This window comes from Arachis hypogaea, chromosome 18 (genome assembly GCF_003086295.3).
Source record: "Arachis hypogaea cultivar Tifrunner chromosome 18, arahy.Tifrunner.gnm2.J5K5, whole genome shotgun sequence".
In the NCBI taxonomy this organism is placed as follows: domain Eukaryota; kingdom Viridiplantae; phylum Streptophyta; class Magnoliopsida; order Fabales; family Fabaceae; genus Arachis; species Arachis hypogaea.
In genome coordinates this window covers 38,018,769-38,090,857 of record NC_092053.1, presented here as the reverse complement: position 1 = coordinate 38,090,857, position 72,089 = coordinate 38,018,769, and the positions used below count along the sequence as shown (strand labels likewise).

At 38.7% G+C, this 72,089-nt stretch overlaps 3 protein-coding genes and 1 non-coding gene across 39 annotated transcripts; 3 read left to right on the top strand and 1 right to left on the bottom strand.

The window, feature by feature from the left end:
• Window positions 1–9,215: 9,215 nt before the first annotated feature.
• On the bottom strand, window positions 9,216–13,828 carry LOC112771084 (uncharacterized). Of its 36 annotated transcripts, none has more exons than XM_072224485.1 (12): window positions 13,274–13,828; window positions 13,100–13,199; window positions 12,801–12,964; window positions 12,411–12,675; window positions 11,902–11,987; window positions 11,729–11,790; window positions 11,259–11,350; window positions 10,416–10,959; window positions 10,156–10,310; window positions 9,987–10,056; window positions 9,739–9,866; window positions 9,216–9,530 (listed from the first exon to the last, which is right to left on the bottom strand). In XM_072224485.1, exons 8-12 carry the CDS (start codon window positions 10,795–10,797, stop codon window positions 9,519–9,521), a joined length of 747 nt encoding a protein of 248 aa, XP_072080586.1. In that variant the 5' UTR covers window positions 10,798–10,959; window positions 11,259–11,350; window positions 11,729–11,790; window positions 11,902–11,987; window positions 12,411–12,675; window positions 12,801–12,964; window positions 13,100–13,199; window positions 13,274–13,828; the 3' UTR covers window positions 9,216–9,518. The 36 variants fall into 36 exon arrangements, with proteins under 36 accessions (XP_072080586.1, XP_072080593.1, XP_072080585.1 ...); XM_072224492.1 differs by having other exon boundaries at window positions 10,416–11,156; window positions 11,259–11,347; window positions 11,948–11,987; XM_072224484.1 differs by having other exon boundaries at window positions 10,416–11,156; window positions 11,948–11,987; window positions 13,422–13,667.
• A 10,774-nt stretch (window positions 13,829–24,602) lies between these two features.
• Window positions 24,603–25,187, top strand: LOC140181360 (uncharacterized). The gene has a single exon (XM_072224904.1). The coding sequence runs from the start codon at window positions 24,603–24,605 to the stop codon at window positions 25,185–25,187; it is 585 nt and encodes a 194-aa protein (XP_072081005.1).
• Window positions 25,188–30,719: 5,532 nt separating this feature from the next.
• On the top strand, window positions 30,720–31,376 carry LOC112769945 (uncharacterized). The gene has a single exon (XM_025814390.1). It carries the CDS (start codon window positions 30,720–30,722, stop codon window positions 31,374–31,376), a length of 657 nt encoding a protein of 218 aa, XP_025670175.1.
• Window positions 31,377–60,734: 29,358 nt separating this feature from the next.
• LOC112774174 (small nucleolar RNA R71) lies at window positions 60,735–60,842 on the top strand. The gene has a single exon (XR_003188674.1). It is a non-coding gene; the product is annotated as a small nucleolar RNA R71 (small nucleolar RNA).
• The last annotated feature ends 11,247 nt before the right edge of the window (window positions 60,843–72,089 follow it).

Here is a 72,089-nt window from a genome sequence, read left to right as displayed (position 1 = left end):
ATAGTTGTCCTGACACGAGGCAACGCGAACGCGTGCTCCACGCGGACACATCGCAGTGACGAAAATCAGAGTAGCAGATTTCTTCTCCAGCGATTTCTGGGCTGTTTTCGACCCAGTTTGTGGCCCAGAAAACACAGATTAGAGGCTATAAAGTGGGAGAATCCATTCATTCATAATCATAAGCTCATAATTCATAATTTTAGGATTAGATGTAGCTTTTAGAGAGAGAGGTTCTCTCCTCTCTCTTAGGATTTAGTTTTAGGATTTATGATTATTTCTTCTTCATCACAGGTTCAATGTTCTTTTTATTTAATTTTCCAATTTGGTTCATGAATTCTCATGTTTAACTTGATTTCTTTTATTTAATGCAATTTGAGGTATTTCAGATTTATCACTTCTTCTATTGTTTGTTATTAATTGATGTTCTAAGTTAGATCCTAACTTGATTTTGGAGTTGATTGATATTTGGAGACCCTTGAGTTGAATTACTCAAGAGTTAAATTGTAATTGGGTTTATTATTGGCTGGCTCTCTAGTCACTAACGCTAATCCTTCCCAAGGGAGAGGATTAGAACTTGTGAATAGAAGTAGACTTCCAACTTACTTGACTTTCTTTTACTTTACTTGGTAAAGGATAACTAAGTAGAAGCAACTTTCAATTATCAATTGATCTTGAAAAAAATCCAACAAGGATAGAACTTCCAATTAATCTTTTCCGGGTCAAGGCTTTTAATTTAATTACATAAAATTTCTTATTTATTTTTATTGCTTTAATTTATAATTATATCTGTGCCCATTGCCCAAACTCCAAATTCCCCAGAAAACCCATAACCAATAATAACACAGCTCCCTACAATTCCTTGAGAAGACGACCCGGGGTTTAAATACTCGGTTATCAATTTTATTGGGTTTGCTTAAGTGACAAACAAAACTTTTGTAAAAAAGGAATTCTTGTCGGTCTAGAAGCTATACTTACAACGCGAATTTATTGTGAAAATTCTAGATCGCGCGAGAGTTTTGTTCTTCAGCAGGTCACAGTGCTCGTGATTACTGGTATAGATATAATAATCAACATAGTAGTGGAAGTGGAAGCACTTAGTCAACTGGCAGAACTAGTGCCAGTATTGCTACGAGCAACATTCCTGCAGATCAAGCGACAATTTATGATCCAAATTGGTACCCAGATTCTGGTGCAACACACCACATGACCCTTGACAGAAGCAACTTCTCTGAATTTACAAGCTACAATAGTAATGAGCAAGTAAATGTGGGTGATGGTAATGCTTTACAAATATCTAATGTTGGAAGTTCCTTCTTAAAATCATTTTCTTCAAAGCACGTTTTTACACAAAACAAATTGCTACATGTTCCCAAACTCACAAAGAATCTTTGAAGTGTTCATCAATTTATTTGTGATAATGTATGGCTCGAATTTCATCCTGACAAGTGTTTGGTGAAATGTCAGGATTCTAAGGAGACGCTCCTCCAAGGAACTGTTAGGCAGGGTCTGTATAGTTTTGGCCAAGCTAAAGCACAAAGCCTAAGTCCAGCTGCACTTACTACCCATGTGCAGAAATTGTCCAACTTCAAGCTTTGGCACATGAGATTAGGTCACCCTTCTTCCTAAATTCTGTCAAAGATTTTTAATGATTGTAATATACCCTATCAAATTTCCTCATCTCATCTCTTTATAGTTCTTGCTGTATGGGAAAATTCCAACAGCTTCCTTTTCCCACTTCTTTCTCATTCTTTTCTGCACTTTTAGAGTTGTTGTACACAGACAGTTGGGGTCCCTCCCCTGTCCCTTCAATAAATGGCTCACGTTATTACATTCACTTTATTGATAACTTTTCCAAATTTACATGGATTTATATTCTTCACAATAGATCACAAATTTATTCTATCTTTCTTGCCTTTAAGAAAATGGTGGAACTCCAATTAGGTACTAAAATAAAGGCATTACAATCTAATAATGTAAAAAGAATTTTGTGCTTATCAAACTACTTGAGGTCTAAAGGCATTATGCATAGGTTCTCTTGTCCACATATTCACCAATAGAATGGTGTAACAAAAAGGAAGCACAAGTACATCAGAATCATGGGGCTCACATTGTTGGCAGAAGCAGCAGTGCTTGTTCAGTATTGGCCTAATGCCTTTATAACTGCTGCAACCTTAATAAACCTACTGCCTATACCAGTAGTCAATTTTCAATCCCCAAGCTTCAAACTCTTTGGTAAAGTTTCCTCTCTTCAAATGGTGAAGGTATTTGGCTGCTTATGCTTCCCTAACACTCGCCTTTACAATAAATACAAGCTGCAATTTAGGTCTAAGCCTTGTGTCTATCCTGGCCCAGCAATTCACCACAAGGGGTTCAAATACCTCAAAATAGATGGCTCGAAATGTTTCTGCCGTTGAACCCTAGAGCTCTGATACCATGTAAATGGTATCGGTAGCTTAGAGAGTTGTGTGTGTGTGTTTGTGTGTGTGTGTAAGAGAGAGAGAGAGAGAGAGAGAGAGAGAGAGAGAGTTGAAGCTTTGATGAATGAATGAGAGAATATGAATTATGATTATGGTCTGACATGATGCAGCTGATAGGAGTATATATACATGTGTTGAGACCAGTGACTTACTATACAGGTAACCGCTAACTAGTTACTAACTAACTTACAGCTGCTAAGTGACTCTAACAAACTTCTGTTATTCTGCTTGATTATCCTGTCAGTAATAAAGAAATAAAAATAAAAACTAAATGGCCTTGACAATTATCCTTAAAATACAATGAGACACCTAATAAAAAAGAAATTGTTAATCCTAGTTAGTTCTTAATGGATAAATTAACAATTTAATATGTCATGTAGCCTTATTCCGTTAATACAAATAGAAAATATTGACAAAGGAGCTAATAAGTCTCATAAAAATAAATATCAGGGCCAAAAAAGGATATTTTTTTTGTTATCCTCATTATCTTTCGAAGTAATTGTCAGGGGACGTCTAGGATTTTTTACAGGTATATAAAAGAAACATAATAATATCAATAGTACATTACCCCGAGAAATTAATGAATAATTAGCTAATAAATTAATTATTATTCAAAAAATTAGAAAATTAATTTTTTATAATCTAGCAGAATGGAAATATTTAAAATATGAATTTTGACACTAATTTTAAAGATTTTGGCCCAAAATCGGGCCAAGAGACTGAACCGGTTGAACTAGGCCCAAACCTAGCCCAAAGCCCAACATATAAAACATATAACTCAGCCTCCTCTTCCCCCAATATACATGAAACATACTGCAATTGAGGAAAGGGAGCTAAGGAACCCTAACCAAATCTTCTCCAATTTTAATTCTCCATATCTCTTAATTCGAAGCTCTGATCGCCACACTGTTTACAGCCACGCGATCACCGTATTGAGCTCTTCAAAAGAATCCAAACAACGTGGTAAGAAAGTTTTATTATCTCACCCGGCCTTCCTCCCTTTAAATTCAAAAATTTTAGGTTTATGGGTATAGAGATTTTATGTTTTGGTGATGTTAGGTATGCTCTAGTGGTGAGAAATTACTAGATTTCGCTTCGATCATCTGTGAGAATGGTAAGGAATCCTTGAACACTTGTGAATTATTGAAATTTGTAAATCCTATGTTGATTATAGTAAAATTGAATGGTATTAAATTGAATTGTATGATTTGGAATCAAATTGGTGGATGTTGGATGCTTGATTTGAGCCTTGGAAGCTGGAAATTCGTTTGGTGAGAAATTGGAGACTTGGAGCTTGTGGAAGAGAGGAGTTTGCGGTGTCTTGTAGCTTAGGAAGGAATCGACCAATGTATGATTTTAGTTTTTCGTAGTTAATGTATAACGTGGCGTAAAAACTTAGGCTAATTATCCATAGGATAAGTTGAGTTATGTGAATTATTGATGTATTATGATTAGTAATGATATATGTTGAGTTTGTTGAAAAATCATGTATGGAGTTGTTGATCGATTAAAAGGTTTGGATGTTGATATTGAATGGTTTAGTTAATGGAAGTGTGTGTAAAAATAAAATTATGTATATGCTTGTATGTAATGAGTACGTATGATGTTGAGTTTGATGGTGAAATGGTTGGAGTTAATGCAAGTATTGTATGTATGTATATATATGTGATGAATATGATGTTGAATTAATAAGAAGTGGTATTTTAGGTGACTAAATAGTTGATAAGTAATGGGTTAGTGTTTGGTGAGTCATGATAGTGCTTGAGATAGATTTGGTTAGGGTTTGATTGATTTTGGATTGGAAACTTTGGAAAAACTTCAGGTTTGTGTCTTTGGTAAAAAACACAATTTTAACCAATTTTGACGTGTTATAACTTGATTTTCGGAGCCCCAAACTTTGTGAAATTTATTTTGAAAGAAAATTGGGTCTGTGAAGTTTATGACATTAAAAGAATAGACGAAAAATGATTTTTAACAAAAAAGTTATGTACGTTTGAAGTTTGGATTTAAAAACACAATTTTGCAGAAAACTAAAATTTTTGGTATGCGTGCGTAGGCACACTATCGTGCGCATGCACAGACTGGAGCATTGGTGAGACTCGTGCGTACGCACGAGAGAGTGTGGGTGGAATTTTGCAAGTTGTGCGTATTCACACTATGATGCGTACGCACGCGAAGGAAAGTTCGTCTAGTGCGTGCGTACGCACGATGCCCTATTTTATACTAAAACTCTGCTTTAACTGTTAGACCTTTCTGGCAAGCTTGTAACCCTCCGAAATTACTGTTTTGTTGAAAATTCACAATTTTTGAACTATTGACCATTTCTCTAGTTTTCTAAACCTCTGAAAATTTTGTTAAGGTCTGATAGCTACGTTTTAGGCTACGGAATATGAGTAAGTGTGTTGATGGAGCTAGTTTTGGTATAAATGGAGATTTGAGAAGTGGATGATTGACTTGACGAGATATTAAAAGTGATGATTGAGACATGATTGAGAATGATGTTGACATTGATGAATTACGATTGAAATATTCACATGGCTTATGTATTTGAAATTATCTGAGACACGAGTTTCCCTGGGTAACAGTAGTGGCTTGTCACCACTTGCTCCAAGTTGAGATTCGATACTCTATTGACCCTCTGTCGTAAGATATGACTGGACACTTTAACTCCCTAGGTTCTCCCATGGGCATGCATATATATATATATATATAAGCTTGGGATTTCTCCCATGGATATTTTTTAGCTTGGGGATGCGCGCACAAAGGGACTGTCCAAGGTTAGCTATCGGACATGTCGGGTTTGGCTATATAACCGATAGATAAGACTCATCAGCCATAGGACAAGCATACATCATATGCATTTGTATGTTTTGCTTAAGTGTGCATTGTTTTGGTTTGCCTAACTGCTTAATTATGTTTACCTGCTACTTGCTTTACTTGTTGTACCTGTGCTCGACTTGTGTTTTTTTTGTTTGATTTGTATGTGTATACATCTGAGAGACCCTCTTTTGGTGGAGGTGTGATGCGGGTTGTTCCACCCAGTGACTAGGGAGATTGAGGGAAGCAGAAGGTACAGAGTTAGGTTAGAACTAGATTCTTATAGATAGAGTACCGAATTTCTGGTTTAGTATAATCTTGAAGTTAAAATCTGAGCATCGGAGTTCTAGGAATGCTTCTGGCTTTTCCAGAACCTTATATATTATTTACGCGGGCACCTTTACCATGTTGAGAACCACCGATTCTCATTCCATACATATATTATTGTTTTTCAGATACAGGTCGAGATGCACCTCGTTGAGTGTTTGAAGACCCTCCATGCAAGCAAAGAACTATCTTTGGGCCTTTACTTTTTGTGTTTATAATGTATATATGTAGTTTTGTTCTCCTCTATATATGTAACTTGTATTTTGTCCCTCATAGGGGTTAACTTGGAACAGGTGTATTTAGCTAGTCTTCTGGGATGCTTTTGGGTTGTATATATATGTATATGTATACTCTAGCCAGCCTTAGTTTTGTAGGTCAAGTCTAGAGCTTGATATCTGTATCTTTTAGAACTCTGATCTGTACATATATGTTTTAGCCTTCTTTTCGATCTTGTTTATCAATTTCACGTTATCTGAACGAGTGTGATACGATTTTCTATTTTTTTTTACTTTATGTAACTTTTTCTTCAAGGCTCCTAGTCATAATATTTTTCAACTATATTTATATACGTCTTTTCTTTTAGAGATCATAATACCTCGCTACCTCTAATTTATGACTTAAGCGTAAAGCTTTGTGTGGTAGGGTGTTACATATTATGAAATTATAAAATATCAATAATTTATAGTATATTTAGTTAAAAAATTATCATATATCTTATTAATTAAAATTAATTCTTTCAACAATTTTAAAAAAATTTAAAAGTAAATTATAAACTATTAATTATGTGAAAGATATAGTACCCTTATAGAATATCTTTATAAAATTTTTTTCTTTAACAATGTAAATTTAGAAGAAAAATGAGTATTTTTTATTAAAAAAAAAAGAACATCTAAAGTATACAATGTGATTACCAAAACATAACTACGTAAGTCATTATTAATATTTTATATAATAATATAAATATTAAATATGTTAATATTAAAAAACAAATAATTTTTTTTAAAAATAGATATAGAAATCATTATATAAAAACTAATTTAAAAAGTACAAAGACTTGAGAGTATGATATTAAATTGGTTAAATAAAAAATATTAATAAGCTAAATAATTGAGACAACAATTAATCACATAATGAAAATATATATATATATATAATTACTAAATTACACAATATTTTTTATTTCTTTAAACATATATCTCATATATAAGTATAGTTTTTTAAAATTTTGGGGAGTCGGCCACTACTCACTCCTCTCTAAATCCGTCCCTAGTGCCACATGTAAGCATGCGATTTACAATTACATCACAGCTGGTTAGTTCCAGTAGGTACTATAATAAAAGGTGAGGTTTTAAAAATTAAATTGGTCATCATTTTAATTATTAATTTATTAATTTAAATGTTTAATAGTTTAACTGTAGTTTAATTAAAAAATTTAATTATAATAAAAGAATATATAAAATTACAAATAAACATATAGAAATATAAATATTTTTTAATATAAATTTTAAAAAGATGCAAACTAAAAATAAAATATCAATAAAAGTCTCATAATTTTATATAAGTACAATGCAATAATAAAATCCTAAAAAATAGTCAAATATCAAAATTTATATGTATAAAATCTCTAATATTATATATTATATGTTATAGAATTATAAAGAATAAATATACAAAAATATTTCTCGCTTTAATTGTTTTGATTTTTATTCAAAAAAAGCATTTTATGTTTTTTAATTTTATATATATTTAATATAAATTAAATGTATTATATTAACATCTTAAAGATAGGCATAATTTAGGGTTAAAAATAAAATAAATATTAAAAAAATCAAATTTTATGATGTGAAAATAAAAAAAAGTTTATTTGTTAGACTTATACATAGCCCAAATATCCAAAACCCATTAATTAAACCTAACCCTAGATGAGAGAGGTTGAAATTGCCATTGGCATTGGAATCAATCCTACCTTGCACTACCAAGAGAAGCTGCAAGCATAGTGAATGAGGATGAAAAAGGTTTATATGATTAGGATGCAATTTTCTATTTGTTTTTTTATATATATTTGTTTTTTTTCTTCTGGGCCTTTGGCCTTCGTATTGTATTTAAAAAAAAAACCCTAGATATTTATTTAAATAATTAAATTAGTTCTCGAAAGATTTTTTTAATCAAATTCATTCTTCAAAAATATTAAATTAGTCATTTTAGTCATTTCATTACTTTCGTTACTAGCAATGTCAAAGTTTGTTGATTTTACAAGTTAAGTGACATCATAATATACACCTAGTAGTCCTAATTGACGGCTAACATGATAAGTTTATGAAATTAGATCAAATAAACTCCAAATTGAGGAATTCCAATGGCTTAAGTTCTTCCTTCAACTAAATTTTGATTTGATCTAATTTCATAAACTTATCATGTTAATAGTCAATTAAAATTCCTATGTGTGTGATGTAGTATTGTTTAACATGTCATATTAACAAATTTTGACTCCGTCAATAAAGAAAATGACAGAAAGACTAACATTATTAATTTAAAATCTTTGAAAGACGAATTTAATTAAAAAAATCTTTTGAGAATTAATTTAAAAAACGAGTAATCTTTTAGAGACGAATTTGACCATTTACCCATATTTATTATGTGGCAACAAGTAATAACAATATTAATAGTGTAGTCTCCATCAACAACTCATCTTCCTCTATCTCTTTCAAGTCTACTGATCCCATATAAAAAGTCCATCTCCCATCATAAGCTCTGTTACCTCTCTGCCATCCATGGCCTCATCTCTTAGGCCGCTTTTCACGCTGTCGAGATCATGTTTTTATCTGTCTTTCGTTGATTACCACGCTGCCGCACTATTCTTCTACAACGCCACTTCCACCCTCCTCTTTACCACCAACCAGTTTCGCAAGGACCTCTCTCTCCTAACCCCTTCGAGGCCTCTCTCGCCTTTTAAACCCTCTCTCGCATTGCCACCCACAACTAGAAAATGGATTAATACAAACAGATTTACAGACGGATTTAGTCTTTATTACAGACGGATTTTTGGTTACCGACGAAATTACCGACGGATTTTGTCCCTCTGTAAAAGCCCCGTCGGAAATTATTTACCGACGGATTTTTTTTCCGTCGGAAAATTACAGACGGATTTTTACCAGTTACCGACGGATTTTCCCTCTGTAAATCCTGCATCCATTTTTCGAAGGCGACGAACTTTCCGACGGATTTTCCGTCTGTAATTACAGACGGATTTTTCGACAGAATTTTCCGTCTGTAATTACAGATGAATTTTCCGACGAATTTTCCGTCTGTAATTACAGACGAATTTTTCGACGGATTTTTCGTCTGTAATTACAGACAGATTTTTCAAACTTTGAATACAGACAGAAAATCCGTCTGTAAATCCATCAGCAAGGTAATTTTTTTTTTAGATTTTTTCATTGCAAAATACACCTTTTTTCATACAAAATAAATATAAATTTAATAAATAAAATTTTTTTTATCTAATTTGTATTCGAATATTTATATTTCAAAAAATAAACAAATTTATTGTATTATTAAACTGAAAGAAAAAAGTAATTTACAAGAAAACCAATATAATTCAAAAAATAAACAAAGTGTATTGATATATCAACTATAATAATAAATAACAACTATACATCAGCAAAATGTGTTAATACATCAACTATAATTCAAAACATAAATTCATTGTATTGTTCTTATAGCATCATATAAATTTTGAATGCCAGGATCAGCTAAGAAGCCACCAAGGAGGCCAAGAAGGTTGAGAGTTCCCATTAAATTGGTTAATATTGTAGCAGATTTAGCTGATGGAAGATTCAAAATTCCAACCAAGAATGTGACCAAGTTCATAGATATTCCCATAACACATTCTTTCAGCTAGTTCAGTTCCTGCATAGTGAAAAAAAAGTATGCAAATTTAGAGAGTGTGTAAGAGAGAAGTGAATTTTTGAGAGCACCATACAAAAGTTCCATATTGCGAGACTGATCAACAACCCCATAAGGATTCAGATCATAATAAAAACTTACTCATGCTGTAAAAACCTAATGAATTCCATATAGATGCATCTAAGAACAGATAAACTTGTATACGGAATACCTTATGTAAAGCGTCCACCAAAACTGGGATGATACTGTCACTCAAAAACTTCAAATAGGATGCATCCCGACCTTGAGATTGCCCTTTCTCAATAGCCAACTTTGCAGAACGTAATAGCTCCGGCATTGCTAAAATGATATAGAAAATCATAACCATTAAAAACAGCTGGGATAATGGCATAAAGCAACTTAATGAGTAGAGGAAAATTGTTAACAAAAAAAGATGCAACGGAACAATCATTCTTATACCTGAAACGGCTGCTTTTCTAAGCTCCTCATGGAAGTAAAATTTAAGAAGTGGAACTAAAGTTCCTGCAACCTGTCCCACATGCAATTTAATACTCAGAAAAAGATGTTTCTATAAACAAAGTGCAATATGTAAAGGTGTTATTAAGTTTTATAGTGTTCCCAGTCTAACCTGATCAATCCATGGAAAGAATCCTTCCTTCAACTCATCAGCATAACAGCAAAGCATGTTACAGGCTGTGGCCTTTTCTTCCAGAACACTAGTTTTGATACCAATTCTTTTGTCCCCAAGAGTGATGTTTGTCCCCAAGACTGATGGTCTCCATACTATAATAGTATAATGAATAAACAAAACTTAGTTGGATTTATCTTGCCTAAGTAAAATTATCTATATAGAGGAAGGTCGGTTGGACAGTCCAACCTGAAGATTACCACTGTCAACATCACCCTTTGTACTAGAGGAATCTTGCTGCTGAAAAGAAGTAGTTGACGAAGCTTGTGCACCAGCTCTTTCTTGAATTTGCTTTTCAAGCTCTACTTTTTTGACAGCTAGGAGATGTTTCCTTTCTTCAGAAAGAATTCCTTTGTCCCCAGTCATTATTGCACTCTCAGTTCCCTTGGAGAATGACGTAGCTTCTAGAGATTTTCCAGCAGAAGGGGACCCTGAAGAGTTATTATTATCAGGTTGTCTCATATTGTTCAGACCTCCAAAAGGCATCATGGCCCCTGACGAGGTACCCAATTCAACAGAAGATTGTGACTTTCCATAGTGTATTCTATTAGATTCTTGGATTCCCATAGTATATATAGGCATACACTCGTTAATCTTTCTTCAATGTTTTCCACTAACTTCTGGAGTTGGCATTGCTATTTTATGCATAAATAATTCAAATTGTTTGCAGATCTCAAACCCAAAAACAGAGGTTCATAATATACACGATGAACCTAGCACAATTTACGAATCCATTACTTGAACCTGGGAAGAGGAGCATTTACAGATAAGTTGGAGTTTCATCCATCACGTCATTAGGAACAAGACAAATAAAACAAGGGAATCTGAGATGATAAAGGAACAAGACAAATAAGTTGGAGCACATAAACAGGCCCCGCCATGCTGCTCTGAGATGATAAAGGATCTATTGTGTTGTGCATGTCTCTAATATATATATAACGCTGCATAATGTAATCATGACGATGAGTTTTATTGATCTTAAATGAATTCTTGAATAGCAGGATTAACCATTGATCAGAATCAGACAGAGAGAAGATGAATACATTTTGTCAATTTGAAGACTTCAGTCGCAGAAAAACTCGCGCCAACTGCGCTCCCCTCTGAAACAATAGCAGAAACAGTCCCACTCCACCTGCTAAATAAACCAAATTCATAATTCCTAATCTGAACTAAACAGAAACATTGAAATCATGGAAAAATGCTATTTACAACTTTCTAATGCAAAACTATAATTAGAGAGACCCACAAAATTTAAATCACAATTTTCATGTACTTCCTTTATCTTTTACTTAGTGAATTAGTAATACAGTAAACAGAAACATAAAGACTGGAATTGCTGGCTGCGTGGCAGAAGCATATGTTGGATTAGTATAGCTTAAACCCATAAGAAACAAAAGCTGGTTGCCAAATATCCTGACCAAGATTCAAGAAGCAAACGTAGTATACGTGATAATAAGATTATTGTTCCTATATTGCCAAAACAGTAAACAAGTGACTACATCAAGAATCTTACCCAGTTAATCCAAGAAAGAAGAATGACAGCAATAGGCGCTTCGTGATTGGGGCTGTGTACGCCTACAGGCAACATGGTAGATTAGGAAATCACAAATAATAAATGAAATGAAGACTTGAGAATACCGTCAGTGGAAACAATAAAATTCAGAGCTAAAACTGTTTCTAAATTACTTCGAATCTGTAGAACTGTTAAATGTGCAAAGTAGGTATGTATAACCTATGCTGTTAGGTGCCAACAATCAAAATTAGCAGTCTTCCTGTATAAGATATAAACATGATTAGCAGCCTGGAACCAGTAGCAATAATCAAGCACAAACATAGTACATTTCTTGAACCAGGTTTTAGATTACTATTGTTCATTGCCTCAAATTAATGTCCAAAAGGAGTAAGCCATTCAATATCAGTGAAATACAGAGCATGCTCTAAATTTGCAGGAAGAAATTTCTAAATAATTAATATTTTCATACAAATAGAATGGCCCTAAACACAGACTCCACGGTGCCAGAATCACCCATCATATACAGTGGAAAGTGCATCAATAAGAAGAAAATGCAAAATAGTAATTATTCTAACAGGTTAAATTTTTCTACAACAAATTGGAAAGTAGTAATTATTTATGGCTAAAACAGAACACAATTAAAAATTTCTTAAAGGAGAAAAGGGAGATAAAAAGAGCATACTTTTCATGGAAATAAGCGACAGGAGCAAGGATAGAAAGGGCAACGAGATCCCTAAACACACAGAAGACTAATTCGTTGACACCAACATTGAGGGCCACTTTTGTGATGACATGGTATCCACCATATAAGAGCTGCACCATGGCCATGGCTAAATGAGCCTTCCATGTATCAGCACCCACTGATGCTGACCCTGAGTCCCTGACCCTGATCCTAAAGCTATCCAGCCATCACAAACCCACCTTTTCTTCTCGCTCTCTGTGGAATTCTGACAAACACCTCGCAGACAAAGAAATTTAATATTCTTGGTAGGAGTATTTGATTAGATAAATGGCCACGTGAAATCAAATATAGTATTGTATTGTATTAAAAAAGCTTACGCCAGGGACTCACAGTAGATCAACGCCCAACCTAATTCCGAGAAGTTGAAACAGCAAAGCAAAATGGACCATTAGTTTGAATAATAATGAATAATCAATCCAAGGGGAAGAGGAGCCATGTGTCATGAATGCACCAAATAACAAATCCTCACATGTTTCCCACAGCCACCTTTGTGACTGCAAGGAAAGTGGCAAACATAACAATAAGGAGACGTATGCATATGCCATGAATTAGGAGTTGTAGGTCACCTCTCTCATTGAGACACATAATGGCATTGAGACACATATAGAGTAGTAGTAAATAGCACTAACCTGTTGCCAAAAGAAGCATGCAACTTAGTGATGATGGCTTCCTCTTCATAGAGATATTTCCTCTTTTGAGATCTGCAACTCTTACCACATCTTAGTAACCCTTCATGAAGAAGAAGAAGAATAAGAGCCTGATGATGAAACTAGTTCAAGCATTGAATTAGAAGTTTTCCTTACATTTCTCTATATCTAAGTAGAAACTTCATATCCCTGTTAGTCTTAACATGAGATGATTTTTCATGCCGTCTAGAATCTTGATGCTTAATTGACAAAGGTGACAAGAAGCAGCAACATAGTCACAATCAATTTGAAGTCAAGGTATTACCTTCAATTTTCTTAATCAGCTCTTCTTCTGAGACGCGTGATTTCTCAAGCTTCTTCCCAATTTTAGTTTCCCCTTTCACACACATAAATCTATTCCTAATTTCTCCTGAAGAATGAGGCTAACCCCAAAGTCATTTTGGAAGTTTTCAAAAACCAGACGAATTCTGGTTCGATCTGATTGATTGGTTTCCGTTCGATTTAACTGTTTAAAGACAATTTTTAAATTGGCAGTTATATTGTATGAATCGAATCACATAGTTTGTCGATTTTTAATTTAACTGGTTTGATTGATTAATTCGATCCAATTTTTAGAATATTAATAAATAATGATCGCTTTAAAATATAATTTTTTTATTTTATTTTTGTGATGAGCTAATAAAGGTTATTTTTTAAGATATTCTTTAGTTCGATACTTTTTGTAGATTTAAATTCTATTTAAGATTTTTCACGGACAAGATGGCAATGAATTGCTAACGAAATTGATAAATAATGTATAAGATTATTACAAGTAAAATAAGGCTGAAAAGTCCTCATCCTTTATTTATTTATTTTTTTTTCACAAAAGGCATCATCCTTGTTAATATGTTATTTCTCTGAGAGTAAGCCCACCCAAAAAGAAGTTGACCACAGTTTTAAAACAAACCAATCCAAAAACGAAACGAAGAAAATTGGACAAACCAATTGCCACATTCTTACACAATGACGGTCCAAAAAGAAATAAAGAGGGTGTGTTTATCAAATCTTTAATACACCGACCAAACACAAAAGATCTTTAACCAATTTAAGTTAGTACAGTACTGAGTAGTCTATTTAACTAAGTACGTGAGTTCGAATTCTATTAAGTACATATATAGTAATTTACTAACCAACAAACAAACCCTTAAATAAAATTTTGATTAATTCTGATTCGCCACTGATTAGTTTTTTATGCAGAGTTCGGAAAAACTATGAAAAAAAAAAAAACAAAAAATCTTTTAATACCATTCATTACATTTAAAATTTAGTTGGGATGAAAGTAAAATATTAAAATCTATCTTCTAAATTATGATTAAACTTTTTGTTAGGCAAAAAATTATTATCACTTAGAAAAAAAATAATTTGTTTTAAGTAAATAAATATAAGATAATATTATTATTAACTTATGAAGCCAGATTCAATATATTAGGGGAAGTTTCTAATTCACTAGCAAAGAAGCAGTTTTTATTCAAAATTTGAATTAAGCCTGAATTATAAGACGTGCTATATGCAGGAGTAGTTATCAACATGGAGCGTAAAAATAGGGTACAGGACAGTCGTCAAGAAAACAAGTGTGAAAACAGTTACGAGTGCAATTCAAAATTTTCGCAAGTGGTGTACAAAGAGTAACTGTCCGCTGACATTAGGCTAGTCTATAAATAGAGCTTTAGGAAAACATTGTAATCAGTTCAGTTCTTCTTGGAAAACACTTGGAGACTCAAAAATGCTCTCAGCCTCCATGGCATCACAGAGTAAAACTGGGAATCTTAAGTAATTCCTTCTGAAGTCTGAACTCAAACTTGTACTTTATTTTCTATTTTTAATCAAAGTTCTTTACTTTTTATTTGTTCTTCTTCTTCTTCTTCTTCTTTCTTTCTCTTTTAATTTCTGCATTTTACTTTGCCTCCAGCACCTTGCATGTTTTCTTTTCATCTTTAATTTTACTTTCGAAACTACAATTGAGACCTTGAGACACCCACAAAAAGAGTCGTTTCCGCTCCTTAAATTAAGATTGTGAAACAAAACTCAAAAATTGTTGATTTATTTGTTGTTAACAATGGAACAAAAATTTGAGTAAAACAAATTGGCACGCCCGGTGGGACCTTGTCAATAGATTGTAGTTTGTCAAAAGAAAAAATCAAGAGTTTTGAATTTGCATGTGGTTACGTAGTGGGAAGATTGTGTTTCCAGAGACCAAGAAATCAACGTCAGTTGACATGTCAAATACATCTGCAATATCTTCTTCCACTTCCAGCGATGAGACTAGAGAAAATGAGTCCAGAAATTCTCCCGTGATTTCAAATGCAGAGCCTACCTTGCTGTCAGTGAGGCATGATTGCGTTGGCCATGTCCTTCCAGGATTAAATGCAACTCACATAAATACCGTGGGGTGGCCGCCATATGGCTTGCCACCGGGGTATGTCCCCTCCATGGTGACACAAGGATTGCCTGTGCCTCTCTACTCAACTTTTCAAAATCCTATTTATCAAAATTCATATGGCATGTCAAATGTACCCGTTTCTGGGGCGTCAGGTTCACACGTATCACAACAAAATTTTTCACATTCTATTAATACAGGAAATAACAGTGCATCTAATTCTATTACATTCACTGTCACTAGGGTAGAAAATTCCAGACCTGTATTTCCTGACATGTCAAGAGCAATGTCTGTTAATCAACCTAGTCAAACTGTGAGATCTTTAGCAAATATTAGGCAACAGATGGATGAAAGCCACCATGATCTAGTAAACATGTTAACTCATCAAATGGTGACAGTTTTAAATCCTCTTTTAGAAAATACAAACACTAGAATTGAACAATTAAATAGGCAAGTTAATAGGATTGCTACTGTGGTAAATTTAGAAGAAAATGATAACCAGGGTTTAAGATTTGATAATGTCAATCAAAACGGTGGAGCAATTCCTAATTATGATGTCTATATGCCTAGACATGGTCAAAATGCTGATGATATGTTAGAAAGACTTAGGAAAAACAACTTAGGGGGCATTATAATCTTGCAAGAAATGTTGAACAAGTTTTAAACCGTTTGGGATTTAATGTTGGTTGCTTAAATAGGCCATATTTTGTGTCTGCTTTTCCTGAATGTGTCCAACAAGCAGAGCTCCCAAGGGGTTGGAAAATTTCAAAATCCCTTACAAAATTTTCTGGAGAAGAAAATGAGTCTACAGTAGAGCATATTGCTCGATATACTGTTGAAATTGGGGAAGCAGCTTCTAGTGAATATCTCAAGATGAGATAATTTCCTTCTTCTTTAACAAAAAATACATTTACATGGTTCTCCAACTTGAGACCAAATTCTATTCATTCTTGGGCGCAGTTAGAAAGAAATTTTCATGATCAGTTTTTCCGAGGTGAATTGAAAGTTAGTCTTACGGATTTATTCCCTGACAAACGTGTAGAAGGAGAATCCATTGATACTTATTTGGCGCGATTTAGAAACATGAGAAATAAGTATTTTATTCCGATTCCAGAAATTGAAGTTGTAAAAATGGCTACTAATGGGTTAGAATTTGGAGTTAGAAAGAAACTTGTCAATCAACATACTTTAGATCTTTCCCAGTTAGCTAAAAGAGTAAGACAAATAAAACAAATTAAAAAATAAAAAGAAAATTTTAAAAAAGGTTCTAAAAAGGTTGCATATGTTGATTGTTTTTCCGATAGTAGTGATTCAGATGAGAAAGAGGTTTATATTGCTGAATTGCGTGGGGGTCCTCCTTATGTATGCAAATCTTTGAAGCCTATTAAAGGAAAAGAAAAAGTTTCTTCATATTCCAAAACTGAAAATAAGACTTATTCTTTTGATATTTCTAAGGCAGATCAAATATTTGAAGTTTTATTAAAAGATAAGCAGCTTATTTTACTAGAAGGAAAAAAGATGCCTTCAGCTGATGAAATAAAGAATAAAAAATTTTGTAAGTTTCATCAGGTGTTCTCACACACCACCAATAATTGCGTCCGTTTCAGGGATTTGATACAAAAAGAAATTGAGGAGGGAAGGTTGAAGTTTGAAGATAAAACTACTATGAAGGTGGACACTGAACCATTTGCTGCTGACTCAAGTTATGTTGAGCCATTCAACTTGTCAGTCAACATGGTAGAATTTGATGCCACAATGGTTAGTGCTAAAGATGAAAATAAAGACCTGAGGATCTTTGAGCAAGACAAGAAGCCAATTTATCCTCGTCCTGGTGAGGATTTGTTAGATTTTTTGTTGAGTATTAAAGAATCTGATAGCACCATCGCCATGTGCCCAAAGTGCAATGCTATTTTTGACAAGGAAGCTGCAAAAGAGTTTGAAAAGTACAAAGCTGAAGAGAAAGAAAAGGCTGAGTTGAGAAAGAAGATTGCTGAAAAAGAAAATGAAACTAACGAGCTAAAGCGGAAGATAGCCGAGGGAAAACAAAAGTTGGGCGGTCAAACTCCTTTGAACAAGTGTGTTAACAACACTGGGATACAACCCGTCAACCAGAAGATGAAGATTGTAGTCATGATTGATGAAAAACCTGATGGATTTTCTCAAAAGACAAGAGTTCCTCCCACCAAAATTTCAAACAATAAATGGGTCCAAAATGTGAGAAATGTGCAAAATCAACCTACTGCTTTTGCAAGAGGAAAAAACAAATGGGTGAAGCCTAGACCTTTTAAGCCCAGGTACTACGAGTCTCAGTTATGGAACATGAATCATGCACAAGAAGGAGGTGGTATATATATTCCAAAAAATGTGCCTATTCCCTCAAAGCCAATTTATTCTTGTTATAATCCTAACATGCAGTAGGTTCCTAATTATTCTCCTTGGCCCAATTGTCAAAATATTACAAAGTATTCTCCTTTTACAACTTTTGATCAAAAAGAGAATATACCTGAGTATGTTCCTTTAGAGCCATACAAGGGACACGGTGTAGATTTTCCTCCTTTGCCAACCATAGCTAAGTCTGCAGAAACAGGCAATTCTTCTAATCACCCTAAATGCAATAAAAATGTAAAGAAGAATCTTGCTGAAAAGAAGGTAATGGTTGAACACAAGGGAGAAAAGAATGAAGATTTAATTATTGATAATTTTGACACTGATTTTGATGACAGCTTAGAAGCAATATTTGGCGTTAATCAACCTATAACTGTGGTGTCAATACTGCCTGAGGAGTATAGTCAAGTCTGGGAAGTAGAGTCATTAGAAGAAGATTGTTATGATGTCTTTCCTGGAAGTGAATGCTTGTTACTAGATGACAATATGTGTGGTGGAAGATTGTTTGAGAAACCTACTGAAAATAACAAGGAGCATCTGCGTCCATTGCATATCAAGGCTCGTGTTGATAGAAGGATAGTTAACAAGATTTTAGTTGACGGGGGACCTGCTGTCAATCTCATGCCTGAAAGAATGATGGGAAGGTTTGGAAAGAATGAAAAAGATCTGATTAAAAGTAGCATTGGGGTAACAGATTTTAATGAAAGGACTTCTTCTGTTAGAGGTGTGGTTCTGCTGTCAATTGATGTTAGTTCTGTCAATAGGCCAACTCTATTTGTTGTTGTTCCTTCTAAGGCTGATTTTAACTTGCTTTTGGGACGTGATTAGATTCATAGAATGGGTGCTATTCCATCCACTCTACATCAAAAGTTGATTTTCTGGAACGAAGATGGAGGAGTGGAAGAAGTTCCTGCTGATAATAGTACATGTTACTATGATGAGATGCATGTAGAGTTCAGGATGTATAATCCTGGAGTCAAGCCACTGATAGTTGACACCAAGGCATTTAATCCTGAAACTATTGAGATGTGTAAAATAGATATGAATGGTTTTATTTAAAAAAAAAGATGCATCAAGTTTAAAATCTTGGACAAAAATAATCTCTCATTGACATTTGGGTATGTACTTCATAAATACAAAAGCCTAATTGACTTAGAAATTCTGTTGAGTCTATTAGCGCTTGGAGTCAAAACTATTAGAATGTTAGTGTGGAGATTTAATAGGATTAGAAATTTTTATCAAATTTAATTGACACCTAGAGTTTAACATATGAAAGAAACGACTTCATGAAGTTAAGATTTTGTTACTTCTAAAGTTAGAAAAATTGTGTCAATTAAAACAATGAAAGTGTGTGTCAAAAAACTCTTAATTGAAATATTAAAGGTCAAAACAAAGGTCAATTGATACACATTTAATGTGCCGAAATTAGAACATATATCATTTGACACACTTAAAAATTTCATACAAAAGAATAGACCCCATTGACAGTTCAACTATTAATGTAAAAATTTTATAGACTTAGAAATTCTGTTAAGTCTATTACTAGTAGGCATTTAATCTGTCAAGTGGATGTGTCTAAAATGTCAATTGACTATCAATATCAAAAATAAGAAAAATGTCAATAAACAACTAAGTTTTCTCACTTTCAATCATTGCATATCTTCAAGTGAGAAGGGCATCTTGTTAGGCAAAAAATTATTATCACTTAGGAAAAAATAATTTGTTTTAAGTAAATAAATATAAGATAATATTATTATTAACCTATGAAGCCAGATTCAGTATATTAGGGGAAGCTTCTAATTCACTAGCAAAGAAGCAGTTTTTATTCAAAATTTGAATTAAGCCTGAATTATAGGACGTGCTATATGCAGGAGCAGTTATCAACATGGAGCGTAAAAATAAGGTACAGGATAGTCGTCAAGGAAACAAGTGCTGGAACAGTTACGAGTGTAATTCAAAATTTTCGCAAGTGGTGTACAAAGAGTAACTGTCCGCTGACATTAGGCTAGTCTATAAATAGAGCTTTAGGAAAACATTGTAATCAGTTCAGTTCTTCTTGGAAAACACTTGGAGACTCAAAAACGCTCTCAGCCTCCCTGGCATCACAAAGTAAAACTGGGAATCTTAAGTAATTCCTCTGAAGTCTGAACTTAAACTTGTACTTTATTTTCTATTTTTAATCAAAGTTCTTTACTTTTTATTTGTTCTTCTTCATCTTCTTCTTTCTTTCTCTTTTAATTTCTGCATTTTACTTTGCCTCCGGCACTTTGCATGTTTTCTTTTCATCTTAAATTTTACTTTCGAAACTACAATTGAGACCTTGAGACACCCACAAAAGGAGTAGTTTCCGCTCCTTAAATTAAGATTGTGAAACAAAACTCAAAAATTGTTGATTTATTTGTTGTTAACAATGGAACAAAAATTTGAGTAAAACACTTTCAATATGAAACTTTTTAAAAGACTAAACTCTTAATCATTGGCAGTGAACTTGACAAAGTTAGGGAAGCTGTACCACAAACGTCATGCTTGGCTCTCACAGTCTCACAGACTAAGACAAGGTAACTGAAGTTAAAAGAATAAAAGATTTCGAATAACTAACAAAAGTATTATGTTATAACATGGGATTTGGAGCTTTCTTAGGTAAAAAAAAAGTATAATATGGACTTTGAAAGACCAGAAAATAAACGAAGATAACAAAAAATATAGGGACCGGTTTGCAAATAATGGAATTCAACAAATGGGACAAATTTTGATATATCCTTCTTACATCCTTAGATTTTATACTGTTCTTATTTTTTTTGTTCTATTATATCGTTTTTATTATTATTGCTCATACCCTGATCCATAACATAAGCCAGGCCCAATCAGACCAAGAGGCCCAATCCAAAAACATTGGCCTTCACCGACTATCCGATCTCCTCTAAGAAGTCGGAGTCAACACCAGCAAGCAGTCAGCACTTCTCTAAGTGACTAACTGCCTCCTTAAATCTCTCACCCACTTCTAGAAGAGAGATCCCAACAACCCTAAAATAAAGAGACGGTTATCCACCATCAGAAGTGGAACTACTTAAGCGGTGGTTATTGGTTCCTTTCCTATAAATACACTGAGGCACTCAGGTAAAATTGAGTTCCAATATTCTAACCTGCTTAACCCCTTGCTGACTTAAGCATCGGAGTGTCTTTGCAGGTACCACCCCCAATTCTTTAAAACAAACAACTCAGAAGGAGGCTTATGGACGCTAACCAGTCGACGACCCCTTCTTTCCAACATTTGGGTCACGCATTCAAACCCAATCAGTCCGGTTCTAGGTAAGCCCTAGAACATTGGAAGCCATTGCTGGGGACTTGGAAGATCAACGCATAATGACGGACGACCAGTATGGAGACGGACACACCGCATCGGAGTTTGAACAAGAGCACCAAGACGCGGTCATCAACGACAGAGCAATAATATCCCTACAAGGAATGGAAGGATAGCGTGGCGAAGGTCCCTCCAATACCCAGGGATAAAAAAGGATCTCCTCTGAAGTTCATCAGCCCAGAAAAGATGGACAACCTCACTCTGCTAACCTAATGGATTATTACATGGTAACCAAGGTCGTCTCGAGCAACTAGAATAGGAGTTGGAACGACAGCGTGAAGCGTAACAAAGCATAAGGAGAGAGATCGAGCAATGAAGAGAGCTTGAAGAAAATCTCTGAACGCTAGAATTCGATCTCCGAAATAAGGATCCCCGTAGAGATTGAGAAGACACCCCATTGGGATATGAAGATCCATTCATTGAGGATATCATGAGGGCTAAAGTTCTTAGAAACTTTAAAAGCCCCGACATGGATCTGTATGACGGGATGACTGACCCGAAGCATCACCTCAGTAACTTTAAAATTCGGATGTACTTAGCTGACATATCGGACGCTACTCGCTGCAAGGCCTTTCTGACGACCTTGACTAAGGCGGCCATGATGTGGTTCGCTAGCCTTCCCCCCAGGTCGGTCACCAGCTTTGACGACCTCTCGCGCAAGTTTCTCGCGCGCTTCTCAATCTAGAAGGACAAAGTCAAGCATGCACCTAGCCTCTACTAGGAGTAAAACAGGAGGTCGGAGAACTCCTGAGAGACTACATGGAAAGGTTGAACAAAGCGTGCTTGGAAATTCAGGACTTACCCACTAAAGCAGTGATAATGGGCCTAGTCAATGGACTCCAAAAAGGACCCTTTGCCCAGTCCATCTCAAAGAGACACCCGACTTCTTTAAGTGATGTACAAGAACGAGCTGAGAAGAACATCAACGTGGAGGAAAACGCCAAGTTACGAGAACCGAGTTGGAGGATAGGGCATCCCCACCAATCAAAAGAAAAAAAGAAGGAGCCGAAGAAAAAGGAAGAAGTCGGATCTGAAAGGCCTAGAAGAATCACTCTTACACTCCTCTACGAGTTTCCTTTGTAGACGTATACATGGAAATTTGTCACACTAAAAAACTCCCCCCTTGTGACCCATCAAGAACAAAAAGGGAAAAATTCGTAAGGAATACTGTGAGTATCACAAGTTATATGGGTATTCTACTAATCATTGTTAAGATCTAAAAAATATGATAGAAAAGCTGGCCAGGGAAGGTCGGCTAGATAGATATCTCATGGAAAAGTTGGACAATCATGGGAAAAGAAAAAGAGATGATGAAGGTCACGGACAAAGAAGTCCGCCCCCGCAGACCCCCAAGCGCCACATTCATATGATATCGGGAGGATTTGCTGGAGGAGGGTTGACCAAATCATCTCGAAAAAGGCATCTGAAGGAAGTCTACCAAGTCGGGAGTGAGGGGCCCGACCTCCTAACTATCTCATTCACCAAGGAGGATGGACAAGGCATTGTGCCTAGACATGACGATCCGGTAGTAATCACTATGATTCTCGCCAATGCTCATCTACATAGAACTCTGGTGGATCAAGGGAATTGGCTGACCTCCTGTTTTAACCAGCATTTGACAAGTTGGGATTGGACGAGAAAGAGCTAAGGGCCTACCCCGACACCCTCTTCGGATTAGAGGACACTCCCATTAAGCCACTGGGTTTCATTCCCCTACACACAACTTTTGAAAAGGGGATAAAATCCAAGACCTTAAGCATCGACTTTATTGTCGTCGATGTAGCTTCTACCTACAATGCCCTGATAGGCAGAACAACCCTAAATTGGCTTGGAGCAGTGGTTTCTACACTCCACCTCTGTATGAAGTTTCCAACACCGGAAGGAATTACTACCATCAGGGGAGACCAAAAGCTGGCGAGAAAGTGCTACAATGAAAACCTGAACCTGAGAGGTAAATGCAAAGAAGTCAATACCATTAAACTCGGGGGAGTCCGAGTTAAAGAAGAATTATGGCCACAACCAAGAGAAAAGGCAGAAGAGGTACAAATTGGGCAAGAGATTGGGAAGAACACCAACATAGGAGCCAACTTGGCAGAAGATCTGAAGCAGAAGCTGGTACAACTCCTACAAGAGAATTCCAATCTTTTCGCCTGGAAAGCTTCCGACTTGGCTGGAATAGACCCCGAACTCATGTCACACAAATTGGCTGTTCAGCCGGGGTCCCAACCTTTCCAGTAAAGAAGGAGGAAGCTAGGACCTAAACGGGCTCAAGTGGTCAAAGAGCAAGTGCAAGCGCTGCTAGAGGCAGGCTTTATTAAAGAAGTCAAGTATCCGGCCTGGCTAGCAAACGTGGTATTGGTAAAAAACAGAATGGAAAATGGAGGATGTGCGTTGACTATACCGATATCAACAAGACATGTCCAAAAGACTCATCCTCTACCCAATATTGATACCTTAGTAGACTCTAGCTCGGGATATCAATATTTGTCATTCATGGATGCCTACTCGAGATATAATCAAATCCTAATGTACAAGCCAGACCAAGAGAAGACATCGTTTATCACGCTCGGAGCGAACTACTGCTACGTGGTCATGCCATTTGGATTAAAAAATGCAGGGGCACATATCAAATACTGATGAATAGGGTATTTGCACCTCATATGGGAGAGTTAATGGAGGCATATATAGACAACATGCTGGTAAAGACCAAGGATGACGCCAGCCTCCTGAATGATCTCTCGCAAGTCTTCAAAAGCATAAGATTGCATGGGATGAGATTAAATCCCGATAAGTGCACCTTTGCAGTAGAGGCTGAAAAATTCCTAGGATTCATGCTAACACAAAGGATGATTGAAGCTAACCCTGATAAGTGTAGAGCGATCCTGAAAATGAAGAGCTTGACTTGTTTAAAGGAAGTCCAATAGCTGAACGGCCAACTTGCAGCTATATCCAGATTCTTGGCTAGATCAGCGCTAAGATCTCTACCTCTTTTTTCTCTCTTAAGAAAAGGATGCCAGTTTGAATGGACTCCTGAATGCGAAAAAACATTTCAAGAGTTCAAAAAGTACTTGAGCCGACCTTCCATTCTTACCCGACCAAAGGCAGGGGAAGAACTCGTATTATACTTAGCTGTCTCCGAAAGGGCCGTGGCATTAGCATTAATACGCGAAGATGAGGTTGGGTAGCATCCTATTTACTTTACAAGCAAGGTGTTACAAGGCATTGAACTAAAGTATCAAAAACTTGAAAAGTTCTTATATGCCTTGATAATAGCATCTAGAAGGCTACGGTCTTATTTTCAAACTCACACTATAAAAGTTCGAATGAACCAGCCCATGAAGCAAATCCTTCAGAAAACGGATGTTGCAGGTAGAATGGTTCAATGGGCTATAGAGCTATCCGAGTTCAATTTGAAATACGAAGCTCAGACAGCCATCAAAGCCAAATGCCTCACTGACTTCGTGGCCGAATACGCAGGAGATCAAAAGGGGACATCTACTATGTGGGAGTTGTATGTGGATGGCTCCTCCAACAAAGTCAGAAGCGGTGCAAGCATAATACTGGTTAGTCAAGAAGTAACTCAGATAGAGGTCTCCTTGAAATTTGAATTCCCGGCCTCCAATAATCAGGCAGAATATGAAGCCCTAATTACTGGGCTAAAGTTGGCCAAAGAAGTCGAAGCAACTAAAGTAGTAGTCTTCAGAGACTCTCAAGTTGTGACTTCTCAAATCAATGGAGAGTATCAGGCTAAAGACCCAAATATGAAAAGGTACTTGAAAAAAACCATGGAGCACCTCGGGCAATTCCCAGAAAGTGAGGTAAAGCATATAGCTCAGGAGCTGAACAACAGAGCTGATGCCCTCTCCAAGCTGGCAAGTACCAAACCAGGGAAAATAATAGAAGCCTGATACAGGAGACTCTCCAAGAGCCATCGGTCACAAAGACAAATAACAGGATAGATGTCTTCCCAGTCTCCGGCCTAGACCTCGGATGGATGAAACCACTAATCGAATACTTAAAATTCGACATCCTTCCCGAGGAACAAAAGGAGGCTCAAAGACTTAGAAGGGAAATACAGAACTATACCTTATGCGAAACGTCCTTTATCGAAGAGGGATATCTACACCACTCTTAAAATGTGTCCCGACCTCTAATACAGGAGAAGTATTAGATGAGGTCCATAACGGGATTTGTGGAAATCACCTCGGAGCAAGGTCTTTAGCCAGAAAGGTGATACGGGCAGGATTCTTTTGGTCGACCTTGCAAAAGGACGCTACCGACTTCATCAAGAAATGCCAACCATGTTAGATGCATGCAAATTTCCACATCGCTCCCCCCTAAAGAGCTCATTAGTATAACTTCTCCCTAGCCTTTTACAAAATGGGGATTGGACCTATTGGGACCTTTTCCTTAAGCGCCAGGACAAGTCAAGTTTCTCATTGTGGGAGTAGACTACTTCACTAAGTAGATAGAAGTAGAGCCATTAGCTACTATTACGGCGTAGAGAAGTTGGAAATTTCTGTACTGAAACATTATCACCCAATTTGGAGTTCCACACTCCATCACAATTGATAATGGTACATAGTTCACATATTCAACATTTAGAAGCTTGGTGGCGAGTATGAAGATCAAGCAGTAATTCACCTCAGTAGAACACCCACAAGCCAATGGCCAGGCCGAAGCAGCCAATAAGGTCATATTGGCAGGACTAAAGAAGAGGTTGCAAGATGCAAAGGGGGCTTGGGTTGAAGAGCTCCCTCAAGTATTGTGGACCTACAGAACTACAACCTATTCAACCACCGGAAAGACACCCTTCCGACTTGCCTATGACACAGAAGCCATGATTCCTATTGAAGTCAACAAGCAAAATCCAAGGGTGGGATTTTACGATGAGGTCAGTAATGTTCAAGCCCACAAAGAGGAACTCGAACTACTTCCAGAAGTCCGAGAACAGGCTCAGATAAGAGAAGCAGTCTTAAAGCAAAGGATAACAAGTAGATACAACAAGAAAGTAATTCGCAGAAGTTTCACCTCAGATGACTTGCTCCTAATCTGAAATGACATCGGTATAAACAAATCGGGCGAAGGGAAGCTCGCTGTAAACTGGAAGGGACCCTACAAGATAATTGAGGTCCTCGGAAAAGGATATTACAAAGTGTCTGACCTAAATGGGGCAGAGCTCCTAAGGTTGTGGCATGCTTGCAATATGCGAAAGTATTATAGCTAGAAGCGAACTTTTCTCCCTGATGTACTTTTTTTACTAACTTCATGATTTTGTCCCAAAAAAGATTTTTCTGAAGGGGGTTTTAACGAGGCATCAAAGCGAAGGTAAAGGGCAAGAGACTTTAAAAACCCTTAGTAACCGAAAGCACTGTTGTAAAGTTTCTTCCTTCATTAATGGCATCATTTATCTCTCTTTAAATTTCATTACCACTACGATATGCACCGACTTAAGCTAAAAAAAGCACGAGAATCTGCTGCCCAACCTAAGTGGTCGGCAGGATAAAGTGACGAGGTATAAGTCGGTGTAAAGAAGTTGTAAAAAGACGGTCATCTCAGTTCGGAATAAAGATAGCAGACGACTTACAAGTCAAAAAAGCCGAGCTAAGACTAAATGAAGCACAAAAATAACCTAAATGATTCAGTAAGCAAAGAAAAATTGAACGTAGGCAAACAAAGTAATGGAAAGCGAGAAGCATGAAAGTCCCTAAAAAAGTCGAAGGTAGAGGGGTTCTCACAAAACCCTCACCAAAGCTAATGTTACTTGGCAAAAAGTTTCCAGCCTTACTAGATCACAACGAATTTATCTAAGGAACACCCGGTAAAAGTTTTTCAAAAAAAAAAAAAAACTTCGCAAACCCAAAAAGATTTTATCAAAAATCCTTCAAGGAAAAGCAAACATCATCACAAGAATGATAAAATAACTACTTTGTTAAAGGTCCTATTCAAAAAGGACCAGAAACAAAAATTTTTGTTTAAAACCTATTAAGGGTTAAAAGTTGGCATTCATCCACAAAATATACGAAATGTAAAAATAAATTGTTCAAAAAAGGTCCCACAAACCAGGCTTTAAGAGCAAATTGAAATTGAACCAATAAGAGGATTGGAGTCACCATCAGGAGGAGAGATTGGGTCGGTCGCAGAGGTTGGAGGAACAGGAGGGATCTCTTCGACAGTATAAGTCAGAGCAGCCCCGGGTTGAGTGGACGAACTCGGTAGGAACCCCTCGGATACATCAGCCTCAAGAGGAAGTGCTGCCAAGCCGTTTTCAACTCAGAATCGGTAGGAGGATGAGGGGGAGACACAATTCTACCATCAACAACAACCTTATCAGGGTGAAGAAGCAACAGGTCTAAGTTGGGAGCCAAAACTCGAACCTGCTCTTTCAACACCTTAAACACCACCTCGGTGCCTTCAGCTACAGACTCTTCCAAGTCCTGGTACCCCTCCTTAAGCCGATCCAGCTGCTCCCTAAGCTCTATTTTTCAGTAAACAAGCGCACATAATTCTGCTCAGCCTTCTCCTTCAGACCCTCAACCACAGCCAAAGAGCCCATCAACTGCTTCTCCCTCTCGCAAAACTTAGAAAGCACCTCTTTCAGCTAATCCCTCTCCTCTGTCAACCTCTTCTCATCCTCATAGAACATGGTTAGTTGATCCTCAAGAGCCTCTAGAGAACACTGGGTAGCATTTAGAGGAGTCTTTTCCAGTTTCTTGAGTAGAGAAGTACACACCCCAACAGTACGAATCCCTCCCCGGATTAAAATTTGGAGATGATTTCTAATGGAGGCATCATCCATAGCAATAGTGCAATGCGGAAGGATATGTCTCTCATTGAACTTCACCCCGTTGAAAACAGAGTCACCAATGTTGGAGACACCAGACTCCGATGTTTTTCTCTTCTTTGAAATGGGTTACGAGGAGGGAAGAACTAGAGGGGTAGGTATAAAGGGAGGAGGAGGAGGAGGGATAGGAAGATCGGCCAACTTGGCCAAGACGGAGGAGGTCGCCCCCGAATTCGGCTTTAGAGGAGAAGAAGTAGTCGATGTTTCGCCTTCTTGCAATTGAGCAGCTTGGGCCCAGGCATTTCTCTTCACCTCCTGAACTTTTTGGTATGCTTTTGATCCGCTTTTCATTTTTTCTACAAAAGAAAATAGGGAATGTCAGTAAATAAGTTGGAAAGGACAAAGAGTCATCCACGAAACAAAAAAGTAAATAACTACCTAATTCCGTACAAACATAACTCGGAGTTTCGAGGAGGAACTTTTTTGTATCGAGATTTAGATTTGGAGCTCGCCCTCAAGCTTCTCAGAAGAACTCAACTACAGTCTCTTTGACCTCATCCAAATCTACCAGATCGTACTTTTTGACAGAGGCTACCTCTATCCAGTATAAGGGGAAATGAGGCTCATTGTTTTCGGTAAGAAAGAAAGGATGGTGACCCTCTACAACTCAGACTTTGAAAAAAAAATTTTTGAAATCATGGAATAATTCATCAAAAATGAAAAATACTTTCTGGCCCTGGATGGCACGGAAAGATACCTATTGTTGCTTGTTTCTAGACGAAGCACTAAAAGGCTTGGTAAGATGAAAAAGAAAGAAGAATATCTTCAGGGAAATCGGAAAATCAAGCTCACGACTGACAAGTTGATAGATCTTCATAAAACCCCAAGTGTTAGGGTGAAGTTGAGAAGGAGCAACTTGGCAGTAAAAAAGAAGCTCAGTTTCAAAATCAGAGAAAGGAAAAGTCACCCCCAGCCTAGTAAAAAGGCAGTCATACATAAAAATAAAGGGGGTTTGAATCCACCATTTTGCCAAAATAGACTCTGTCCTCTAAATCAGGGACAACTAATTCATATTTGATCTCATCATCCCCAGCATCACAGAGCCGGTGGTGTTTTCAAAATTCATCAACAAAAACACTATCTACCAAGGGAACCTCACAAAGGACAGAGGCATCTACCTGTCTTAACAGATCCTCGGGAACCCTCGAGGACATTTTTTGAACAGAAGGGCGAGACATAAGGGATGATATACCTACATTCCGCAAAGAAAAAGAAAAATCATCAAAAACAGAGCCGCATGGGAGAAATTTTCTTTAGCAAAACAGGAATCGTCAACAAAATCATAAAGGAAACATCCTTTCGGGAAAAATACGGAAAGTCTCTAAAGATTCCTAACTAGATCGGTGGCCGAAACTACAATAATGGCACAATAAAGCCTACCCAGAGTCTCCTTCCCAGTCACCCAGTTCACTTAAATAGAAATAAAGAAAGCGCTATAAAAACAAGAGGGAAAGTATTTATACAATCTTAGGGGCACAATCGTAAATTAGCCCACTCTTTAAAAAGGTGCGCCGTTACTGGTGCACGAAACTAGTTCCGCAGAATTTGTACAGATAGACCGGCAAATATACCTAGTCGTCCATGTAATACCTCAAGTGAGTGAGGGTCGATCCCACGGAGATTGTTAGTTTGAGCAAGCAGTGGACACCTTGCAGATCTTAGTTAGGCGGATAGAAAATATAGTTTGTCACAAAAAACATATAAATAGATAAATAGAACTGTTCATACCCTGGTCTGAGCTACAGGGTCGGATTGGCCGTAGACAAAAGGACCGATCTCATGAAAGGTTGGCCCACTACCGACCTCTTCGCAAAGACCTTGAAAGACCTTTAAAGAGGCCCAAAGAGGCTCTAATCGAAGAGCCACCGCCTACTGGAAAGCAGTTGTCAAAAGATATGATCTCACCCACAAAAGATAAGATAAGATAACAATCTTGTCTCAAAGAAGATCGTCAAAACACCATTATAAGTAGACTGGAGCACCCAGGTATAACTCATACTCCAATTCTACTAAAAATCTGCCTAAAGCCCGTACTGACTTAAGCATCAGAGTTTCTTGTAGGTACCACCACCCTCCGGTGACTGAGAACCGGTGGCACCTCAGCTCTAACAAGTCAGACACGGCAAACTCAACCAAACCAAGAGATCTCGTTCGACATCAACCTCAACGCTTCAGGTAACTCTCAGAATATTGGCACCGTTGCTGGGGACCTGGAAGTCATCCCACAAGCATGGCAAACAACCCACTTAATAACGACCATGCTTGAGAACTGGAAGAGAGTACACCGACAAAGAATGCAGACTTCGTACCTTTCCCACCATCACCAAAGGAGGCACACCACTCCAAGGGGGATAAACAACCTCAAAACAAGGAGATCCTAGACGCCATCCGCAAACAACAAGATTGTCTCAAGCAGCTTGAACGAGAAGCGGAACGACAGCGAAAGGCCGAATGAGACCTTCGAAGAGAAACAAGGTGGTGTAGAGAGCTAGAAGAAAAACTCCAGAAGCTGAAAGCCGACCTCAAGACCAGGATTGCTCGATCCAACCATGAGACTAGCCCTCACAGGGAGCAAGACCCATTCACGGAAGAAATCATGAAGGCAAAAGTCCTAAGGGACTTCAAAGCCCCTGACATGGTCCCATATGACGGAACGTCCGACCCAAGCCATCGCCTCAGCAACTTTAGAAGTCGGATGTACCTCACTGATGCCTCAGACGCAACTCGCTGCAAGGCCTTCCCAACCACCCTCACAAAAACAGCCGTCAAGTGGTTCGACAACTTACCCCCAATATCAATTACCAGCTTTTATGATCTCGCCAATAAGTTCCTAGCCAGGTTGTCAATTCAAAAAGACAAAGCCAGGCACGCTCCAAGCCTACTCGGAATCAAACAAGGAGACTGGGAGAGCCTCCAAAACTATATGGAAAGATTTAATAAAGCGTGCCTCGACATACAAAATCTTCCTACAGAAGCAGCAATCATGGGGCTTATCAACGGCCTGCGAGAAGGTCCCTCTAACCAATCCATATCCAAAAAACACCCTACATCCATAAACGAAGTACAAGAGCGGGCCGAAAAATATAATAACATGGAGGAAAACTCCCGAATAGGGAAAACCTCCAAAACCGGCTTCTCCTACCCCTCCCGGGACAGGGACAAAGAGCCAAGGAAAAAGGAGGATCAACCTACAGAGAAACCTAGAAAGTACCATAACTATACACCCCTTCGTGTATCCCTAGTAGACGTCTGATGCACCACTATTTCGTGGTAGATTTTATGCTTAATTTTAGTGGATTTCATCCATTATTCTCACATTTATTCAATGAAATAGCATGGTTCTATAAATTCTCCTTAATTTGTGCTTAAGTGTGAAAACATGCTTTTTAGGCCTTTATTTTGCTAATTTTAATTCACCTTTGATTCCACTAGATGCCTTGATGTGTTTGTTAGTGAATTCAGGTTGAAAAGGCTAGGAATGGATCAAAGGAGTGAAGAGAAAAGCATGCAAAGTAAAAAATTCATGGAAAATCAAGGATTGGGAGTGCATACACCGACGCCCATGCATGGAACGACGCGCACGCGTGGATATGAAGTCACATGGTGACGCGTACGCGTGACATGACGCGTACACGTAGGAAGTGAAAATGCCAATCGACGCGTACGCGTGACCCATGCGTACGCGTTGATGCTTGCACGTGATCTCATTAAAGTGAAAATGCTGGGGGGCAATTTCTGAGCTTTCCAGGCCCAGATCCAACTCATTTCAGAGCCTATTACATGCAGAATTCAAGAGGAGTCAAGGGGAAGCACATAGGGGAGTTTTCACCATGCTTTAGTTAGTTTCTGGAGAGAGAAGCTCTCTCTTCTCTCTAGAATTAGGTTAGATGTAGCTTAGGAATTCTTAGATTTAGGTTTAATTCATGCTTTGATTTACTTTTCTTTTTCAATTTCTTGTTCCTATACCTTTGCTTTCTTAGTCTAGTATTTTACTTCTTGTAATTGTTTACTTTGTTGTTGATGCACTCTTATTTCTTCTATTTTAATGCAATTTATGTTTGCTTTCCTTTATTGTTGATTTGAGTTGTTGTTATTAATTTCTTGCAATCTTATTTTGCTTTCCTTTTATGCCTTCTAAGTGTTCGATAAAATGCTTGGAGGGATGTTAAAGTAGATTTTCGTGTTCTTGGCTTGGGATGGTAACTTAGGAGAACTTGAGTTACTAATATCCAAGTGTTGATAATTGGTATCCATTGACTCTAGCTTTCACTAAGTTAATTATTGAGGTGGCTAGGACTTGTGGATTAGGATTGGTGTAGCTCTTTTGACTTTCCTTTACTCGTTAGAGGATGACTTAATGAGATTGATCCTTGCAATTATCAAGTTGTGGTTAGTAACAAGGATAAAGATCCTTGACCATCATTCCTTACCAAGACCTTTTTATCGTTTGAATTTCCATTTACTTTCTTGCCATTTACTCTTCATGTTTCTTATTCCAAAACTCCAAAAATACTTGTCCCATAACCAATAACAAGAACACTTTCCTGCAATTTCTTTGAGAGACGACCCGAGATTTGAATACTTCGGTTATTTTTATTGGGGTTTGTACTTGTGACAAACAAATTTTTGATTGAGCATTGTTTTTTGGTTTAGAAACTATACTTACAACGAGATTTCAATTGTGAAATTCTATACCATCAAAAAAATCCCTTCATCGAAATGGCACCATTGTTGGAAAATTGCAAATGTGTGCCTTGTTATTGGTTATTGTACGTATGTTTATATTGTGAATAGTTTGCTCTTTTGTTGGTTTGCTAGTTTTTGGTAGTTGTAGGAGTTTGTTCTCTTTATTTGTTACTAGTTTTTGTTTATACTTTCCCTTGCTACTATGAATTCTCACCCTTTTGGATATGAGTTTCGTTACAACTATATTGTAGGAAGTAGAGATTACAATGAAGATATGCATCAAGGATGGAACAATCAAAGGTGGGATGAGCCTCAAGCATATAGACAACCTTCTTGGCAACAACCTCCTCCGGTCTTATATAGGTATAATTCCAATCCTAATGCGTATCAATATAACGGATGTGGTACTCCTCGTTGTGCATGTCAACAACCACCACCACATGCTTATGAACCACCTCCTCAACATAGCCCTCAACCATACTCACAATTCCCTTTTTACCAAATTCCCTCCTATGACCCTCATCCATCATATCACCAATCACCTTTACCGCATCGTTGTGACCATTATGAGAGAAAACCCATAGAACCACCCACATTCCAATACAATTACTCCCAAGAACCACACATTCCATACACAACACCTCCATACCTTTACTAAGGAGAACCACATTCCTATTATGAACCCTTTCTCCAAAATAATGAACCCTCCTATTCACCCCAAGCCCCAATGGATGATTCTCTCACTTTATTCCTTCAAAGGCAAGAAGAAATGCAAAGGGAGGTGCTAGAATTCACGGCCGCCTTGGACAAGGTGGTAAACCGATTAGCCTCCCAATGCTTGAACACTCAAGGAACTCCCATGGCCACATGTGGAGAATCAATTGAAGAGCATAGCATGAAGGAGAGATTAGGAACTCCGGTGGAAAATGAGGAGTTAGATTTTATGTTGGAACAATTAGAGGAAGCTATGATTGTTGAAGAAGAGGAAGAAGTGGTTGAAGACTTAGGAGATGCAGAACCACCATGGGAATCTAGAGTCATAGAAAACCCCTCCAAGAAGATTGAATTTGATGTTGAGGAGGAGAGTGCACAACCTCCAAAACAATTGTTGAATGAAGACTTGGAAGGAATGAAGTAAGAATTGAGTTCCCTTGGTGATGAAGATCATGCATCAAACCTTCTTGGTGGTGAATCCTTTGAACTTGAAGAACCTTCTCCCAGTAAGATAGAAAGCAATGTGGAGGTAGATTTCTCTCATCCTCCCATTTATGATTTGAGTGATGGAGAAGAGTTAGATGAAATTGATGAACAAAGGATTGAATTCGAAGAAGTTTGTAAAGAGGTGGAGGTAATCAAGGAAGAACACAAGGGAGTGAAGCTTGCAAGGACATTGGAAACACCTCTCCCTAAGTCATCACCATCCATTCTTTCAATCAAGTGGGTAAATCTCTTGTCCTTAAGCTTTAAGATTCTACTTGAATATGGTTTACTTGAGACGGATGGGCAACTTAGAGCTCTTTGTGGCTTTAAGAGCAAAAGGGAGATGGTTAGTGGTTGGCATTATACATCAAAGTTCATGATGGTTGCATGTTCAAGGCTTAATAGCAAGGGTTGCTGTAGAATTAGATTGTCTGGGTCTAGGATGATGTTTGGTCGCTTGAGTGAGAATTCCAAGATTATGGCACCCAAATGGAATAATGATGATCAACTTGAAGATAGGTGTAGAAACAAGATTTGGGATCCGGGAATACATGAGGATCAATTTTGGGAGCCCTTAGCTTGTGAAGAACCCCATCAAAGCTTAGAGCGATTAATTTTGAAGAATGGAGCTTATTGGAAGTCCAAGCATTGGTGGATGTTCAAGGATGGATTCAAGCACAAGCCACCTTGATGAGGAGCTCCCTATAAGTCAAACTTAAGGACAATAAAGAAAAGTGCCAGGTGGGAGACACCCCACTATGGTAAAATTTTTTCATTTTTTCTTTTGTACATATTGGAAATTAGCTTAATTTCATGTTTTGTTTGGTTTGTTGAGTTTAATTGGTAGTATAATATGTTAGATAATGTTTTATGGTGTTTTGGTAGCTGTTTGGAGGTTTGGAATGCTTGGTTTGGTGTAAGAACTTGGAAAAATTTTGAAAAACAGAGCACCAACCTATGCGTACGCGTCACCCACGCATACGCGTGACCACAAGCTTTTCCACTATCCACGCGCACGTGTCACCCACGCGTACGCGTGGATTCAAAATTTCCACCTCCATACAAAATCCAGAGAGTTGTGCCTACTTCATGCCAACTTTGTGCGTGAGGCACAACTCTGTCCACGCATACGCGTGACCCACGTGTACGCGTCGCCTCTTTGAATAACCCATCACGCGTTTGCATGACCCACACGTACGCGTGACCCATGCGTACGCGTTGCACCCATTTCACCACCCCCACGCTTACGCGTCACTCCACGCGTACACGTGGATCGCCCTCTTTCATCATCTTCTTTTCTTCTCTTCTTTCCATTTCTTTCCTTCTTCTTTCTTCTCTTCTCTTCTTTCCTTCTCTCATCCATCATCCAACACTACCAAATACTATTTGTAACCATTCTTTTTAGTTAGTTAGTTGTTTAGCTAGTTTCATTTTTGTTTGAATTTCTATTTTTCATTATAGGTGTTGAATTATTAATTCTGTTTACTGTTTATTGCTGCTTATTATTAATTGAATGCTATTTTAGCATAATTACTTTTATTATTCATTGTTGAATTCTTTGTTGAGGTTGCAATTTGCTACTTGGTTTTGAGCTCCTAACGCTTAATGTTTTGGATACCAAGTACATGAGAATTGCCTTTAATGAATATTAAATCTTTTTGAATTGCATGATTTGGCCACCATATGATTTGAACCTTTTTTTTTATTAGGCAATTTCATGATGGATGTTGTGCAATTATCTTAATACATTGTGTTTCTTGATCATATGCGTCCATATATTTTTGGCTGGAATACTTTTATGCTTCTTTATTGCTTGTCTTAACTTACAAGTTTACTTTGAAGTATTTCAAGCACACTCGAATGAGTGAAGTGTATGCTTCTTTTGTGACGTAGCTTCCATGCTAGTGTGTGTTCTAGACTACATGCATCTTAGAACTCACACACTTGTTTCATTAATGTCACACTAATTTACTCACTTCATTCTAGTGATTTACCTCATTCCAACAATGTATGCTTCCTTACTTTGCATTTACTTTTCTTACTATCCTGCCTTCTATTTTCAGGATGAATCATTATAAGCAAAAATGGAAGTAGAAGACAGAACACGCAGCACCGGTTGATCCACCAGCTGAAGGTGCCAACTCGGAGAGTCGCCGTACCCTCTTGCTCATCTTTGGATGCACCGAGGACGGTGCAAACTTTTAAGTGTGGGGAGGTCGTCCGACCAGTCGGCATTTTTGGGTGACAAGTTTCTAATCCCAACACTTTTGTATTTTATTTTTTTAGGTTTTTTAGGATTTTTAGTTTCATTTTCTTATTTTGCATATGTATACATAATAAGCTTAGTCAAAATAATAAAATTTCTCAAGAAATGTTTCTATAGGGAACCCCAATTTATTTGAGTAAAAATTTTTCATTGAACTTGCTTGAATTATACATTGTGAAACATGATTTTTGGGCTAAGAACACAAGCTTGTGAGTTTTGAGCCTAATTGTGTGGTTACATCATATAACCACTTATTTCCATTCTTGTGTGCATTATTCTCTCTCTATGATTGTAATCTTTGATTTGTTTGATTCTTTATGTCCATTATTTTATGTATACATACATTTATATAATTGAGGCCATCATTTCATTTAGCTCACTTACCCAAATAGCCTTACCTTTTATCTTCCATTGTTAGCCATCTTTGAGCCTATGATAAACCCACTTTTTCTTAATATTATCACATTACAAGCTTTAAAGCAAAAAATAAGAAATGTCTTTTATTTGGATCTTGATTAGCTTAGGCTAGTGAGTGTGTATCATTCAAGTATGGGAAAACCTGAGACATTGGTTGAGGTAAATGTGTATTTTGAGTTTTTCATTGAAAACTTTGGGAATTGGGTACATACTCATGTGATGATTAAATGTAAACCAAATGCATTGATACTTTTGTATATACTTTATTGTAAAAAGAAAAAATATATATACAAAAAGAAAATAAAATAAAAAAGAAAAAAATGGAAAAGAAAAAGAAAGAAAAAATAAAAAAATAAAAAGGGGACAAAATGCTCCAACGTGAAGTCCAATAATAATCAATGCATATGAGTTATGATCAAGAAAAGAATGCATGAGTGTGTGAATAAGTGAAGAATGGGTAGTTAGGTTTGTTTAGAATTATATAGGTTGCTATATAGGTTAGGTGGGAAGCTTAGGTTAATCAAAGATTCAAATTTCAAGTCCACTTGACCAAATATGCATCCTACCTTGACCCTAGCCCCATTACAACCTTATGAAAAGTCCTCATGATATTTGTATGCATGCATGAAATAATTGTTGATTGTTAGATAAAAAACAAATCTTGGAAAGCATGATTAGGGGAGAATTGAGTGAATCAACCCTATACACTTGAGTGACTAGAGCGGATACATATCCGGTGAGGGTTCGATTGCTCAATTACATATTTTCACCTATGATCATCTCTTTTCTTGCAAGTTTGTATAATCTTTAATAACTCAATTCAATTGTGGTTTGGCTTGGTTGTTAATACCTTTAGCCCTTATGCTTATATTGGTTTTCTTGGGAAGTGATTTATTTTGACCACGTAATTGCATCCATTTAGATAGTTATATGTAGGTAGATTGCATATAGTTTATTTGCATTGAATAAATGATAGTACCCTTTGTCTCTTTCTTGGTTAAGCATGAGGACATGCTTGGTTTAAGTGTGGCGAGATTTAATGCACCACAATTTCGTGGTACATTTTATGCTTAATTTTAGTGGATTTCATCCATTATTCTCATATTTATTCAATGAAATAGCATGGTTTTATAAATTCTCCTTAATTTGTGCTTAAGTGTGAAAACATGCTTTTTAGGCCTTTAATTTGCTAATTTTAATTCACCTTTGATTCCGCTAGATGCCTTGATGTGTTAGTTAGTGAATTCAGGTTAAAAAGGCTAGGAATGGATCAAAGGAGTGAAGAGAAAAGCATACAAAGTGGGGAATTCATGGAAAATCAAGGATTGGGAGTGCATACACCAACGCGCACGCGTGGAACGACGCGCACGCATGGATATGAAGTCGCATTGCGACGCGTAAGCGTGACATGACGCGTATGCATGGGAAGTGAAAATGCCAATCGATGCGTACGCATGACCCATGCGTACACGTTGATGCTCGCACGTGACCTCATTAAAGTGAAAACATTGGGGGCGATTTCTGAGCTTCCCAGGCCCAAATCCAACTCATTTCTGAGCCTAAACATGCAGAATTCAAGAGGAGTCAAGGGGAAGCACATAGGGGAGTTTCACCATGCTTTAGTTAGTTTCTAGAGAGAGAAGCTCTCTCTTCTCTCTAGAATTAGGTTAGATGTAGCTTAGGAATTGTTAGATTTAGGTTTAATTCATGCTTTGATTTACTTTTCCTTTTCAATTTCTTGTTTCTTAACCTTTGCTTTCTTAGTCTAGTATTTTACTTCTTGTAATTGTTTACTTTGTTGTTGATGCACTCTTATTTCTTCTATTTTCCTTTTAATGTAATTTATGTTTGCTTTCCTTTATTGTTGATTTGAGTTGTTGTTGTTAATTTCTTGCAATATTATTTTGCTTTCCTTTTATACCTTTCAAGTGTTTGATAAAATGCTTGGAAGGATGTTAAAGTAGATTTTTATGTTCTTGGCTTGGGATGGTAACTTAGGAGAACTTGAGTTACTAATGTCCAAGTATTGATAATTGGTATCCATTGACTCTAGCTTTCACTAAGTTAATTAGTGAGGTGGCTAGGACTTGTGGATTAGGATTGGTGTAGCTCATTTGAATTTCCTTTACTCGTTAGAGGATGACTTAATGAGATTGATCCTTGCAATTATCAAGTTGTGGTTAGTAACAAGGATAAAGATCCTTGACCATCATTCCTTGCCAAGACCTTTTTATCATTTGAATTCCCATTTACTTTCTTGCCATTTAATCTTCATGTTTCTTATTCCAAAACCCCAAAAATACTTGTCCCATAACCAATAACAAGAACACTTCCCTGCAATTCCTTTGGGAGACGACCCGAGGTTTGAATACTTCAGTTATTTTTATTGGGGTTTATACTTGTGACAAACAAATTTTTTATTGAGGATTGTTTGTTGGTTTAGAAACTATACTTACAACGAGATTTTAATTGTAAAATTCTATACCATCAAAAAATCCCTTCATCAACGTCTACAGGGAAATATGCAACATAGAAAAGATCCCCCCACCCCGTCCAATCAAGCACAAAAGGGGAGGAAGTCGGACCGAATATTATGAATACCATAAAATCTACGGGCACCTTACCAACGAATGCTACGACTTAAAGAACGTCATAGAAAAGTTGGCCCGTGAAGGAAGATTAGATCGATTCTTAGCTAGCAGATTGGACGACCCTAGGAAAAGGAGGCGGGACGAAGAGGGAGGATGGACCGAACGCCCCCTTGCTCCCCGGAAAGGCACATTCACATGATCAATAGAGGATTCGCTGGGGAGGGATCTCAAAGTCATCACACAAAAGGCACCTCAAAGAGATATACCATGTTGGAGAAGGGGATAAGTCGCCCGACCTCCCCACCATGTCTTTCACCAAGGAAGATGATGCTGGCGTCATCCCCACGCATGACGATCCCGTGGTAATCACTATCATTTTAGCCAACACCAACCTCCACCGAACACTGGTCGACCAGGAAAGCTTGGCAAACATCCTATTCAAATTCGCCTTCAATAAGCTCGGGTTCGAAGAAAAAGAATTAAGAGCATATCCCAACTGCCTATTTAGGCTGGGAGACACTCCAATCCAACCCCTCGGATATGTCTCGCTACATACCACATTCGGGAAGGGAGCCTGGTCTAGAACACTAAGTAAATGTAAGCTCCACGTAAAATGCCCTCATCGGCCAAACGACCCTGAACCAGCTCGCCGCGGTAATTTCCATCCCACACATGTGCATGAAGTTTCCAACCACGGAGGGCATAGCCACCGTCAAAGGAGACCAGAAACTTGCACGACGATGCTACAAAGAATGCCTGAACCAAAAAGGCGATACCAGAGGAAAAGAGGCTAACATTGTTGAACTCAGAGGACCCCGGGCTCGCGAAGAACTCCGTCCTCAGCCGGAAGGCGAGACCAAAGAGGTATAGGTCGGAGACACCCCAAACAAAATGACAAGTATAGGAGCGAACCTAAAAGAGAACCTAAAGGAGCTATTAGTCAGGCTCTTAAAGGAGAATTCTGACCTCTTTGCCTGGAAGGCCGCGGATATGCCTGGCATAGATCCTGGCTTAATGTGCCACCAGCTAGCCGTGTACCTCGGGTCTCGACCAATACAACAAAAGCGTAGAAAGCTCGGTCCAGAAAGATCACAAGTTGTGGAGGAATAGGTGCAGGCCCTGCTGGAGGCAGGGTTCATAAGGGAGGTTAAGTATCCACTGTGGTTGGCCAACGTCGTGCTGGTAAAAAAGCCCAACGGTAACTGGCGAATGTGCATAGACTACACCGACCTCAATAAAGCCTGCCCAAAAGACCCCTACCCTCCCAAACATCGATACCCTAGTCGACGCATCCTCGGGATACAAATACCTTTCCTTCATGGATGCCTACTCGGGATACAATCAAATACCAATGCATAAACCCGACCAAGAGAAAACCTCATTCCTAACCGCGAAAGCAAACTACTGCTATGTAATAATGCTGTTTAGACTAAAGAAAGCAAGGGCTACATATTAGAGGTTAATGAACAAGGTATTTGCCGACCACATTGGAAAGCTGATGAAAGTCTATGTAGACTGATGAGTGAAAAATTGGTTGGTAAAGAATTTCTCAAATAAACTCTCGTTGCATGTATAGTTTCTAAACCAACAAATAATCCTCTCATGCAAAAATTTGGTTGTCACAAGTAACAAACCCCAATAAAAATAGTAACCGAAGTATTCAAACCTCGGGTTGTCTTTCAAAGAAATTGCAGGAAAGTGTTCTTGCTATTGGTTATGGGACAAGTGTTTGGGGTTTTGGAATAAGGAACATAAAAAGTAAATGGCAAGAACGTAAATGGAAACTCAAATGATAAAAAGGTCTTGGCAAGGAATGATGGTCAAGGATCTTTATCCTTGTCACTAACCACAACATGATAATTGCAAGGATTAATCCTATTAAGTCATCCTCCAACGAATGAAGGAAAGTTAAATGAGCTACACTGATCCTAATCCATAAGTCCTAACCTTCTCACTAATTAATTTAGGGAAAGCTAGAGTTGATGGACACCAATTATCAACATTTGGACATTAGCAACTCAAGTTCACCTAAGTTACCATCCCAAGCCAAGAACACTAAAATCTACTCTAACATCCTTTCAAGTATTTAATCAAACACTTGGAAGGTATAAAAGGAAAGCAAGATAAAATTACAAGAAAAGTAAATCTACACTATCAATTGCAAGAAAATTAACAACAACAATTCAAATCAACAATAAAGGAACATGAAACATAATTTGCATTAAAAGAAAATAGAAGGAACAAGAGTGCATCAACAATAAGTAAACAAGTACAAGGAGTAAAGTATAAAACTAGGAAAGTAAAGGTAGAGAAACAAGAAATTAGAAAGGAAAAGTAAATCAAAGCATGAATTAAACCTAGATCTAAGAAATCTTAATCTACATCTAACCTAATTCTAGAGAGAAGAGAGAGATTCTCTCTCTAGAAACTAACTAAAAGCTTCTCCAAACTAAACTATGTGATTCCCTCCCCCCCTTTGACTCTTCTCAATTCTTCATATAATAGGCTTCAAAAATGAGTTGGATCTGGGCCTGGGAAGCCCAGAAATCGCCCTTAGCATTTTTACTTTAATGAAGTCACGTGCGAGTACCAACGCGTACGCATGGGTCACGCGTACGCGTAGCTTGACATTTTGCTATCCACGCGTACGCATCATATACGCGTACGTGTTGCCATACGACTTCAAATTCACGTGTTCGCGTCATTGAATGCATCCTAAATCCTTGATTTTCCATGATTTCTCTATTTTTTTGGTATCTATTTTTTTTTCTTTTTATTTTTCTTTTGGTATCTATTTTTTTTCTTTTTATTTTTCTCATTTTTTTCTTTTTGCAATAAAGTATATACAAAAGTATCAATGTATATGGTTTTATATTTAATTAATAATGAGTATGTATCCAATTCCCAAGATCTTCAATAAAGATACAACACACACCCTTTCCTAACCAATGTCCCAAGTTTTCCCACACTTGAATGATGCGCACACTCACTAGCTTGAACTAATCAAAGATCCAAATTAAAGACATTTATTGTTTTTCACTTTAAGGCTTGTAATGTGCTAATATTAAGAACAAGTGGGTTAATCATAGGCTCAAAGTTGGCTAACAATGGTTGATAAAAGGTAGGCTATTTGGGTAAGTGAGCTAAATGAAATGATGGCCTCAATCATATAAATGCATATATACATAAAATAATGGATATAAAGAATTAAACAAATCAAAGATTACAATCATAAAAAGAGAATAATGCACACAAGAAGGAAAATAAGTGGTTATAAGATGTAACCACACCATTAGGCTCAAAACTCACAAACTTGTGTTCTTAACTCAAAACATGTTCCACAAGATATAATTCAAGCAAGTTCAATGAAAAAATTTTACTCAAACCAATTGGGGCCTTATAAGTAAATTTCTTGGGAGATTTCATTATTTTGACTAAGCTTATTATGTATGTATGTATGTATATATATATATATATATATATACAAAATAAGAAAATACAACTAAAAATTCTAAAAGACCTAAAAAAAATGAAATGCAAAAGTGTTGGGATAAGAAATTTGTCACCCAAAAATGCCTACTGGTTGGACGACCTCCCCACACTTAAAAGTTTGCACCGTCCTCGGTGTATTCAAAGATGAGCAAGGGGATACGGCGACTTGTCGAGTTGCCACCTTCAGCTGGCGGATCAACCGGTGCTGCGTGTTCTTTCTTCCGCTTCCGTTTTTTTTCGTTTATGGTGGTTGTTCATACCCTGGGTCGAGCTGTCCAACCCGGGATGTTCTACCAACAAAGCGACCGACCTCTTCAGGTCAGGACAAACCGACCTCTTCTCAAAGAGCTCGGCCAAAATGACAGGAAAGCCCAGTAAAGGGCCCAAATAGAGGAACACGACCCCAATCCAAAGGCAGTCCAAGCCTATAGAGATAAGGGCGGTTCCCTTAAAAGATAAGCTGACCTCAACTCAAAGATAGGATAAGATAAGATAACTAACTTATCTTATCTAAAAAGGTCACTCTACACCATTATAAATACACTAGAGCACCCAGGTATAACTCATACTCTGATTCTACTAAAAACCTGCTTAATACCCTTGCTAACTTAAGCATCGAGTCCCTTGCAGGTACCCCCCACCCTCCAGTGACGAAGGATCAGCAGTGTAGCCAGTCCAGTAAGTCGGACACAATAGCTCCGGCTGTCACTCACCAGCCGGATACGTCAACACCGACCAGCACAGAAGATCTCGTCCGAGATCGACCCACAGTTTCTGGTAACCCTCGGAACATTGGCGCCGTTGCCGGGAAACCTAGAAGTCATTCCAGCACCATGGCGGACGATCATGACAACGATCACGACTCAGATCTGGAAGATAGGACACCGCATCAAAACGTAGACACTACGCTAAAAGACACTCCAGAATCTAACGGGGACAAAAATTCATCAAATCCGGGAGTGATAGAAGCGCTTCAAGATCGATTAAAGCAACTTGAAAAAGAAACCTATAATCAACGAGAAGTCGGGAAGGATCTACAAAGAGAGGTAAGACGACGTCGAGAATTAGAAGTTAAACTTCTAAAACTCGAAGCCGATCTCAAAGCAAGAGCTACTCGGACCACCCCTGAGGACAACTCACGCAAAGATCAAGATCCATTCACTAGGGAAATCATGAAGACCAAAATTCCTAAGGACTTCAAACTTCCAGATATGACTTTGTATGATGGCACTACGGATCCCAACCATCACCTCAGCAATTTCAGAAGTAGAATGTACCTCACCGACGCCTCAGATGCAGTTCGCTGCAAAGCTTTTCCAACAACTCTCACAAAGACAGCAATCAGATGGTTCGACAACCTACCTCCAAAGTCCATCTCAAGCTTTGATGATCTAGCCAAAAAGTTCCTGGCCAGATTCTCCATCCAAAAAGACAAAGCTAAGTACGCCCCCAGTCTACTGGGAATCAAGCAAAGAGATCGGGAAAGTCTTCGCAACTACATGGAAAGATTCAACAAAACATGCCTAGACATACAAAGCTTACCAACAGAGGCCGCCATCATGGGCATCATCAATGGCCTGCGAGAAGGACCTTTTAGCCAATCCATATCAAAGAAGTACCCCACATCTCTAGACGAAGTGCAGGAACGAGCAGAGAAATACATCAACATGGAAGAAAATTCTCGACTAGGAGAAACCTCAAAATCCGGATTCACCTACCGAGAAAAAGACAAAGAGTCCAAAAAGAAGGAAGATCGACAAGGGGAAAAAATTAAAAAATATCATAATTACACCCCTTTTAGGGTGTCCCTGGTGGATGTTTACAAAGAAGTCTGCCACACAAAAAAAATACCCCCAGCCCGACCACTCAAAGGCAAAAGAGGAGGAGGAAACCGGAATGAATATTGTGAATACCATCGAGTCTGTGGGCATTCCACCAACGAATGCTTTGACCTAAAAAATGTCATAGAAAAATTAGTGAGAGAAAGAAAACTAGATCGGTTTCTGGCCACCCGAGACGATGAGCAAAGAAAAAAGAGAAGAGACGAGGAGGTAGGAAGAACCGAGCGATCACCTCGAATGCCAGAAAGACATGTCCATATGATACACAGAGGATTCACAGGAGGAGGAATCTCCAAATCATCTCGAAAAAGATATCTCAAGGAAGTATATCATGTCGAAGAAAAGGAGGAAGCACCCGACATCCCCGCAATTACGTTTACCAAGGAAGACGCATCCGGCATCATCTTAGGACACGACGATCCCATGGTCATCACCATTATACTGGCTAATGCAAATCTCCATCGCATACTGATAGACAAAGGGAGCTCCGCCGATATCTTATTCAAAACTGCCTGGAAGATAAAGAACTCAAAGCATATCCAAACAGCCTGTTCGGATTGGGAGACACTCCAGTGCAACCACTGGGATACATCCCGCTACACACAGCCTTCGAAAAAGGAAACCAATCCAGAACACTCAAAATAGACTACATCGTGGTCGACGTGAGTTCAGCCTACAATGCCCTAATAGGTCGAACAACATTAAATCAACTCGGCGCCATAGTCTCAACTCCACATCTATGCATGAAATTCCCAACTGCAAAAGGGATAGATACGATAAAAGCAGATCAGAAGATGGCGCGCCGCTGTTATAACGAAAGTCTAAACCTCAGAGGAAGAGGAGAAGAATTCCACACAATCGAACTCGGTGGAGTGCAGAGGCGAGAAGAACTCTGTCCACAACCTGAAGGTGAAATAGAGAAAGTCCAGATCGAAGACATCCCGGACAAAACAACCAATATTGACACGACTTTAAAAAGAAAAATAAAAGAATTACTTGTACAGTTCTTACGAGACAACGTCGACCTCTTTGCATGGAAGGCTGCAGACATGCCAGGCATAGATCCCGAGTTAATGTGTCATAAGCTAGCAGTCTACCTTGGATCTCGGCCAGTACAACAGAGGCGTAGAAAGCTCGGACCCGAAAGATCCCAGGCTGTGGAAAGAGCAGGTACAAGCTCTACTGGAGGTAGGATTCATAAGAGAAGTCAAGTACCCACTATGGTTAGCTAACGTCGTCTTGGTGAAAAAATCAAACGGAGAGTGGCAAATGTGCACCGACTATACAGATCTCAACAAAGCCTGCCCAAAAGACCCTTATCCACTCCCAAGTATCGACGCTCTGGTAGATGCCTCCTCCGGATATAAATACCTCTCATTTATGGATGCATATTCCGGATACAATAAAATCCCCATGTACCCACCCGATAAAAAAAAACCTTGTTTTTAACACCAAAAGCAAATTACTGCTACATTGTGATGCCTTTTGGTCTCAAGAACGCGGGAGCTACTTATCAAAGGTTAATGAATAAAGTCTTTTTAGATCATATTGGAAAAGTCATGGAAGTCTATGTGGACGACATGTTAATAAAAATACAAAGTGAAGAGACATTATTGTCCGACCTGGTCCAAGTGTTCGACACTATAAGAAAGCATGGCATGCGACTCAATCCTGTAAAATGCACCTTTGCAGTAGAAGTAGGCAAGTTCTTAGGTTTTATGCTCACACAAAGAGGAATTGAGGCAAATCCGGATAAATGCCAGGCAATACTCAACATGAAGAGCCCAACTTGTGTCAAAGAGGTACAACAACTCAACGGGAGACTGGTAGCCTTATCCAGATTCCTAGCGGGGTCAGCGATAATATCTCTTCCCTTCTATGCTACTCTAAGGAAAGGAAAGAAGTTCGAATGGACAAAAGAGTGTGAACAAGCCTTCCAAGATTTCAAAAGATTTCTGAGACGGCCACCTATCTTATCTCGGCCACGAGAAGGAGAACCACTCATATTATACCTCGCGGTAGGAAGTCGGGCAGTAGCCTCAGCACTAGTTCGAGAGGACGACAAAGGGCAACAACCTGTATACTTCATTAGTAAAGTGTTACAGGGATCCGAACTGAACTACCAAAAAATAGAAAAATTTGCCTATGCACTCATATTAACATCCCGACGTCTCCGCCCGTACTTCCAAGCTCACACCATTAAGGTTCGGACCAACCAGCCCATAAAAGGGATATTGCAGAAAATAGATATAGCAGGCAGAATCCTACAATAGGCAGTCGAGTTGTCCGAATTCGACCTTCAATACGAAGCTCGGACAACCATTAAATCACAATACTTAGCCGACTTCATTGCAGAATTTACAGACACCCTGAAAACCCCCATAGAATGGAATATTTATGTGGACGGTTCCTCGAATAAGACCGGAAGCGGCGCAGGTGTGATAATTGAAAGCAACCAAGGAACCCAAATTGAGCTTTCCCTCAAATTTGGGTTCCCTGCCTCGAACAACCAGGCGGAATATAAAGCACTACTAGCTGGTTTGAAGCTGGCTAAGGAGGTGGGAGCTAAAAAACTCATCATCTTCAGCGACTCACAAGTAGTCATCTCACAAATAACAGGGAGCTACCAAGCCAAAGATCCCACCATGAAAAAGTATTTGGATAAAACCAGGGAATAACTCGGACAACTCGGGGAATATGAGATCCGCCAATACCCCGCGAACGAAATGCCCGAGCTAATGCACTCTCAAAACTAGCCAGCACTAAACCAGGGGGCAACAATAGAAGCCTCATCTAGGAAATGCTACAGAACCCGTCAATCTCGGAAGAGGAAAAAGTCCTAACCATAGCAGGTCAGGATCAAGGATGGATGACCCTCATAATTAACTACCTCAAAACAGAAACACTCCCTACAGATGAAAAGGAGGCAAAGAGGTTAAAAGAGGAGGCACAATACTACACTATCATAAATAATACTCCATACAAAAGAGGAATTTCAATACCAATGCTAAAATATGTACCAACTTCCAACACGAAGGAAGTTCTAGAAGAAATACACAGTGGCATCTGTGGCAATCATCTCGGAGCACAGGCACTCACCAAAAAAGTACTTCGGGCAGGATTTTATTTTGCCAACTCTACAAAAGAAGGCTACAGAATTTGTAAAGACATGTCCACCATATCAAAAACATGCCAACTTCCATATCGCCCCACCAGAGGAGCTCATCAGCGTAACCTCACCTTGGCCATTCGCGAAGTGGGGACTCGACCTTCTCGGACCCTTTCCCCAAGGATTGGGACAAGTTAAATTCCTCATAGTAGGGGTAGACTATTTCACAAAGTGGATCAAGGCAGAACCCTTAGCTAACGCCACGGCTCAAAAAAGTCGAAAATTCCTATATAGGAACATCGTCACAAGGTTCGGGGTTCCATACTCTATCACCACAGACAATGGCACCCAGTTCACAGATGCAGGCTTCAGAAAATTAGTAGCCGACTTGAATATAAAGCACCAGTTCACCTCCGTCAAACATCCTCAAGCCAATGGACAAGCCGAAGCTGCTAATAAAGTCATATTGGCTAGGCTAAAACGGAGATTACAAGATGCAAAGGGAGCTTGGGCTGAAGAACTTCCACAAATCCTATGGGCATATCGAACAATGCCACATTCCACTACAAAGGAATCACCCTTCTGATTAGCATACAGAACGGAGGCAATGATCCCGGTAGAGATCGAGGAAGGGTCGCCTAGAGTGGTCCATTACAATGAAGAAGCCAACTCCCAACTTCAAAGGGAAGAGCTCGACCTACTTCCTGAAATTCAAGAAAGAGCTCAGATCAGGGAAGAAGCACTAAAACGTTGAATGGCTTCTAGATATAATCAAAAGGTAGTGCCAAGAGGTTTCACTGAGAATGATCTCATCCTAATCCGAAATGATATTGGAACAACTCGACCCGGAGAGGGAAAGCTGGCAGCAAACTGGAAAGGACCCTACCGAGTCATAAAAGTACTTGGGAAGGGCTACTACAGACTATCCAAACTCGACGGGCGAGAACTTCCTAGGTCGTGGCACGCCTGTAACCTAAGAAGGTACTATAGCTAGAAAAGGTAAAAGATCTCAACATAGGATGCACTCTTTTTCCTGAAAAGGTTTTTTAATGAGGCACCAAGTTGAGATCCAGAGAACTCTATATGTACATTTTCATTTTCTTTTAAATAAAATATATCAGACGTTCTACAAAGTTTTCAAGACGCATTAATCTGAAACATTCATCGTCCGATTATAAAGCGACCGATTGGCAGAAAGTGAAAAACAAATTCACTGCACGATCACGATAAAGACCAACAAAGATGAAAACCAAATTCATCTAAAGGTCGACTAAACGAGGATTTAATCCACCTTCTACAAATTGGCAAAGATGAAGACAGAATAATGCAAGAAGTTATCGAAAGTTATCCGGAGAAAGGACCTGACGAGGTCCTGATGGATTGCTAAATAATAACTTAAAAGACTAGCCGACGTTAAGAAGTCGGACCAAGTCAAACCAAGTTATAAGTAGACCTTGGAAAGAGGTCTAGCCAACCCTATAAAAGAGGATTACTTTAACTTAGAAGGGCTCGACATGACGAAGTCGGCCCAAAACACAGTTATAAAAGTAATCCCTGAAAGAGACCTGAACAAGGTCCAAGAAAGAGGATTACAAAAGTAACTTAGAAGGGCCCGACATGACGAAGTCGGCCCAAAGCACAAAGTTATAGAAGTAATCCCTGAAAGAGACCTGAACAAGGTCCAAGAAAGAGGATTACAAAAATAACTTAGAAGGGCCCGACATGACGAAGTCGGCCCAAAACACAAAGTTATAGAAGTAATCCCTGAAAGAGACCTGAACAAGGTCCAAGAAAGAGGATTACAAAAGTAACTTAGAAGGGCCCGACATGACGAAGTCGGCCCAAACACAAAGTTATAAAAGTAATCCCTGAAAGAGACCTAAACAAGGTCCAAAAAAGAGGATTACAAAATAACTTAATCCGACATGACGAAGTCGGTCCAAAACATAAAGTTATAGAAGTAATCCCTGAAAGAGACTTGAACAAAGTCCAAGATAGAGGATTACAAAATAACTTAATCCAACACAACGAAGTCGATCTACATAAAGTGCAAAGGCTACAAAAAGTAATACTTGCCAGAGACCTCACAAAAGGTCCAAAATAACATAATTTTTGCCTCAAAAGGTATCAAAGCTAAGAGCACCAAAGCCACTCAAAGAGATCGAGCGACAAGACCCCAAGCACTACCAAAAGCCTAGAAAAAGTGTCTAGACGAGATAAAGATCGATATGATACTAAAGACGCGAAGTTGTGATAAAAACAAATTCAAAAGGGCTACCCAAATCAGCCCCAAGAACTTGGAAGCTATTTTTTGTTTTTTAGCCTAAGGTTGCTAGACAAGCAACTAAACAAGTATCAATAGTCAGCAAAATACAATTTACAAAATAAAAAGTTTAAAAGCCCACAAGCCGGGCTATCTACACAACCAAGATAAAAAAGTTCAGTTAAACATCAGAAGCCTTCCCGGTAGCATCAGCACGGGGAGAAGGAGGGCGAGTCTGAATGGACACAGCATCCACGGTCCTATCATCTCGATTAAGGATTTGACAGTCTGGATCGGATACGAGATGACCGACATTAGCTGAAAGAACTGAAGAAGTTGACACTTTGGCAGCAAGCGCAGGGGGAGGTTCAACATCATCATCATTCGAGTCATCAGGGATAATCTTACCATCCCTCACAATATTGTCCAGGCTGAAGAGAGACAGATCGACCTCGGGAGCCAGAATTCGAACCTGCTCCTTCAGGTTCTCATAAGCAGCATTCACGCTGCCGACAAGGTGACCTTGGAGCTCGGAGTAATCAGTTCGGGCAGACTCCAACTCCTCCCTCAGACGCATTACCTCCCGATAGGATGTAACATAGCTGTCTTTATACCTCAATGCCGTGTCCTCGGCCAACCTCACAGAAGCCGCCAAGGCAAGGGAGCTAGCCTGCTCGTTCTCCAGCTCCTTCTCCAGTTTTGTCACTTTCACTTTGAGCCCCTCCTTCAAGCCCTTCATCCGATCAAACTCCTGTTTAGCCTCCTCCATGAAGGCTTTGGTGGCATGAAGAGGAAGATTTTGGGAAGTTCGGTACAAGGCAGCCCCATGTGCGCCATCTTAACACTACTCCGAGTTATAAAGTCCAAATGGCGAAGAAGTGATACATCATCCATAGGGAGGACACCGTAAGGACCGATCTACTGATCTACAAACTCGACTGCGTCAAAATCAGGGGCATCAAGATTGAAAGGCTCAATGGTTTTTTGCTTTTTGTTGGGAGGAGCACCAGAAGTAGCAACAAAGGCTTGGGGAGGATCAATCAAACGAACCTGGAGAGTCGGGATTACCTTCCTCGCCCCAGGTGAGCTCGGAACGGCCGGCTTTGACTGAGTCTGGGATGATCCCTCCCCGGCCGCCTTGGCCAAGACGTTTTTGGCTGCGGTAGCTTTCTTCGCCCTTTTGAAGGCCTTCATATATTCATTATCCTTAATCATCTCTGCAAGTACAACACAAATAGTAAGGAATCAATTAATAAATCAGAAAAAAGCTTACAAACAGTATAGGAGCAGACAAAAGAGAAAAATCAAAAAATTAACTACCCAGCTCAGTTTGGAGGAGAGAGGGGTTGGTTAAAAACTTCTTTGTGTCGAAATGGGGATGCTGACCCCAGGTCTCTTCCAGAACAGTCACGAAAGCTTGCTCAACCTCATCCAACATTTTCCATGAATATCTAGATACCCTCACGTCTTTTTGCCATTCCAAGGAAAAGGCGGGCTCGTCATTTTCGTCCAGGAAAAACGGCCGAGCTCCTTTAACAGCTCGGACTTTAAAAAAGTAATTTTTAAAATCACAGAAAGATTCATTAAACATAGAGAAGACCTTTTTTCTTTGGGAAGCTCAGAAAGAAACCCAAGTGGCCTTCTTCTTAACTACCCCAGGCTTCGTCAAAACAAAGAGATAGAAGAAAAGGGATTGCGAAGCAGGAATACCGAACCCATGACACAACAATTGAAAGATTTTTATGAAACTCCAGGAATTGGGGTGAAGTTGGGAAGGAGCAACATTACAGGACCATAACAGGTTGGTCTCAAAATTAGTAAAAGGAAGGGTGATACTCATCTGGCCAAAAAAGAAATTGTAAGCATAGAAAAAAGGGCGATCTCCAGCAACCCGAGTAGAGAAACAAAATCTCTCTTCAGAAGTGGGGGGTACAAGTTCGTAATTCTTTTCCTCACCAACACTACTATAGACCCTATGAAATTGCCTAAGCTGCTGACAAAATTCAGCATCAACCAAAGAAACACACAAAAGAACCATTGAATCCACCCAATCGGCCATGCCCTCAGGGACCTGGGAAGATGTCTCAACAATGTTCTTGCGAGAAGACATGAGGTCAACTAGTCCTACAGCAAGAAGAGAAGAAAATAGATTACTAACCCAAAACATCTCGAATAAAAAATAAAACATCTCAGAACAGCTCGGACAAGCACGACACAGAGCAATACAAACAAAAGGAAACCCCAGACCCGTACTAAAGATCCAGGGGCATCCTTTTGGGGACAAGTTAGGAAGCAAGGATTCAAGGAAACCTACAAGTTTACATCTCTACACGTCCTAACAGGAAGATAACACTCCGAGAAGAAAGCCACGAGTTACAAATAAAAAATCATCAAAATAATTACCTCCCAAAATTCACAAGTCTCAGACGGAACTAACAAAGCAAACAAAAGCATCAAGAGGAAAGTTAAGAAAATGCACTCCGAACAAAAGGCAAAAATCAAATTATGGGTATCGTCATCCCCTACAAAGGTACGGCAACAAGGAAAGCCACCAAACAGGGCAGAAATCAAGGGGGCAATCTTTTGAAATTGTGAGCAAGATACAGTTTTTTTCAGAAAAAAAACAGCCAGAAGCGACAGTAGAACATGCAAAGCCCTAAGAAGCCTCAAACAAGAATACCAGGAGTAGGCAAAAAAACGAAAAAGAAAAAACGAAAAAGAAAGAAAACAGGGCAGATAACACATTACAGCGACAAGCAAACACAAAGATCATAGAAAGGTCCAAGCTTTTTTCGGCAAACAGTCAAATATCAAAAAGTCACCAAAAAACCAAAAACAAAGCAACGAAAAAGTGAAGAAACTATAAATGGAACCAACCTGTAAAAAGCGGAAAGCTTCAAAAGAGTTGAAGACGGAAAGACGGAATCGCCGGCAAAATCGCTGAGTGACACTGCAACGCAAGAAAAAGCAAATGTAGGCGAAAAACTCGTAGCGAGAGAATGGAAGGGGAAGTTACAAAGAAAAATGAAGAAGAGTAACCGTTTCTGATTGCAAAAATTCAAAATAAAAGCCAAGGGAAACAGGGCAATTAATACCAATTAATGAAGGTATTAAACCCTCACACGTTCCCAAGAACAAAGCGCTGATATAAAAAGCGCACGCTTTTAGAGGAAAACGTTCCACATTCAAAAAGGTTCTACAAAGAAAAGAATCGACAAAATGCTCGAGTTTGGCTTCACCAGAGAAAGATCGAAGTCAAAAATTTGACCGAGAAACAGAAGACCGAGCTCAAGCAGGGGCACTGTTCATACCTTCGGTCGAGCTGTCCGACCCGGGATGTTCTACCAACAAAGCGACTGACCTCTTCAGGTCAGGACAAACCGACCTCTTCTCAAAGAGCTCAGCCAAAACAACAGGAATGCATGAAGATCATGAAGAACACCATGAATGCATGATATTTTCGAAAAATGCTAGATGCATATGCAAGTGACACCAAACTTATGATATGACTCAAGACTCAAACAAGAAACAGAAAAATATTTTTGATTTTTATGATTTTCTAATTTTTTTGGATTTTTTCGAAAATTATATGAAAAAGAAAAAATCAGGATTCCAAAATTTTTAATATGAATTCCAGGAATCTTGCATTCTTAGTCTAAAGCTTCAGTCCAGGAATTAGACATGGCTCACTAGCCAGCCAAGCTTTCAATGAAAGCTCCGGTCCAAAACACTAGACATGGCCAATGGCCAGCCAAGCTTCAGCATGTAATTCAGATATGACATGCCTGACATACTCATTACCAAAGGAATAGACATGGCTTTACAGCCAGCCAGGCTTCAACATGCTTCATGAAACACTAGAATTCATTCTTAAAAATTCTAAATAAAATTTTTATTTTTGAAAACATTTTTATTTTGAAAACATTTTTACTTTTTTTTCGAAAACAGATGAGAAAATTTTAGAAATATTTTTGATTTTTTTTTGGAAATAAAATAAAAAGAAAATTACCTAATCTGAGCAACTAGATGAACCGTCAGTTGTCCAAACTCGAACAATCCCCGGCAACGGCGCCAAAAACTTGGTGCTGTTGCCGGATCAAAAGGGAATCTGGCACTGATGTTACCGGACCAAAAGCTTGCCGAAAACTCAAACAATCCCCGACAACGGCGCCAAAAATTTGGTGCACGAAATTGTGATCTCCAGGCTCGAACAAATCCTGGTAATGGCTCCAGAGCTTGGTGCTCTGATCTTAATTCATAATTGTCACAACTTCGATACAACTAATCAGCAAGTGCACTGGGTCGTCCAAGTAATACCTTACGTGAGTAAGGGTCGAATCCCACGGAGATTGTTGGTATGAAGCAAGCTATGGTCACCTTGTAAATCTCAGTCAGGCGGATATAAAGTGATAATGTTGTTTTCGAATATTATATAATAAAATAGGGATAGAGATACTTATGTAAATCATTGGTAGGAATTTCAGATAAGCGAATGGAGATGCTTTTCGTTCCTCTGAACCTCTACTTTCCTGCTATCTTCATCCAATCAGTCTTACTCCTTTCCATGGCTGGCTTTATGCAAGGGCATCACCGTTGTCAGTGGCTACATCCCCTCCTCTCAGTGAATAATATGCTCACGCACCCTGTCACGGCACGGCTATTCATCTGTCGGTTCCCGATCATGCTGGAATAGGATTCACCCTCCTTTTGCGTCTGTCACTAACGCCCAGCACTCGCGAGTTTGAAGCTCGTCACAGTCATTCAATCATTGAATCCTACTCAGAATACCACAGACAAGGTTTAGACCTTCCGGATTCTCTTGAATGCCGCCATCATTCTAGCTTACGCCACGAAGATTCTGGTTAGGAGATCTAAGAGATACTCATTCTAGCTTATTTCATGTAGAACAGAAGTGTTTGTCAGGTACGCGTTCATAAGGGAGAAGGATGATGAGCGTCACACATAATCATCACCTTCATCACGTTCTTGGGTGCGAATGGATATCTTAGAAGCGAAATAAGAAGAATTGAATAGAAAACAGTAGTACTTTGCATTAATCTTTGAGGAACAGCAGAGCTCCACACCTTAATCTATGGAGTGTAGAAACTCTACCGTTGAAAATACATAAGTGAAAGGTCCAGGCATGGCCGAGATGGCCATCCCCCTAAAACGTGATCAAAGGATCATAAGGTAATCCAAAGATGGTCAAAAAGACGTCTAATACAATAGTAAGAGGTCCTATTTATAATAAACTAGTCACTAGGGTTTACATGAGTAAGTAATTGATGAATAAATCCACTTCCGGAGCCCACCTGGTGTGTGTTTGGGCTGAGCCTAAGTGTTGCACGTGCAGAGGCCATTTGTGGAGCTGAACGCCAGTATTTGTGCCAGTTTGGGCGTTCAACTCTGGTTTTGGATCCTTTTCTGGCGCTGGACGCCAGATTTGGGCAGAAGGCTGGCGTTGAACGCCAGTTTACGTCGTCAATTCTTGGCCAAAATATGGACTATTATATATTGCTGGAAAGCCCTGGATGTCTACTTTCCAACGCAATTGGAAGCGCGCCATTTTAAGTTCTGTAGCTCCAGAAAATCCACTTTGAGTGCAGGGAGGTCAGAATCCAACAGCATCAGCAGTCCTTTTTCAACCTCTGAATCTGATTTCTGCTCAAGTCCCTCAATTTCAGCCAGAAAATACCTGAAATCACAGAAAAACACACAAACTCATAGTAAAGTCCAGAAATGTGAATTTAACATAAAAACTAATGAAAACATCCCTAAAAGTAACTAGATCCTACTAAAAACATACTAAAAACAATGCCAAAAAGCGTATAAATTATCCGCTCATCACAACACCAAACTTAAATTGTTGCTTGTTCCCAAGCAACTGAAAATCAAATAGGATAAAAAGAAGAGAATATACTATAAATTCCAAACTATCAATGAAACAGAGCTTCAATCATATGAGCGGGACTTATAGCTTTTTGCCTCTTGAATAGTTTTGGCATCTCACTTTATCCATTGAAGTTTAGAATGATTGGCATCTATAGGAACTTCAGATTTCGAATAGTGTTATTGACTCTCCTAGTTCAGTATGATGATTCTTGAACACAGCTTCTTTATGAGTCTTGGCCGTGGCCCTAAGCACTTTGTTTTCCTGTATTACCACCGGATACATAAATGCCACAGACACATAATTGGGTGAACCTTTTCAGATTGTGACTCAGCTTTGCTAAAGTCCCCAATTAGAGGTATCCAGGGTTCTTAAGCACACTCTTTTTTTGCTTTGGACCTTGACTTTAACCGCTCAGTCTCAAGTTTTCACTTGACACCTACACGCCACAAGCACATGGTTAGGGACAGCTTGGTTTAGCCGCTTAGACCAGGATTTTATTCCTTTAGGCCCTCCTATCCACTGATGCTCAAAGCCTTGGGATCCTTTTTAATTGCCCTTGCCTTTTGGTTTTAAGGGTTATTGGCTTTTTTTGCTTGCTTTTTCTTTTTCTTTTCTATTTTTTTCGCCTATTTTTTTTCTGCAAGCTTTGTTCTTTGCTGCTTTTTCTTGCTTCAAGAATCATTTTTATGATTTTTCAGATTATCAAATAACATGTCTCCTAGTCATCATTCTTTCAAGAGCCAACATATTTAACATTCTTAAACAACAACTTCAAAAGACATATGCACTGTTCAAGCATACATTCAGAAAACAAGAAGCATTGTCACCACATCAATATAATTAAGCTAAGTTCAAGGATAAATTCGAAACTCATGTACTTCTTGTTCTTTTGAATTAAAACATTTTTCATTTAAGAGAGGTGATGGATTCATAGGACATTCATATCTTTAAGACAAAGTTACTAACTACTAATGATCATGTAATAAAGGCACAAACATTGATAAGCACATAATATAGAAAACGAAAAACAGAGAAAGCAAGAACAAGGAATGAATCCACCTTAGTGATGGTGGCGTTTCCTTCTTGAGGAACCAATGATGTCCTTGAGCTCTTCTATGTCTCTTCCTTGTCTTTGTTGCTCCTCCCTCATTGCCTTTTGATCTTCTCTTATTTCATGCAGCATGATGGAGTGCTCTTGATGTTCCACCCTTAGTTGTCCCATATTGGAACTCAATTCTTCTAGGGAGGTGTTGATGTGCTCCCAATAGTTTTGTGGAGGAAAGTGCATTTGAGGCATTTCCGGAATCTCATGGTGATGAGCTTCATACGCCTCTTGAGCTCCATGAGTGGGCTCTCTTGCTTGCTCCATCTTTTTCTTAGTGATGGGCTTGTCCTCTTTAATGAGGATATCTCCCTCTATGTCAATCCCAGCTGAATTGCATAGGTGGCAAATGAGGTGAGGGAAGGCTAACCTTGCCATAGTGGAGGACTTGTCAGCCACCTTGTAGAGTTCTTGAGGTATAATCTCATGAACTTCCACCTCTTCTCCAATCATGATGCTATGGATCATGATGGCCCGGTCTATAGTAACTTCAGACCGGTTGCTAGTGGGAATGATTGAGCATTGAATAAACTCCAACCATCCTCTAGCTATAGGCTTGAGGTCCAATCTTCTTAGTTGAACCGGCTTGCCTTTGGAGTCAATCTTCCATTGAGCTCCTTCTACACATATGTCCATAAGGACTTGGTCCAACCTTTGATCAAAGTTGACTCTCCTTGTGTAGGGGCGTGCGTTCTCTTCCATGTATGGCAAGTTGAACGCCAACCTCACATTCTCCGGACTAAAATCTAAGTATTTCCCCCGAACCATTGTAACATAGTTCTTTGGATCCGGGTTCTTACTTTGATCATGGTTCTTGGTGATCCATGCATTGGCATAGAACTCTTGAACCATTAGGATGCCGACTTGTTGGATGGGATTTGTTAGAACTTCCCAACCTCTTCTTTGAATTTCATGTCGGATCTCCGGATACTCATTTCTTTTGAGTTTAAAAGGGACCTCAGGGATCACCTTTTTCTTGGCCACAACATCATAGAAGTGGTCTTGATGGGCTTTGGAGATGAACCTTTCCATCTCCCATGACTCGGATGTGGAAGCTTTTGTCTTCCCTTTCCCTCTTCTAGAGGATTCTCCGGTCTTAGGTGCCATCAATGGTAATGGAAAAACAAAAAAAGCTATGCTTTTACCACACCAAACTTAGAATATTGCTCGCCCTCGAGCAATAAACAAAAGAATAGAAGAAGAAGAAGAAATATGGAGAGGGAGAGGGAGATGAGGTTTCGGCCAAGAGGAGTGTAGAGGGGTGTGTTGTGTGAAATTGATGAAGAATGGAGGTCTTTATATAGGGAAGGGAGGGGGGGTTAAGGTTCGGCCATATGGGTAGGTTTGGGTGGGAAATTGGTTTTGAATTTTGATGGTAGGTGGAGTTTATGAGGTAGGTTTATGGGGAAGAGGAGATGGATGTGAGTGGTGAAGGTTTAGTGGGGAAGAGAGATTGAGGTGATTGGTGAGGGGTTTTTAGGGAAGAGTGTTTGTGGGGTTGTGTGAAAGAGAGTGGTGAGAAGAAGTGAGTGGAGGTAGGTGGGGATCCTGTGGGGTCCACAGATCCTGAGTGGATCCTGTGGGGTCCACAGATCCTGAGTGGATCCTGTGGGGTCCACAGATCCTGAGGTGTTCAAGGAATTACATCCCTGCACCCATTAGGCATGTAAAAATGCCTTTGTACCCAACTCTGGGCGTTCAGCGCCAGGTTAGTGGCCATTTTGGGCGTTCAACGCCCATCTGTGTGCCATTTCTGGCGTTGAATGCCAGAACCATGCCTGTTCTGGCGTTCAGCGCCCAGAAGCTGCCCATTTTGGGCGTTCAACGCCAGAACCATGCTCTGTTCTGGCGCTGAACGCCAGATAGATGCTCCTACAGGGTGTAATTTTTCTTCTGCTGTTTTTGATTCTGTTTTCAATTTTTATATTTATTTTGTGACTCCACATGATCATGAACCTAAGAAAACATGAAAAACAATAAAAATAAGAATTAGATAAACATTGGGTTGCCTCCCAACAAGCGCTTCTTTAATGTCAATAGCTTGACAGTGAGCTCTCATGGAGCCTCACAAATGTGCAGAGCTTTGTTAAGACTCTCCAACACCAAACTTAGAGTTTGGATATGGGAGTTCAACACCAAACTTAGAGTTTGGTTGTGGCCTCCCAACGCCAAACTTAGAGTTTGACTATGGGGGCTCTGTTTGACTCTGCTTGGAGAGAAGCTTTTTCTGCTTTCTCTCCATGGTTGCAGAGAGAGATCCTTGAGTTTTGAATACAAGGGAGTTCTCATTCCATTGAAGGACTATTTCACCTCTGTCAACATCAATCACAGCTCTTGCTGTGGCCAGGAAAGGTCTTCCTAGGATGATGGATTCATCCTCTTCCTTTCCAGTATCCAGGACTATGAAATCAGCAGGGATGTAAAGGCCCTCAACCTTTACTAATATGTCTTCTACTTGTCCATAAGCCTATTTTCTTGAGCTGTCTGCCATCTCTAGTGAGATTTTAGCAGCTTGCACCCCATAGATTCCCAGTTTCTCTATTACAGAGAGGGGCATGAGGTTTATCCCTGAACCAAGGTCACACAGAGCCTTAAAGATCATGGTGCCTATGGTACAAGGGATTATGAACTTTCCAGGATCCTGTCTCTTCTGAGGCAATGTCAGTTGATCCAGATCACTTAGTTCATTGATGAACAAGGGAGGTTCAACTTCCCAAGTATCAATGCCAAACAATTTGGCATTCAGCTTCATGATTGCACCAAGAAACTTGGCAGTTTGCTCTTCAGTAACATCCTCATTCTCTTCAGAAGAGGAATACTCATCAGAGCTCATGAAGGGCATAAGGAGGTTCAATGGAATCTCTATGGTCTCTAGATGAGTCTCAGATTCCTTTGGTTCCTCAGAGGGAAGCTCCTTATTGACCACTGGACGTCCCAGGAGGTCTTCCTCCTTGGGATTCATGTCCTCTCCTCTCCTCACAGGTTCGGCCATGGCGCTTATGTCAATGGCCTTGCACTCTCCTTTTGGGTTCTCTTCTGTATTGCTTGGGAGAGTACTAGGAGGGATTTCAGTGATCCTTTTACTCAGCTGGCCCACTTGTGCTTCCAAATTTCTAATGGAAGACCTTGTTTCATTCATGAAACTTACAGTGGCTTTAGATAGATCAGAGACTAGATTTGCTAAATTAGAAGCATTTTGTTCAGAGTTCTCTGTCTGTTGCTGAGTTGATGATGGAAAAGGTTTATTATTTTTAAACCTGTTTCTTCCACCATTATTAAAGCCTTGTTGGGGCTTTTGATCCTTCCATGAGAAATTTGGATGATTTCTCCATGTTGAGTTATAGGTGTTTCCATAAGGTTCACCTAAGTAGTTCACCTCTGCTATTGCAGGGTTCTCAGGATCATAGGCTTCTTCTTCAGAAGATGCCTCTTGAGTACTGTTGGATGCAGCTTGCATTCCATGCAGACTCTGAGAAATCATATTGACTTGCTGAGTCAATATTTTGTTCTGAGCCAGTATGGCATTCAGAGTATCAACTTCAAGAACTCCCTTCTTCATAGGCGTCCCATTGCTTACAGGATTCCTTTCAGAAGTGTACATGAACTGGTTATTAGCAACCATGTCAATGAGTTCTTGAGCTTCTGCAGGCGTTTTCTTTAGGTGAATGGATCCACCTGCAGAGGTGTCCAGTGACATCTTTGATAGCTCAGATAAACCATCATAGAATATATCCAGGATGGTCCATTCTGAAAGCATGTCAGAAGGACACTTTTTGGTCAACTGTTTGTATCTTTCCCAAGCTTCATAGAGGGATTCACCTTCTTTCTGCCTGAAGGTTTGAACATCAGCTCTAAGCTTGCTCAGCTTTTGAGGAGGAAAGTACTTGGCTAAGAAAGCCGTGACCAGCTTATCCCAAGAGTTCAGGCTGTCTTTAGGTTGAGAATCCAACCATAATCTAGCTCTGTCTCTTACAGCAAAAGGGAAAAGCATGAGCCTGTAGACTTCAGGATCTACTCCATTAGTCTTAACAGTATCACATATCTGCAAGAATTCAGTTAAGAACTGAAAAGGATCTTCAGATGGAAGTCCATGAAACTTGCAGTTCTGCTGCATCAGAGAAACTAACTGAGGTTTCAGCTCAAAGTTGTTTGCTCCAATGGCGGGAATGGAGATGCTTCTTCCATGTAAATTGGAATTAGGTGCAGTAAAGTCACCAAGCATCTTCCTTACATTATTATTATTTTCGGCTGCCATCTCCTTTTCCTGTTCGAAAATTTCTGAAAGGTTATCTCTGGATTGTTGTATTTTAGCTTCTCTTAATTTTCTCTTCAGAGTCCTTTCAGGTTCTGGATCTGCTTCCACAAGAATGTTCTTATCCTTGCTCCTGCTCATATGACAAAGAAGAAGGCACAGAAAAATAATAATAATAATAGAGATCCTTTATACCACAGTATAGAGGTTCCCTTATGTGAGTAGAAGAAAAGAGGAAGAAATTCAAACACAGATAGAAGAGGGGGAGATAAAGAATGTAATATAATGGAAGAAACACAACTGTGAGGATGGAAGAGAGGTGAGATGAGATGTTAGGATATGAATGAATAAATAGAATGAGATGGGGGAGGGATAATTTTCGAAAATTATTTTGAAAAAGAGTTAGTGATTTTCGAAAATGGTTTTTGAAAAATGTTAGTAATTTTCGAAAATTTTTGAAATCAAAAATAGAAAATAAAAATAATTAGTTAATTAAAAAGAAATTTTTGAAAAAGAGGGAAGATATTTTCGAAAATGAGAGAGAGAGAGAGTTAGTTAGGTGGTTTTGAAAAAGTTAAGAAACAAACAAAAAGTTAGTTAGTTAGTTGAAACAAATTTTGAAAAGATAAGAAGTTAGGAAGTTAGAAAAGATATTTTTGAAAAAGATAAGATAAGAAGATATTTTTGAAAAGATATGATAGAAATTAGTTTTTGAAAAAGATTTGATTTTTAAAATCACAATTAATGACTTGATTCATAAGAAATCACAAGATATGATTCTAGAACTTAAAGTTTGAATCTTTCTTAACAAGCAAGTAACAAACTTCAAATTTTTGAATCAAAACATTAATTGATTATGTTATTTTCAAAAATTTGATATAAAAATAAGAAAAAGATTTTTGAAAAATATTTTTGGAATTTTCGAAAATAACTAAGAATTTTGAAAAAGATTTGATTTTTGAAAAAGATTTTGAAAAAGATAAGATTTTCAAATTGAAAATTTGGTTTGACTCATGAGAAACAATTTGATTTTAAAAATTTTTGAAAAAGTCAATCCAAATTTTCGAATTTGATGAGAGAAAAAGGGAAAGATATTTTTTTGATTTTTGAAATTTTTATGAAAAACATGAAAATTATGCAATGCATGAAATTTTTAGATCAAAACATGTGATGCATGCAAGAATGCTATGAATGTTAAGATGAACACCAAGAACACTTTGAATGCCAAGATGAACATCATAGACACAATTTTGAAAAACTTTTAATGCAAAGAAAACATGCAAGACACCAAACTTAGAATTCTTTAATGCTTAGACACTAAGAATTCAAGAATGCATATGATAAACATGAAAAGACACAAAACAAAAAATCATCAAGATCAAACAAGAAGACTTACCAAGAACAACTTGAAGATCATGAAGAACACCATGAATGCATGATATTTTCGAAAAATGCTAGATGCATATGCAAGTGACACCAAACTTATGATATGACTCAAGACTCAAACAAGAAACAGAAAAATATTTTTGATTTTTATGATTTTCTAATTTTTTTGGATTTTTTCGAAAATTATATGAAAAAGAAAAAATCAGGATTCCAAAATTTTTAATATGAATTCCAGGAATCTTGCATTCTTAGTCTAAAGCTTCAGTCCAGGAATTAGACATGGCTCACTAGCCAGCCAAGCTTTCAATGAAAGCTCCGGTCCAAAACACTAGACATGGCCAATGGCCAGCCAAGCTTCAGCATGTAATTCAGATATGACATGCCTGACATACTCATTACCAAAGGAATAGACATGGCTTTACAGCCAGCCAGGCTTCAACATGCTTCATGAAACACTAGAATTCATTCTTAAAAATTCTAAATAAAATTTTTATTTTTGAAAACATTTTTATTTTGAAAACATTTTTACTTTTTTTTCGAAAACAGATGAGAAAATTTTAGAAATATTTTTGATTTTTTTTTGGAAATAAAATAAAAAGAAAATTACCTAATCTGAGCAACTAGATGAACCGTCAGTTGTCCAAACTCGAACAATCCCCGGCAACGGCGCCAAAAACTTGGTGCTGTTGCCGGATCAAAAGGGAATCTGGCACTGATGTTACCGGACCAAAAGCTTGCCGAAAACTCAAACAATCCCCGACAACGGCGCCAAAAATTTGGTGCACGAAATTGTGATCTCCAGGCTCGAACAAATCCTGGTAATGGCTCCAGAGCTTGGTGCTCTGATCTTAATTCATAATTGTCACAACTTCGATACAACTAACCAGCAAGTGCACTGGGTCGTCCAAGTAATACCTTACGTGAGTAAGGGTCGAATCCCACGGAGATTGTTGGTATGAAGCAAGCTATGGTCACCTTGTAAATCTCAGTCAGGCGGATATAAAGTGATAATGTTGTTTTCGAATATTATATAATAAAATAGGGATAGAGATACTTATGTAAATCATTGGTAGGAATTTCAGATAAGCGAATGGAGATGCTTTTCGTTCCTCTGAACCTCTACTTTCCTGCTATCTTCATCCAATCAGTCTTACTCCTTTCCATGGCTGGCTTTATGCAAGGGCATCACCGTTGTCAGTGGCTACATCCCCTCCTCTCAGTGAATAATATGCTCACGCACCCTGTCACGGCACGGCTATTCATCTGTCGGTTCCCGATCATGCTGGAATAGGATTCACCCTCCTTTTGCGTCTGTCACTAACGCCCAGCACTCGCGAGTTTGAAGCTCGTCACAGTCATTCAATCATTGAATCCTACTCAGAATACCACAGACAAGGTTTAGACCTTCCGGATTCTCTTGAATGCCGCCATCATTCTAGCTTACGCCACGAAGATTCTGGTTAGGAGATCTAAGAGATACTCATTCTAGCTTATTTCATGTAGAACAGAAGTGTTTGTCAGGTACGCGTTCATAAGGGAGAAGGATGATGAGCGTCACACATAATCATCACCTTCATCACGTTCTTGGGTGCGAATGGATATCTTAGAAGCGAAATAAGAAGAATTGAATAGAAAACAGTAGTACTTTGCATTAATCTTTGAGGAACAGCAGAGCTCCACACCTTAATCTATGGAGTGTAGAAACTCTACCGTTGAAAATACATAAGTGAAAGGTCCAGGCATGGCCGAGATGGCCATCCCCCTAAAACGTGATCAAAGGATCATAAGGTAATCCAAAGATGGTCAAAAAGACGTCTAATACAATAGTAAGAGGTCCTATTTATAATAAACTAGTCACTAGGGTTTACATGAGTAAGTAATTGATGAATAAATCCACTTCCGGAGCCCACCTGGTGTGTGTTTGGGCTGAGCCTAAGTGTTGCACGTGCAGAGGCCATTTGTGGAGCTGAACGCCAGTATTTGTGCCAGTTTGGGCGTTCAACTCTGGTTTTGGATCCTTTTCTGGCGCTGGACGCCAGATTTGGGCAGAAGGCTGGCGTTGAACGCCAGTTTACGTCGTCAATTCTTGGCCAAAATATGGACTATTATATATTGCTGGAAAGCCCTGGATGTCTACTTTCCAACGCAATTGGAAGCGCGCCATTTTGAGTTCTGTAGCTCCAGAAAATCCACTTTGAGTGCAGGGAGGTCAGAATCCAACAGCATCAGCAGTCCTTTTTCAACCTCTGAATCTGATTTCTGCTCAAGTCCCTCAATTTCAGCCAGAAAATACCTGAAATCACAGAAAAACACACAAACTCATAGTAAAGTCCAGAAATGTGAATTTAACATAAAAACTAATGAAAACATCCCTAAAAGTAACTAGATCCTACTAAAAACATACTAAAAATAATGCCAAAAAGCGTATAAATTATCCGCTCATCATGTGACATTAATGAAACAAGTGTGTGAGTTCTAAGATGCATGCGGTCTAGAACACACACTAGCATAAGAAGCTATGTCACAAAAGAAGCATGCACTTCACTCATTCTAGTGTGCTTGAGATGCTCTAAACTCGTAGGTTAAGACAGCCCAAACAAGCAATGAAGAAGCATGAAAGCATTCAAGCCAAAAACATATAGATGCATATGATCAAGAAACACAATGTATTAAGGTAAATGCACAACATCCATTAAGAAATTGCCTAATCAAAGAAAAGAGTTCGAATCACATGGTGGCCAAATCATACAATTCAAAAAGATTTAACATGCTTGAGGGCAATTCTCATGTACTTGGTATCCAAAAACATTAAGTGTTAGGAGCTCAAAACCAAGTAGCAAATTGTGACCTCAACAAAGAATCCAACAATGATAATGAACAAAAATAATTATGCTAACATAGCATTCAGTTAATAATAAGCAGCAATATACAGTAAATAAGATGAATAATCCAACACTTATAAGGAAGAAATAGAAAAATAAACAAAAATCAAACTAACTAAACAACTAACTAACTAAAACGGATGGTTATAAATAGTGTTTGGTAGTGTTGGATGATGGATGAGAGAAGGGAAGAATGTAAAGAAGGAAAGAAATGGAAAGGAGAGAAGAAAAGACGATGATGAAAGAAGGCGATCCACGCGTACGCGTGGAGTGATGGAATGGAAGCAGCGCGTACGCGTGTGTCATGCGTACGCGTGCATGGCAAATCAGAGAGGCGACGCGTACATGTGGAGTGACGCATATGCGTGGGTTGACTTGTGCCTCAGGCACAAGTCTGGCACATTTCAGGCATAACTCTCTGTTTTTTGGCTGGGAGGTGAAAATTTTGAATCCACGCGTACGCGTGGGTGACGCCTGCGCGAGGATGGTCGAAAAGCTTGGGGTCACACGTACGCGTGGGGCACGCGTACGCGTAGGATGGTGCTCTGTTTTTCAAAATTTTTCCAAGTTCTTGCACCAAACCAAGCATTCCAAACCTCCAAACAGCTACCAAAACACCATAAAACCTTATTTAACATACTAAACTACCAACTAAAATCAACAAACCAATTAAAACATGAAATTAAACTAATTTTACCAATATTTACAAAAGAGAAAATGAAAAGATTTTACCATGGTGGGGTGTCTCCCACCTAGCACTTATTTTTATTGTCCTTATGTTGGACTTATGGGGAGCTCCTCATCATGGTGGCTTGTGCTTGAATTCATCCTTGAACATCCACCAATGCTTGGACTTCCAATAAGTTCTATTCTTTAAAATTAATGCCACCAAGCCTAGATGGAGTTCTTCATAAGCTAAGGGCTCCCAAAGTTGATCCTCATATATTCCCAGATCCCATACTTTGTTTTCACTCCCATCTTCAAGTTGATCATCATTATTCCATTTGGGTGGCAAGCAAGATGAATTCTCAATAGAGTCTCCAAACAACTTCCTAGACCCATTCATTATAGCATGACTCCAACCATGGGACCTATGACTTGAGGGTTCAACCTTAATGAGTCTAACCTCATTTTGCCAATCACTACACAACTCTCCCTTACTCTTCAATCCACACAAAGCTCTAAGTTGACCATCTTTTTCAATCAAACCATATTCAAGTGGGAAAGTAAAGATTAGAGATAAGGATTTTACCCACTTGAATATTGTGTTGGATGGTGACTTAGGAAGGGGTGGTCCCAATGATCTTGCAAGTACCACTCCCTTGTGCTCTTCTTTGATTACCTCCACCTCTTAGCAAGCTTCTTCAATGTCAATTCCTTAGTTACCAACTTCTCTATACATTCCTCAATGCCCAAGTCATGTGTTGGAGATTGTTCACTAGTCTCCTCAACATCAATTTCACAACACAATGAGGAGGGTTCAACAATCTCACATAGTGCATTAATTGATGTGGAATTAACTTCAATAATAATACTTATTGCTTGCTCAATTTCTTCCAATTTTTCATCTTCCATAATATATGTAGGAGGTTGCATATTATCCTCCTCAACATGAATTTCAAGCTCAATGGAAGAATGTTCAACAACTTCCACAAAATCATCAACAACATTGCTTGGTGTGGAAGTGTTCTCAAGCTTGAAATTCACCTCTTGTTCAACTTCACCTAGGTCTTCAACCGCTTCTTCTTCTTCAACAATCATAGCTTCCTCCAATTGTTCTAACACAAAGCAACATTCCTTATTTTCTACCAGAGTTTCCAATCTCTCCTTCACGCTAGGCTCTTCATTTGATTCTCCACATGTGGCCATGGGAGTGCCTTGAGTTCTCAAACATTGGGAGGCTAATCGGTTTACCACCTCTATCAAGGCGGTCAGGGATTCTAGTACCTCACTCTTCATCTCTTCTTGCTTTTGAAGGAATAAAGTGAGAGAATTATCCATTGGGACTTGGGGTGGATAGGAGGGTTCAATATTTTGGAGAAAGGGTTCATGATAGGAAGGTGGTTCTTCTTGATAGGGGTGTGGTGGTTCAACACTCACCAGTTTTTCCACTTGTTGTGCAACACACTCCATGGTTGCTCCTCCACAATCATCCTTGAACACGTTTTGCTTATGACATGAATCCCATGAGTCTATCTTTTGACGGATGGTTGCTTGAAGCCTATCCATTATTTCCTTAAGGCGATCTCTTGATTCTTATTCCAACTTGCAAGCATAAGTAAGATCATATTGCTCTTGGATCGATGGACATGAATATTCTTCCATGGAGGGTTGTGGTGGAAGGTAAGGTTCATCTTGTGGGTGAAAATTTGCATACATTGGAGGTGGTTCATCTTGGTAATAGTATGGAGGGGGTGGTTCTTTCTGTGGTTCATATGGCTCATATGATTGTTGGTGTGGTGGGTAAGGATTAGGGTCATATGAAGGTGTTTGGTAAAAAGGAGATTGTGAGTATGGTTGAGGGCTATCTTGAGGATGAGGTTCAATAGCATATGGTGGGGCTTGTTGGTAACTACAAGGGGGTCCATCATAGCTATTGGATTGATATGCGTTAGGGGTGGAATTATACCTATAAGAGACTGGAGGAGGTTGTTGCCAACAAGGTTGTCCATAAGCTTGAGGCTCCTCCCAACCTTGATTGTTCCATCCTTGATGCATATCCTCATTGAAGCTTTCATTTCCTACAACATAATTGTATCCACACTCATAGCCAAAGTGATGAGGATTCATAGTAGCAAGAGCAAATGCAAACAAAATCAAATAAGAAACAAAGAAAACCGAATCCTAAAACTAGCAAAAACTAATAAAGAGACAAAAGACAAACATATTCACAATATTCACATATATACAATAACCAATAACAAGCGCACATTTACAATTTCCCGGCAACAGTGCCATTTTGATGAGTGAAAAATTGGTTGGTAAAGAATTTCTCAAATAAACTCCCGTTGCAAGTATAGTTTCTAAACCAACAAATAATCCTCTCATGCAAAAATTTGGTTGTCACAAGTAACAAAACCCAATAAAAATAGTAATCGAAGTATTCAAACCTCGGGTCATCTCTCAAAGGAATTGCAGGGAAGTGTTCTTGCAATTGGTTATGGGACAAGTGTTTGGGGTTTTGGAATAAGGAACATGAAAAGTAAATGGCAAGAACGTAAATGGAAACTCAAATGATAAAAAGGTCTTGGCAAGGAATGATGGTCAAGGATCTTTATCCTTGTCACTAACCACAACATGATAATTGCAAGAATTAATCCCATTAAGTCATCCTCCAACGAATGAAGGAAAGTCAAGTGAGCTACACTAATCTTAATTCATAAGTCCTAACCTTCTCACTAATTAATTTAGGGAAAGCTAGAGTCGATGGACATCAATTATCAACACTTGGACATTAGCAACTCAAGTTCACCTAAGTTACCATCCCAAGCCAAGAACACTAAAATCTACTCTAACATCCTTCCAAGCATTTAATCAAACACTTGGAAGGCATAAAAGGAAAGCAAGATAAAATTGCAAGAAAAGTAAATCTACACTATCAATTGCAAGGAAATTAACAACAACAATTCAAATCAACAATAAAGGAACATGAAACATAATTTGCATTAAAAGAAAATAGAAGGAACAAGAGTGCATCAACAACAAGTAAACAAGTACAAGGAGTAAAGTCACAAAACTAGGAAAGTAAAGGTAGAGAAATAAGAAATTAGAAAGGAAAAGTAAATCAAAGCATGAATTAAACCTAGATCTAAGAAATATTAATCTACATCTAACCTAATTCTAGAGAGAAGAGAGATCTTCTCTCTCAAGAAACTAACTAAAAACTTCTCCAAACTTAACTATGTGATTCCCCCTCCCCCTTTGACTCTTCTCAATTTTGCATGTAATAGGCTTTAGAAATGAGTTGGATCTGGGCCTAGGAAGCCCAGAAATCGCCCCCAATGTTTTCACTTTAATGAAGTCACGTGTGAGCACCAACGCGTATGCGTGGGTCACGCGTACGCGTCGCTTGACGTTTTTCTATCCACGCATACGCGTCATGCCGCGTACGTGTCACCATGCGACTTCAAATTCACGCGTGCGCGTTGTTGAATGCATCCCAAATCCTTGATTTTCCATGATTTCTCCACCTTGCATGCTTTTCTCTTCATTCCTTTGATCCATTCCTAGCCTTTTAAACCTGAAATCACTCAACAAACGCATCAAGGCATCTAGTGGAATCAAAGGTGAATTTAAACTAACAAATTAAAGGCCTAAAAAGCATGTTTTTACACTTAAGCACAATTTAGGAAGAAATCATGAAACCATGCCATTTCATTGAATAAATGTGAGAAAAGTAAAAGTGGATGAAATTCACAAAATTCTGCACAAAATGTACGACGAAATAGTGGTGGATCATGGACGACATGCTAATCAAAACCCAAAAGGAGGAAACACTATTGTCCGACCTAATCGAAGTATTCGATACCATAAGAAAGCATGGGATGAGGCTAAATCCCACGAAATGTACTTTTGCAGTAAACGCTGGCAAGTTCCTAGGATTCATGCTTACTTAGAGAGGCATCGAAGCAAATCCGAACAAGTGCCAAGTTATACTCGACATGAAAAGCCTAAACTGCGTAAAGGAAGTACAGCAACTAAATGGAAGACTAGTGGCCTGTCCAGATTTCTGGCTGGATCGGCCCTAAAATCTCTCCCCTTCTACGCAATACTAAGGAAAGGAAAGAGGTTCGAGTGGGCTCCAAAATGCGAGAAAGCCTTCCAGGACTTCAAATCATTCCTGGGATGACCACCCATCCTAACTTAACCTAAACAAGGAGAAGAACTGATACTATACCTCGCCGTTGAAAGTCGGATGATAGCATCAACTCTGGTCAGAGAAGATGACAACGGACGACAACCCGTTTACTTCATCAACAAGGGTCTACAGGGGGACGAATTGAACTATCAAAAAATAGAAAAATTTGCCTATGCCCTTGATAAACCCATATTTTATGATGTGTTTTGTGCTCAAATTAAGTGATTTATTCAATCCTTCACCCACTTATTCATGTAAATTGCATGGTTTTACTTTTCCTTCCTTATTATGTGATATATGTGAAAAACATGTTTCCAATGCTTTAAAAATATTAATTTTAATTGCCCTTTATTACCATTCGATGCCGTGATTTATGTGTTAAGTATTTTTAGATCTCCCAAGGCAAGAATGGCTTAGAGGACAGAAAGGAAACATACAAAATTGGAAGGAAAGCACAAAAATGGAGTTTTTGAAGAAAAGGGCAACGACGCGAACGCATGGACGACGCAGCCGCGTGCCTAGCGCGAAAAGGCAGCGACGCGAACGTGTGACTGACGCGGACGCGCGCCTTGAGCAGAACGCAAATGACGCGTACGCGTGACCGAAGCGAATGCGTGACGAGGAAAACTCCCAGATGACGCGACCGCGTGACCCACGCGGATGCGTGACAGATGCCACGTGCAGAAACTGCAGAAAATGCCCCCAGCGATTTCTGAAACCCTTTTTTGCCCAGATCCAGGTCCAGAAAACACATATTAGAGGTTATAAAGTGGAGGAATGCATCCATTCATTGGGAGGTCTTATATTATTCACTTTTCATAGTTTAGATGTAGTTTTTAGAGAGAGAGGTTCTCTCCTCTCTCTTAGGTTTTAGGATTAAGATTTCTCTTAAAGGATTTAGGATTTCAACTTCCTCTCAGGTTCAATATTCCTTTTATATTTTTATTTATTCTAATGCTTTTATTCGTATCTGACTTATGTTACCAATTTGGCTTATGAACTCTTTATGTTTAGATTGATTTTCTTTTATTAATGCAATTGAGGTATTTCAGATTTATGATTCTTATTTAGCTTTTTATGTTCTTGGCTTAACTTGATTAACTGGAGATTCTTGAGTTATCAAACTCATCGTGATTGATAATTGTTATTTTTGCTAATTGAATTGAATTCCGATAACTCTAGTCCTTTCTTAGGAGTTGGCTAGGACTTGAGGATCAAACTAATTAGTCCACTTGACTTTCCTTTGCTTTAGTAAAGGTTAACTAAGTGGGATTAAAACTCAATTCTCATCACCATCGATAAGGATAACTAGGATAGGACTTCCAAATTTTCATACCTTGTTAAGAGTTTTATTAGTTATTAATTTATTAATTCCTACAATTTATTTCCCTTGTTCACACCTTTTAAAACCCAAAAACACTGTTTTCCATAACTAATAATAAGAACACCTCCCTGCAGTTCCTTGAGAAGACGACCCGAGGTTTAAATACTCGGTTATCAATTTTATTGGGTTTGCTTAAGTGACAAACAAAACGTTTGTACAAAAGGATTTTCTGTTGGTTTAGGAGCTGTACTTACAACGCGTTTATATTTTTGTAAATTTCTTTACCGATAGAATATCAGTTCGTCAGCCCTCATACTCACGTCCCGAAGGCTCTGACCGTATTTTCAAACCCACACCATCAGAGTACGCACTAAACAACCTATGAAAAGCCTCCTGCAGAAAAC

Excerpts from the sequence above, each read along its gene's own strand:
- LOC112771084 (XM_029295080.2), bottom strand. The coding sequence starts at position 12,556 with ATGGCCATGGTGCAGCTCTTATATGGTGGATACCATGTCATCACAAAA. Across the intron at positions 10,311-10,415 it reads AAAGGGTGATGTTGACAGTG|TATGGAGACCATCAGTCTTG; the intron begins GTAATCTTCAGG and ends ATACTATTATAG. Across the intron at positions 9,867-9,986 it reads TAGAAAAGCAGCCGTTTCAG|CAATGCCGGAGCTATTACGT; the intron begins GTATAAGAATGA and ends ATATCATTTTAG.
- LOC140181360 (XM_072224904.1), top strand. The coding sequence starts at position 24,603 with ATGAACCAGCCCATGAAGCAAATCCTTCAGAAAACGGATGTTGCAGGT.
- LOC112769945 (XM_025814390.1), top strand. The coding sequence starts at position 30,720 with ATGAAGGCAAAAGTCCTAAGGGACTTCAAAGCCCCTGACATGGTCCCA.